Raw genomic sequence first — 72,089 nt, forward strand, 5'->3', positions numbered from 1 at the left:
ATGGGCACTCACCCTGATCTGTATTCTTCACAAGAGTAATTCACCAACATTTCACACCACATCTGTACCCCATTTCCGCCATCAATACAGCCCCACACATAAGTTACCACACTTAATTAAGTCCACATCACTCTGCTTCAAAGAACAGAAAGGTTTGTGTGGGGGCCTCAGTGGCCAAGAGGCACAAATGAGGTTTTAGTGACTCTTGTTCTGTGGGAGGGACTGAGAGGGATGCGGCACCCCTGCCACCCGGCTGGGCTCCCGGTGGGCCGGCGGGGATGGGCCTGACAGCTTTGGGCCGGGCGACAGCTGCGGATAAGCTTTGGCTGCAGCCTCGTGGCCGGGCGTGCTCAGGGAGGGCTGGCGACCCCTTTGTGGTGTAATCTCGCTTTTGAAAATGTGCTACAATTGATTTGATCTGATTTCTAAGGTGCTGTCACCAGAGCATCATTAAAAGTCCTTTAAGAAACTGGAGAATAGACTAGATCACCAAAGGCAGCTTTGTTCCGACTCTCCGCCTGGCTTTGACCGGCTAGCCCTTCCAGCTGACAGAAGGGGCACAGCCTGTAAGCTCCCAACAATTAACATGGGACCATTTTATTTTCCTTTAATCAAGAAGACAATGCTACTAGGAGAATCAAAGCCACACTCTTTGGAAAACGGGAGTTCTTTCCTTCACCCGCATCTTGGCATGAGAATGATTCCACATTCCAATGGTTGGCCACAAGCATCACTTTACTAAAGTTTTTTTTTCTGTTTGTGTATGTGTTTGTGTGTGTGTTTTCTCCCCTAAACCACTCCCAGAGGCTTAAAAGTTCCCTCCTCCTAGAGGTTGAGCAAGCAGCAGACAGAAAAGAAAGCTGAGCCTAATGAGAAAGACATTAATCCAGGACTGAAGTACCAGTGGATTAAAGCAGAGGTGCCCTCAGCCCCCTAGCTATCTCAGTCACAGGTAAATTAGCGACCCCTTTTCTCCCTTAAGACGATAAGGAGGGAGCCAGTGTGGGGGCCTTGAAGATATTTCTCACAACAAGTCTCAGAATACCCTGAAAGCTCCCGGGGGGCGGCCTCCCACAGGCAGCATGCCCTTCATTTGTTTATCTCAGTGCTGACAAATTGCAGCGTTTTCGCAGCCTAGCTGTGGGCTCATTTGCATGGGCCGCCCTCCATCTCTGAGCAGATAATGAGGCTCAACATAAAGCCCCATTGAGGGCTCCCCAAGTTGACCGCGATGAATACAGAGCAGAGAATTAGGGGGCTCGGAGGCTATTGTGTGCGGCCCCTGGCCTTTTATCTTCCCTCCTGCTCATTTTCAGGTCTTTCAAGGAAACTGCCTCCCTCCGCTTTCTCTTTCTTGCTAGTGTCTTTTACCTCTCTTTCACTGTGAATGGGCACCATCTTCCCAATCGTCAGCTCAGCCTTGTGCTATTTCAGTCACCGTAATTATCTTCTTGTCTTATCCTATGAAATGCTAGAGGTTTCTTTTCACTGTGCAAGCCACTGAGAAAAGCCCTGAAGCATTGTCCCAGGAGCAGTGGGCCCCTGCACCCACCCACCCACCCGCCGCTCAGATATCCTCTCTGGCATTATAGAACCAGGACACCTTCTGTCGAAACACTCCTCCGCTGTCACCAGACAGAGGTGCCATTGCGTCCACCATCGAGTTGTGGATGATGTTCCGGTAAGTTATAGCAATTCAGGAATTCAACATTCTTGGGCAATTCAGTATTTTGAGGGTGTGTGCTCATGGAGGTGGGAGGGAGGTTTAAGAGGGAGGGGACATGGGTATACCTATGGCTGATTCATGCTGATGTTTGGCAGAAACCAACACAATACTGTAAAGCAGTTACCCTTCAATCAAAAATAAATAAATTTATTAAAAAAGGAAAAATGATTTCAGTAGATGGGGTTCACATTTTTTAATTGAACTTGGAAGGGATGTAGCTTGGTTAGAATAATGGATGTGACACAGAGGGTTTCTCCAGAGGAGAGTGCTTTCCCATCGGAGAAAACATTCCTCAGTGAGGTGGGTGGGAAAGAAGCTTCTGGAGATGAAACAGTGGTCGAATTAATATGTTTGAATTAATATGGAAAGGACCTTACGGGTGGATCTGAGTGATCATTTTCAAAATAAAGGGAAGAGGCCCAGAAGGTGAAATGACTTATCCTAAATCACACAAGTCTGGAAACTAACTCCAGTAACCTTACACAGAGGTCTGGAAAGGAACAGTCTAGCACCATGTGCTCTCAGTAAAACACATATCTGGTACATTCTACTCTGTGTCTGTTTCCTAGGCAAGGGCTCCCAATCTATTTCATTTGACCTAACTCTTTTTTTTTTTTTTTGCTGGGACCCCTGACAAGGATCATCAGTAATTCCCAGACCTCTGCATTCCTCCACCCTGATTTTGGATACAGGATTCATTCTCCTAATTCTGTTATAGCAAGATGGATGATTCATTCTCCTTTCGGCTGGTTGAGTGGCTATGTAGATACAGTCACACATTCTGGCTACTTAGACTTCCCTATTCTCTATGTTCTGTCCAGTGGAATGGGAAAGACCTTGATCTACTAGAAGTCAACAAAGTGGTCAGAAAAACTATGAAACTAATGAGCAAAGAGCCTGCTCTACAATGGTTGAGAGCCCCTCCAAATTTATTTTGTGACACTGAAATTCTGAACGCTTTCATAAATGCTTGTATGTCTGTAATAAATTTACTTCTAAGTCCTGGTCTTTTTTAAATGATGCATTTAATTTCTCCAACTATTAATTCACACATGCTTACCATAGAACATATGGAAATTATAAAAGTATTTTGCTTCCCAGGTGACACAGTGGTAAAGAATTAATCTGCCAATGCAATAGGCACAGTTCAATCCCTGGATTTGGGAAGATCTCCTCGATAAGGTAATAGCAACCCACTCCAGCATTCTTGCCTGGAAAATTCCATGGACAGAGGAGCCAAGTGGGCTACAGCCCATGGGGTCACAAAGAGTTGGTCATGACTGAGTGACTAAATAACAATAACAACATTTTACTTCTCACCATCTCTAGTTCATCAGTTGATCATTATTAACATACTCTGTGGCATGTCTCTTTGCTCTTTCAAATACATTAATGCTATGCTTTTACTGTAAGTTTCAGACCAACATATTTCTTTCCACTGACATATGTAGCTTTTTAAAAACAAATACTGGAGACTTGCATGACGGTTCAGTAGCTAAGATTCCTACATTCCAATCCAGGGGGCATGAGTTCAATCCCTGCTCTGGGAACTAGATCCCACATGTTGCAATGAGTTTGCATGTTGCAACTAAAGATCCATGTGTCATAGTGAAGATGGAAGATCTTCATTATGCAACTAAGACCCACAATTAAGACCTGGTGCAGCCAAATAAATATTTTTTTAGAAAAGTGAAAAACTAATTTTTAAAAATAAATAAAAAAAATACTAAATAGTACATATAATGATCCTAAATACTATTTACATAACTAATAATAAAGAGCTAAGCCCCATAAAAGAAGAACAATCATGATTTCACATGTAGTGACAGATTTGTGTGCAAAAGAAGTTGAAAATTAATTTAACAGGAAAGGACTCAGTTACATAATCAGTTGGGCTTTTCCCAGGTCGCGCTAATGATAAAGAACCCACCTGCCAATGCAGGAGATATAGGAGACTCTGGTTCGATCCCTGGGTCAGGAAGATCCCCTGGAGGAGGGCATGGTAACCCACTCCCTGAGGCACTTCTGAGGCATCATTTCTTAATCTGTAGAAGATAAGTAACAATGCCTCTCTTTTAACATTTTGTGATGACTTAGGATAATGTATTTTAGCTATTTAGCACAGTGCCTGACAAACAAGGAAGGGTTTCTGCCAGAGCAGAAGCATAATAAAGATGCTTGTGAAATCTTCTGGAATGTGTCTTTGTGATGGATTCTCATACCTCTAGTAGTGTGTGAGTGTAGTCTAAATCTTTCGCATAAGCTTAGGAGGAGACCAGCTGATCGATTTTCATTGTGAGACTATATTTGCCTCTCCTCTGTATGAAATCCAGGGACCCGCCCTCAGTACTGCTTCCTGGGTCGTGGGGAGAATGGTGGTAAAAGCCATCTGTCCTTGCTGGGATGGAGAAGTGATTGATTAAGTTTTATGCACATGTTCCTCGCAAGTCAATGATTGGGGTCTGCCTGATTCTGAATGTGCTGTCCATAGAGGCATCTGAGAGGACATATGTAGTGGCATTTAAGTGCTAATTTTTGCTTTGGAAGAAAAGAATATTTGCCTTGGAGACATTATTAAAAGCACAGATTGAGGCTGTAACATATGGTAAATAAATAATCATCCCCACAGTTCAATATAATAAAACAAGTCAAACTGTGGAACTCAAGACAGTAGATACATTTACTGTTTCCACTAAAATAAATAAAAGATGATTCCGGCATAGCAGAATACATTCTAATGGTTAAAGAACTAGGGTGTTAATTCAAGTTGATTTCTTTATCAATTATGCAAAAAATAACCAATCTAGTTAGAAATTTGATTTTTTAAACTGTTCACTAAAATATCATATTTCCCCATGTCTTCTTTTGAAGTGAAGCAAAGATGAACTGCAGCCATGAAATTAAAAGATGCTTACTCCTTGGAAGAAAAGTTATGACCAACCTAGGCAGCATATTAAAAAGCAGAGACATTACTTTGCCAACAAAGATTCGTCTAGTCAAGGCTATGGTTTTTCCAGTAGTCATGTATGGATGTGAGAGTTGGACTATAAAGAAAGCTGAGCACCGAAGAATTGATGCTTTTGAACTGTGGTGGTGGAGAAAACTCTTGAGAGTTCCTTGGACTGAAAGGAGATCCAACCAGTCCATCCTAAAGGAGATCAGTCCTGGGTGTTCATTAGAAGGACTGATGTTGAAGCTGAAACTCCGATACTTTGGCCACCTGATGCGAAGAGCTGACTCATTGGAAAAGACTCTGATACTGGGAAACATTGAAGGCAGGAGGAGAATGGGAAGACAGATGATGAGATGGTTGGATGGCATCACTGACTCGATGGACATGAGTTTGAGCAAGCTCTGGGAGTTGGTGATGGACAGAGAAGCCTGGCATGCTTCAGTCCACCAGGTTGCAAAGAGTCAGACACGACTAAGCGACTGAACTGAGATGAACTGAACTGAAGCCCTATTCCATTTTAATCACATTTGTATGAGACATCCACGTATTCAGATGGCAAATGAAACAACTATCCATGAGCAAAAAGAGGTGCTTTTCCTCCTGTATCAAAACCATACTGGGGACTTCCCTGTGATCCAGTGGTTAAGAATTCACCTACTAATGCACGGGACGTGGGTTAGATTCCTGGTTTGGAAAGATCCCACAGGTTTGTTAGTGCATGAACAGTCATGTCCGACTCTTTGGGGCCCCAAGGACTATAGCTTGCCAGACTCCTCTGTGCATAGAATTATCCAGGCCAGAATGCTTCAGTGAGCTGCCATTCCTTCTCCAGGGTATCTTCCCAACCCAGGGATTGAACCTGTGTCTCCTACATTAGCAGGTGGATTCTTTACCACTGCGCCACCTGGGAAGCCCACATACCTTGGGGCAACTAAGCCCATGTGCCCCAACTACTGAGCCCATGCTCTGCAACAAAAGAAGCCATTGCAAAACACACTAAAAAAAAAAAAAGAAAGAAAGAAAAAACCTACTGGTTTCCCTCTACTATCTGTTTTCACCTTCTTCTTTGGTAATAGAATTTTTAATTTAGCTAGAAATCACTTCCTGGATAAAGACTACATTTCCCAGCCTCCCTGATGGCTAGATGACCATGCAACTAAATTCTGCCTTTGAGATGTAATTGGAAGCAGCATACGTCCATGCCCAGAGTGTCTTTTGACTTGTCTTCTTGCCTGCTAGCTGGAACATGACAGGAAAAATGGGAGTTCCCATAGTTCCCTTGTGAATAGCATCCATATACAACAAAACAGAAGAATCTTGAGTCCACGGTACCATGGAGGATCATGCTATAATTTCAGTACTGATTCATGTTCAAAATGTGTAAATGTCAAGGAAACCGTATACTTCTATTTTTTAAGCCACAGTTCGTAGATGTGTTTTTCTTACAGATTGCACCTAAGATTGATTTATATAACCATTCTCAGCATTCCATTTTGAAATTCAAAGGATTAGAGGTTTTTCAGAGTTTTCCTGAAAGCATATCAAGCAGTGATATGAGGGTATATCTGATGCCCCTCAGTGGGAGGTTCAGGCAACCACCCCCAATATTACTTTCAGTGAGATGGGGGAGGAACAAGTTGGGCATGAAGCCCATTACCATAAATTACCCAGTTCATACAAAATCCACTCTGACCATGAGTTCTGCACACACACACAAAAAAGGGAAAATGGTGGTCACTCAGTCATGTCTGACTCTTTGTGACCCCATGGACTGTAGCCCACCAGGTTCCTCTATCCATGGAATTATCCAGGCAAGTATACTGGAATGGATAGCCATTCCCTTCTCCAGGGTATCTTCCTAACTCAGGGATCAAACCTGGATCTCCTGTATCGCAGGCAGATTCTTTACCATCTGAGCCACCAGGAAAATCAGATATTTGCTATTGGTTCTACCCCAAACAAAGATGGCAGAAATTTCAGTTTCTTCAGTAACAAGCACCGTGTGAGACCCCTGGTTTCTACTGAGTTCGGTGCCAAGCAATCTTTCAAATATACAGAAGACAAGGTATCTGAACTAAACAGTTTCACTGGGAAATCCAGAATATAAGATGAAAGCAAGAGTAATGGAAGCAAATTGAATATTAGGGATATGACTTGTAGCAAGGTTTCCTTGGATGGGAAGTTCTGGGTGGGTTAGAATTGTTAGGCGAGGTCTTAAAAAAAGAGACATAATAATGGAATGTAAGGGTTCACATGACAAATGGGGAAAAAGGCAGCATAAGGGTAAAGGCTAGAGAAATCCTCCCATTAATTCAAGAGCCTTGTGTGTGCAGAGTTGTGCTGAATCCTTGGGAGGACAAAATTAACCTTGAACAAGTAAGTTTACTGCACTATAGTTTAATTTCCTCATCTGCAAATGGAGATGGCTGTAGAGTTCTATTCAGGACTAAATTTATGAATGTATATAAAATATTTAGGATAGTACCTGGTATGTAGCACATACTCAATAAATATAAGCTATCCCTATTACTATTTTTTGAGGAACTCAAAGTCCAGTGAAGGTAACAACATGTTAATATTATAAATGGTAAATGTGGTATAATGATTACTATAATGTGGATAAAGCACTCAGGAAAACACAGGAGAAGAAAGCTAAGAGTTGGGAGAAGGCATTAATGAATCTTCTCCAAATAAATCATATTAGAATTTAGGTTTAAAAGGTGACCGAATGGGTTTCTCCAGATAAAGAACATAATTCCAGGTAGGGACAGCTTGTGCAAGTGCAAGGTGGTGAGATTAATGTGTGGCAGGTGGAAAAATGCTGATCACTCTTAGAGGGACAGCCAGGATCAATGAGATTTACTGGTACACATTACATAAACCCAGCAATTGTTTACAGCTAACATTCATTCTGACAAGGCCACATCTGTTCCCATTGGCTGGTATTTATGCTGAACTGGTTGTTGTTTTGAATATTATTTCTAAAATATTGTGTGGGAGGTGATGTGGGAAACGTCAGTACAGGCTTTGCAAACTTGGGTAAAGAATCAGTAATAAGAAACCCTGATGATTAAGTTAACTACCTCCTGAAAAGCAGACACCCACTTCATAGAGACAGACAGCTGCTACAGTTTTTGCTCTTCCTTATTATTGGTGATCTTCTTGTGTAACATTTTTAGTATCGTTTAATTGATAGTGAACAAGCAATTTTTACTGAAAAAAAATATAAAGCTGACAGGCCCTAGAAGTGTCTAAACTGCGCCCTATGTCATTTGAAAGATGTGGCTGTGTCTTGTACACGTGTGATGCCAGTGGAGATACTGATGGAATTTCCATATACTCTCTCTGTTTCCCAGCCCACGCTGATTTGTTCTGACTGAAGACATGTGAGCAGAAGTGATGAGCTCATGTTTGGTCAAATATGAAGGGCTGATATGTGTTCTCCGTGTATTTTCTCCTGTGGCTATGTTGCCATGGAGAGATGTGTGATGGATGCCTCTGTTGGATGTGTTGAATGAACGATAGAAAAAAAATTGCAGAAGGTAGAAAGGTCTGTTATGATAATACACTGGGTTTGCAGAGTTAATTTGTAACCATAGCATAGTCATCACCCTGACTAGTACCACAACTGCTACCAGAAGTGGAATATCATCCATTGCTATGGACTAAATGCATGTGCTTGCCTCCAAAATTTATATGTTAAAACTACCCCCCCTCCAAAACAAAAGAAAGAAAGAAAGGAAACTTTACTCTCCAATGTCATAGCTTTAGGAGGCTGGGAACACAATTAGGCTGAGATGGGGTCATGAGACTGGAGCCCTCATGAACGGGGTCAGTGCCCTTGTAAGTGGCACCCCACTCCAGTACTCTTGCCTGGAAAATCCCATGGACGGAGGAGCCTAGTAGGCTGCAGTCCATGGGGTCGCTAGAGTCGGACATGACTGAGCAACTTCACTTTCACTTTTCACTTTCATGCATTGGAGAAGGAAATGGCAACCCACTCCAGTGTTCTTGCCTGGAGAATCCCAGGGATGGGAAGCCTGGTGGGCTGCCATCTATGGGGTCGCACAGAGTTGGACATGACTGAAGCAACGCAGCAGCAGCAGCAGCAAGTGTAATGAGAGTACCCGTTCCCTTCTCTGCCATGTGAGGACACAATGAGTCAGAAGTCTGTGTCTGGAGGGGCCTCACTGGGCAGAACCCAACCACACTGCCACATTGATCTTAAACTTCAATCCTCCAACACTGCGAGAGAAAGCTTCTGTCATTTTCAAGCCAACCAGTCCAGTATTTTGTTATAGCAGCCTGACTGACTAAGACACGCATCAGAACCCTAAAACATGTAGCTTTTGTTTCAGTTCAGTTCAGTTCAGTCGCTCAGTCATGTCCGACTCTTTGCGACCCCATGGACTACAGCACGCCAGGCTTCCCTGTCCATCAGGAACTCCCAGAGCTTGCCGAAACTCAGATCCGTCAAGTGGGTGTTACTGTTGTTTAGTGACTGGTAATATGCAGTGGTGAAAAATACTAGAGGCTAAAAGCATGGTGCCCCTGGTTTTGCAGGAACAAAATATATGGAACCAGGCAATGTGAATTCTAAGCCAGAAATTCTTGGGAAAGACACTGAAAAACAGAAATTTAGTTTTGCTCTTGCTTTTTGGTAGCTAGATTTGACAAGGGGTAAAGGATTTGAGAAAGGAGATTTCAGAGCAAATTGACTGGGAGAAGTAAAGTTGCTTAAAAAAATAGTATAGATATATGGGGCTTTGCATTGAGGGGAAAGTTGGCTTTGAGACTCCCAAACCATAGGGGTTGGGACTTCAAGGGGCTTTTAACATCAATTTTTCCAATAAGAGCTTTCAGAGCAAAGGGTTTCTTTCTTTCTTTCTTTCTTTTTTTTAAGTATGAGCTGACTAAATCCTATAGCTTTAATAAATTAAAAGCTAGATGCATATGCCAAGAAGGTGAGAAAATAAGCATTTTAGAGTGCATTGAAAAGAACTATATGATTACCAATACATAGAACTTACTATAAGCAAGTGAATTAAAGGTTTACTGAGTTGTCGAGAAATTTTTACTGCCAAAGGAGCTATAAATCCTGTCTAAAAACATCTGTGACTATTGAAGTTTAAAATGACTCTTCAACCGAGGAACAGGCTAAAAAGAAGTACACTCTTAAAGGACAGCATATTCCCCAGAGCCCATTAAATATGGTCAAGGGATATAAAGGACAAATAATAATATGCTGGAAAGGGATCCAAGGACCTTGGAGAACAATGGGTAAGAAGTCCTCCCCCCAGGACAGAATCCATGTCTAATCAAGTACTGGTCTGCATACCCCACATCCTTAGAAGTCTTCCCAGACAGAGTAGACAAATGAATGCTCCCTGTCTTCCATTGTTCCTGTTTATTAATGTTCATCTTATTTCCCTTCCACCATTCTATAATGAGGAGTGAGCAGAAAATATGTTGAGTTCATACATTTCTGGACTGAGAAGAGCCATATTTTGACATGATTGCAAAAAATGTTGCAGAACATCATATGGGTGTTCTGTGTATGAGCAGGATTCAATGGTAAGATGAAATTTTAGATCATTTCTTTTGGGGAACCATTGAGTGTTCTCTGTATACAAGAGTGTGCCAGGTGGAAATCCTATAGGAAACAGAAGGTACTCTTGAATTAGAATACACTGAGGGAGGTTTACTGGTGAAGAGTTCAGTTATAAAGATGTAGGTGGAGTATTGAGGGAACAATGAGGGATGGTATGGAAACCTGGGCCGTTGCTGTCCATGGACCCAGAAAAATAAGAGTAAATGGCTTCCAGCCTCTGGAAGGAGCAAGAGTGAGTCATTTAGGTCAGAAAGCCAAGGTGACTTCACAGGGAGAGAATTGGGGGCATAAATACCCTGACTTCATTCTCCTCCTCCTCCTCCTCCTAGGTCTCCTGGGGCTTCCTCTTTAGTAATCCTAGTTGGAAGGCACTGGCATTGAAGCTTTTTGATGTGGTCCATGTATATTAGCATCTATGAACAGAGAGCTAAGTGATGTTGAAGGAGAAGAACAGATGTGGAAGAGCTGACAGATGACATAAGGAATGGGAAAGAAGGAAAAAGAGGGTTATTGAGTGACCAGAATGGAGAATTTAGGCAAGTAATCCTATTCACACCCCCTTCCACACTTCCACGCTGTAGAGTTTTCAGTGAGGAATAAACGCATGCTGTGAACAGTTAAGACGTCCTGATGCATGTTGCCGATGGGAAGAGTTCCAAGCTTCAGCACTCGATCAGTGAGCGAGACACTCAGTAAGGAGTTGATCTGGGCCAGGACCAAAGTTCATGGCTCCTTCCAAGTTATCCTGCTGCTGACCCAGGACTAAAATCATAGCCTGGCTCAAAGTAAGTAGCAGGGAGCAGAGTTCATGAAATATGACAGTGTTTGAGCCGCAGGTAATCCTTCCACATTCTCCACTGACCACCCTGCTCACTTCGTGGTAGATTCATTGCATTAATGGTGCCAATTCTTTACTCCTCTCTATACTCATGCCCTATACGATGTGACTTTGCAGTTCCTTTCACTAACAAGATGGAGTCTGTTTTACAACTGCTTGGTAACATCTCTCCTTCAGATTTGAGTTAACCAAGAGGTCCTATATGTCTGCTTCTGCTCTTGTGCTTCTACTATCTCCATGAGAACATGCCCTGGTTAACCTACTGGAAGATAAGAATATCTGAAGCAGAGCCAAGTCACTCCAGCCAAAGTCATCATACATTAGGCAATACTAGCTGAACCCTACACATGGGAACAATCCCAGGCAAGATCATTACAGATTAACCTACCTGCAGTTGATCAAGATGTGTTATCATGAATAGTTCTTTTTGCATGCTACCGAGATTTTGTGGTTGCTTATCAGTGTTACTGTGACAATAGATAATATACAGTCCCTCATTCTTCTTCAGGTATATTAAATTATCCCTTCATAAGGCTATTATTCTACTTTATTGACAGTTTTGACTGCATAATGGCTTTAGGTCTAATTTTCATGAGAAGTCATTTTCACAATGTCTTTTTCTTACAATTCTTTCTAAGAATTGTTTTGGAGAAGGCAATGGCACCCCACTCCAGTACTGTTGCCTAGAAAATCCCATGGACGGAGGAGCCTGGTGGCCTGCAGTCCATGGGGTTGCTAAAGAGTCAGACACGACTGAGCAACTTCACTTTCACTTTTCACTTTCATCCATTGGAGAAGGAAATGGCAACCCACTCCAGTGTTCTCGCCTGGAGAATCCCAGGGGCAGGGGAGCCTGGTGGGCTGCTGTCTATGGGGTTGCACAGAGTCAGACATGACTGAAGCGACTTAGCAGCAGTAGCAGCAGCAAGAATTGTTTTAGGCCCTTATTCATACTCATTTCCTTTAATCATATTTTAGCTTTAAATAAATCCAGACTCTAAGTCAATCAAGTATTAAAGTTCTGGCTCTGCTTTTTAACAACTATAATCTTAAGAAGATTAATTAAACTTGCTAAGCTTCAAACTCCTCTTCTGTAAAATGGGAAGAAACTGTTGTGAGAATTAAATGAGAAAATGCCTGAAATTTTTAGCATGATGCCTTTGTTTTCCTTCACAGATAAGTCAGTCACAAGAGAACAGATTATATCTACTTGTTATTAATCACACTTGGAGATGAAATACAGCATATAAGTTACCAAACTGGATGGAAGGGATGAGATGAACCATATTTGCAACCCAAATTTTTATTTCTGCCTATTGTTTGCTGTATCCTTTTCAGGGAAGAATAAGAACCAGTAACTTTGTGAATAAAAGTGAAGAAGCCAAGACTCCTTTATGGATAACCATTCCCTTCTCCAGAATATTTACATATTCCCAGGAGGACAATATTGCAGGTTACTGAACTAAGTCAACAAAATTTGGAGCAGGGGATTTTAGAGGTGTGCCAGTCTGAACCTGTTGGTGAATCAGTTGTTAAATTTTCAGGATTTTTCTTTAGCTGGGTGTTCTATATATTTGCTATTAAAAATTAAATTAATCAATTTATAGTGAAATAAGTTACATGAAAAACAAAGGTAATAAATACTCAAAACTCATCACTTCCTAGTTATTTTACCACATTTTACTGTTATGTATGCTCTTGAGGTAGTTTATATCAGTTGTATCTAGGCAGTGGAATATCATACAATGGTGTGGAGTACAATACATCTTTTCCCAGCTCTGAGTTTGTGACGCCACATTGATCCATTGAAACTGCCCATGGTGGGAGTATACACACCCAGCAGTCAGAAATTCCTGCAGACCAGGGCTTTTGTCCTGGCAAGCCAGTTGACCAATTTATGTTGTTGTTCAGTCACTGTCATGTCTGAGTCTTTGGCAACCCCTTGGACTATAACCTACCCAGGTCCTGTGTCCATGGGGTTTTCCAGGCAAGAGTACTGGAGTCAACTGCCATTTCCTTTTCCAGGCGATTTTCCCGACCCAGAGATCAAACCCATGTCTCCTGCACTGGCAGGCAGATTCTTTACCCCTGAGCCACAGGGAAGCCATGAGCAACATACACTAGTCCACATCTGCAAGGCCAGCCACACCTAAGTAGGTATTATTGGTTCACATTTTCCCTTGCCTACCTCTGTCATGTTATGATATTAAGAAGTCGCTTATACTTGTCATTACTCCTGCAAGGAAAACTTTTCTTCTCCAGTAATACACTAATGGGTCAAACAAACTTTAGAAGAAGCCATCAGAATTAACTCCAGAATGTGGTCATTGCTGTTCTTAGCTGCCTCATGGTCTGGCAAGGGGTAGAGTGAGAAAAGTATAGCAAAGATGAGGCAACCTTGGAAACCTGGGGCAAATATTTTCTGAGGATTCTTTTGTTAATCTGATTTCTTGGCTGATTGCAGTATGTGGAAAGAGTAAGAGATAAGTGTTCCAAGCCCTGCTGAGTTGCTGCTCAATCTGTGGCCTTATTCCCATCACTTTCACTCTTATGGGGCTTCAGTTTTAGTCATTCAGAAAATGAGGGAATGTATTAGATAATGAGTAAGAGCTTATTTGGCCTTCCCTGGTGGCTTAGAGGTAAAGAATCCGCCTGCCAACGCAGGAGACGTGGCTTTAATCTCTGAGTTGGGAAGATCCGCAGAAGGAAAGGGTAACCCACTCCAGTCTTCTGGCCTAGGAAATCTCATGAACAGAGAAACTTTGTGGGCTACAGTCCATGGGGTCACAAGAAGTTGGACACAACTGAGTGACTAAACAACAACAATAAGAGGTTATTTAGCTCTCAGATTTCATGATATTCAGGTCATGCAGGGGAATTAAAAGGAAGCATCTTTGAAAGACTCTCCGCTTCTTCTCCTCTTTTATAAATCTTTGGTGACAAAGACAATTTTAGAGAGATGTGACCAGCTGGACTCACATCTTGCAAAGGAGAGAATTTAAATCAATGAGAGATTTCACATAGATAGATTGTGACCCCTGCCTCAGAGCTTCTTATTTTGTTACAGGTCATGTGAAGAGCAAACTTCAGCCCTTCTCCTCCTGGGATGATTTTAAGAGTGGACAAACTGTGTGGCAGGAGATAATGAGGAAAAGACTGCTTTGTCAACTTTTAGAGGTTGTTTGTCTCTGGAAATACAGCCCAGCAAGGGATGGAGGGGGCAGAGATGCGCAGATGGGATCCTGGGTCTTGTTGGGTAAACAGCTCCTTCAGAGCCCAGCAGTGCCGGCTGCCCCAGCTAGTCGAGGGCCCCGTCCCCCACCCGCCTCTCCATCTAGAGGCCAGCAGCCGCCTCTGTTTCTGCTTCCACTTGGCTGAGCCGGGCCTGGGCTCCCACCACCGCTGAGCATCGCTGGGGACACTCATCACCCTGAGTCAGACAAGCTGGCGGGGATGACCTATTAGACCACAGGGCCTTCACCACGTTCTCACTGGACTCTGACTCAAAGCCACAAAAGCAGGACAGTCAGACTTTTGTGGCCAATGTCCTCTCACCTCCTCGATTCCCAAACCCTCAGAGTGTCCATCGACTCATCCCCTGAGTGCTGCTGGGGATGGGAAACCCCAGAATCCCAGGAGGTTTTCTGGAGAAAGGAGGGATTTAGCCCAAAATGAATTAAGAACCAGTTGGCACCACACCCTCAGATGAAAATTGTTTCCTACTTTGCCAACTGTTTTGAACATCTCTCGGCTTTGATCTCTTATAATTTTGTCTTCAACTGGATTGCAGGTCCCTGAGGCCTCCTTGGTTTGTACTTTTTCAGAGTCAGTTACAAAGGATCACCGGTAGGTATTTATGATTCAATCAGTGTTTCCCTATGGGGCTCTGCTGTTCCAACTCTTGAGCCCACAGAGATGGACGCTGCCTGCCTGGCAAGAGGACAGCTCAGACCGCCACCACAGACGAGATGTGCTCTTCTGTAAATGCACCTGACATCACAGAAAACCTCAGTGGCCAAGATAACCCTTCCTCTAGATTCACTTTCATTCTACATAGGTTCTCTTTCTTTTCTTTTTAACATATGATTTTTTTCAACCTCTTCCACAATTTTGCACTAAACCCATCTAGTTCTGAAAGGCTTGTTAGCTAACATATTGGCTTTGACATGTGGATCAATTTTGAACTGCTGCTCTCCTAATCTAAGACTTTTTTCCCCCCTAAATTGTTCTTGAATTTGTTTTAATAGTTCTTTTTAAAATGATCCATCAACCCAGATTTTAAAATTGTTATCAGTTAATCTTATCAGTATTAGTAGTCCCTAACCAGGGGATTTAAGAGCCAAAGCATTGCACGTCTAAGAAGTGGATTGAGAAAACACAAAAACTTGTACCTAAATGTTCATGGCAGCATTACTCATGATAGCAGAAAAGCAGAAAACCCCAAGTCTCTATCAGTTGATAAGTAGGTAACCAAAATAGGGTCTATTCATAAAGAGGAACATTATTTAGCCGTAAAAATGAATGGGGCACTGATCCATGCTACAGCATGGGTGAACCTTGGGTATATTAATCAGACAAAGAAGCCAGACACAAAGGACACCTATTCCATTTTCATGAAGTGCCCAGAATACACAAATCCATAGAGACCAGACGTAGATTAATGGTTTCCCTAGGGGCTGGGTTGGGGGCAGGGGTTGAAGGGAATGAAGACTTTACTACGAGTGGGTATGGAGTTTCTTTGAGGGTGATAGAAAGGTTCTAAAATTGATGATGATGATGGTGGCCCAACTCTGTGAATATCCTAAAGACCATTGAATTGTGCACCTTGATTGGATAAAATGAATGGTATATGAACCATATCTCAATAAAGCTATTCTGATAAAAATTCAAGAAGGGGCAATCAAGCCTCTTATTTTTATTTCATAAATTATCTTTTCCATTATGTATTTGTCATCAATAAAATATTTTGCTCCTGAGTGACTAAGAAAAAAAAATAGCAATTGTCTTACTAAGAAACAATTATATGATAACATCATTAACAGGGATAACATGCTATTTTTTAATTGGATACTTTTTTATATAGATCAATGAGGAAGCACTATTTAGGTTGGCAACAGTTACTATTGGTTACCTTTTAAAAACTGTCAGCAGATACAAAAACCAAAGTCCTAGTACTGCTTGCAGAGACCTACCCAACCTGTTTTCTGTTTCTTCTATGCATCATCTCCCCCCGCTCTTCCTTCTGGCTCGGTGGCTTCTGGCTTACTCTCTCTGTACTTGCTTGGCACACTGCTCTCCCCCCAACCTCTGGGCTAGCTGTCCTCTCTGCCTGGAATGCTTCTCCTGCATCCACGAGCATGGCTTCACTCTCCGCTAATTCAGGTTTCACTCAGGAATCAGCTTGCCCCTGGGGCCTCCCCTGACCGCTGGTGTACCCTTCAAACATACTAAATAGCTTACTGATTCATTATGCTTATATTTCCCTGTGCGCCTCCTCTTTTAGAATATAAGTTCTATGAGGTCAGGGATATTTGGCGGCTGTATTCCATGATACATCCCTGGCACGTACCACATTGCTGGTATATCACTGGTGTTCAATTGACATCTGTTAAATGAAGGAACAGACATCGAGGCTAGTAGTCCAGTGTTAGTATGCTGTCTGTGCTTTGTTAATTTATCAACCAGCCCATCTCTAGCTTTAGACATTCTTCTAAACTTGGGATTAAATACCAGACCAAACAAACCAAACATTCAAAATGCATCTTTGGAAAGTAAAGAGTCAGTTCTGTAAAATGAAATTAATCTATAAAGAGAAATATACAGTATAAAAATCTTGACTACATGTTAGTTTTTATTCTGGTAAAATATTTGATAGATCACTTTGAGGTCTTCTTAAAGTTAACAACATATATGAATGAAGTCAGTCAAACAAACATTGAGTATCTTTGGTGTTCTGGGCACAGGGTAGCAGTGATGTAACAGTGGATGGAGCTTACATTGCAGTGGAAGAACAACAAAAACACCTAGACAAGTATTCAATATAAACAATGCCAGTGGGTACTGACAACTCTAAGAGAAGCCAGAAGGGTTAGAGATAAAGCCTGAAGGGGTTCTGGAGTGGTCAGAAAAGATCTGTTTGAGATGCCAACATTTGGACAAAGATTTGAGTAAAGTGAGGTGGAGACTCATGCGCATAAGTAGGAAGAGTGCCCCAGACAGAGCATACAGCTAATATAAAATCCCACCACTGGAAACTATAGGTATATTAGAAGAAAAGCAATGATGAGGAAAAATCTAGGAAATGATGTTGGAGTAGTCTCCAGGAATCAAATCACCGGAGAGCTTTGCAGACCATGCTCAGGACTCAGTGGCTGTCTATCTAGGACCAAGAGAGCCTCTGCCAGGTTGAACTGACATGATTTCTTCTCCACTGAGTGATGTAATCCGATCTGAGAATATAAGTAAAAGCAAAAGGAGTCAGGCTCTATGAAAGGCAGACGGAAATCTGGGGCTAGACTCTGGAAGGCAGTGGGCCACAGGGAAAAAGAGCTGAGTTTCCATTGCCTTGAAAATCTCAGACCTCTTAGAGCTTTGCCCTCAGCCTGGAAGCTTCCCTGTATGATGGGCATGTTGGCATGTATCCAAAGGAGCAGACAAGAAAATTAGGAACTGTGCTATGGTGAGTTCCATCTCCTCAAAGGCAGGATCCAAAAATGCCATGGGATCGACTCCTGTTCAGGGTGGAAAGACAGGATACTTCCCTAGCTCCCCAAAGTTATATAAAAGAGGGGATCCTAACTGAGTTTGTTCCTCTCCTACAGTAGGTTTCCTCAAAGCAGTCTCTCTGGCATCAATCCAATGGCAAACAGTGTGGGAGGCAAGTAATACAGATGTGGGAGAGGAAAAGTGAGACCTGGAAAGAAAGGAAGGCAGCCTGCACAGAGCACTTTGTTGAATCAGCTATTGCTATGAGCAACTAGAACTTGGTTCTGCTGGGTAAATGGTGGTTAGTTCCAGCAATGGTACTGGGGTATGTATATACCAAGTACTGTCTGACATGGATTAAAAAGTAAATGGGATTCTCCAGGCAAGAATACTGGAGTGGGTTGCCATGCCCTTCTCCAGGGGAATCTTTCCAACCCAGGGACTGAACCAGTGTCTCTTGTGTCTCCTGGATTGGCAGGCAGGTTTTTTACCACTAGCACCACCTGGGACACCCAAAAGTTACTCCCAGTGGGAGTTAATTCCCCTTCACTTCTTGCCCATCATGTGAGTGGCTGAGCTGCTGGATGTAGGGGCCAGAGAAAGCCCTTAGACAAAGAGAAAGCTGGGCTGCTGCGCCCTGAATGAGTAGGGGAAAAGGGTATGCTTAGGGTTCCCACAGTATCTGCTGCAGCCACTCCTCAGGGCGATTGTTGCTTACGTAGGCTGCATACCTGCTCCCTGGGGTTTTGCAACCAGCCTCTCATTCCTCGGCCTGTCCAGTCTCAGACTCTGTGACGCGGACAGCATAGAGGGAGGAGGTGCTCCTCAGGGTCTAAGGCTGCAGACCATTCCTTTGGTGGAATTCACAGTCTCTGAAGAGCACTCAGTATTAATAGCCGTGAGAACTTGCAGCAAGCCCATCACAAATCAGTGATAACACCCTAAGATGTTCTTTGAAGAACTGGATCATGGAAAAGCAAGAGTTTTATAGTTCAAAGTCAGGTTATCTTTTGTTTGTTACTCTTTCTGTGTGGGAAGAAACTTATGAGTCCACGGACATCTTTCCTGGATACCAGCAGCCAAAATTTTTCTCTGTCTGTCCCTATAATATACTTTGTCTAGGGCCCATGAGTTCTAAGTGACCTAATAGAAGACACTTTCTCATTGGCAGGCAATGCACATATAAGATTAGCTTAAAACATTTTCCTTTTGAGCTGAAATTTTGGTTTGAGGCCAGCATTAATCAGGAAGATGATGTATGACTGAGTTTTAGTTAGATGCTGAAATGAAAAGAATGCATGTATAAGTGTGTGTATGTGCGCACAAGAGAAGACTTGGTGGAAATGGTGACCCGGTTCTAACTCTAGTGGGACAAGCAAGGCTGTTGTAAGGCAGGAATGACTTCATCAGGAACTCAGGAAATCCTCACTCAAACTTCCAAATATACAAATAGATTCCTTTTATTCTGCTGTGAATCAAAATGATGCCACGTCCTGTAATGAAGGATGTTGTTGACCAGGTTGAATGGGAGCCAACCTTGCCTTGCCTGTGTTTCTATGACAGTCATTCCAAAGTTCACCATTTTAAGGCTGCGAGTTACCTTATTAGGCAAACACTCAGGAATTCTGTTTCCACATTCATTTGGGGGTGACAGAAGTTTAACTTAATTTTTACCTCAGGGTAGGAGATGTGTTCATTGCTGGAGGACAGATGAATAAATATTTGTGTACAGGCTCCCATGCAGCCACATGAAAATAGAGAGTAATATCTAAACAAATTCCTGCCATAGTGAAGCTGCACTGTCATTGAGCCAAGGATTTTTTTTTTTTTTTGAAGTTGTCAACTGCAAATATATGTGGGAGTGGGTCAAAAGATAACCTAGGCTTATTTTTTTCTTTCTTGCAGAAAACCATAGGCAACCATTAGTCTTTCTAAATATTAACTTCTCAAACCAAGCGGGTAACTTGCTCCTGGGGATGGCAGGTGGAATGGTCTGTTGACCAGGCACATGGGGATGAAGCGTCGTTGTAACATCTTGAGGGCAGTGATGCAAACACTTGTGAAATCAGCCACTGGACTCCCTGGGGGACACGAAGGTTTGAGTCCCCTCCACCCAGCTGCACAGGGCCTGTGCGGGATATCCTTCTTTGGGTTTCAGAAGAGGGCACGCTGCCCAATTTTCCCAGCTGCAGGAAAGAAGAAATCACCCGAAATGCTGAGATAATGCCTGAACTTGCAGTGTCTTCTGTCCTGCTTTCTGGTCCACCCCCAACAAATTCTATCTTTGTTTCAGGCCATGACTCATGACCCACCCCCACCCCTCCGTCAGCTGTGACTCATAGCAGGAGCCAGATAAACTGAACATGGAACAGAGGGGTAGGAGAGCTGCAGTGTTCCCACCCCCTCCTTTTATTTTTTTTCCTAGTGAGAAAAGTTAGGTCAAATGATCAGGTGGCGGGAATCTTCTTTGAGGGTTTTTGTTTTGTCTTTGTGTGTTTAACTTAGGGGAATTCCTTCATTGGATGGGGGATCCGGCTGGGTATTCCCTTTTAAGGTAACTCAGTGATACTGTGGTTCAAGCTTCCACCTTTGGCAATCACTTACATTTGACTGATTGTGCAAATGGCCCTATTTTATTTTACCCCTGCACCCTTCATCCTTGCCCTTGGCGATAGGACTTTACAGCTACTTCCTTTAAAGGGTGGAGTCTCTTTCACCCACTTCTCGAGTTTGGGTTTGCACATGTGACTTACTTTGTCCAACAGGAAGCTGCAGAAGTGATGATGTGCCAGATTAGAATATAGGCCTCAAGAGCCCATAAATTCTCTATCTGACTCCTCTGCTTTTCTATGAGAACGGATCCAGGCTAGCCTGGTAGGGGGTGATGATCACATGCATCAGAGTCAGGTTTAGGCCAAGACCATCCTACACCAGCCAGATCCCAGCCCACATATCTGTTGTTGTTCATTTGCTCAATTCATGTCTGACTCTTTGTGATCCCATGGACTGCAGAATGCCGGGCTTCCCTGTCCTTCATTGTCTCCAAGAACTTCCTCAAACTGTTGCCCATCCAACCATCTCATCCTCTGTCATCCCCTTTTCCTCCTGTCTTCAATTTTTTCCAGCATCGGGGTCTTTTCTAATGACTCAGCTTTTCGCATCAGGTGGCCAAAGTATTGGAGCTTCAGTTTTAGCATCAGTCCTTCCAATAAATACTCAGGCTTGATTTCTTTAGGATTGACTGGTTTGACCTCCTTGCACTCCAAGGGATTCTCAAGAGCCTTCTCTAACACTACAGTTCAGAAGCATCAGTTCTTCAGTGTTCAGCCTTCTTTATGGTCCAACTCTCAGATCCATACATCACTATTGGAAAAACTATAGCTTTGACTATACAGACCTTTGTTGGCAAAGCAATGTTGCTGCTTTTAATATGCTGTCTGGGTTTAACATAGCTTTTCTTCCAAGGAGCAAGCGTCTTTTATTTTCATAGTCACCATCTGCAGTGATTTAGGAGCCCAAGAAAATAAAGTCTCCCACTGTTTCCATTTTTTCCCCATCTATTTGCCATTGATGGGACCAGGATGTTCATTTTTTGAATGTTGAGTTTTAAGCCAGATTTTTCACTCTCCTTTTCCACTTTGATCACTTTCTACCATACCTGAAGCTTCATGAGAAGAGCAAAAACAAAACACAAAATTGCTATTTGAAGCCACTAAGATTTGTGGTAGTTTGTTACTTTGGCAGTAGATAACTGAGCTACCTTTGTGTGTTTTAACTATATGGACTGACATTTTAGATTAAAAGAACCCGTGCCATATGTATATCAGAAGCCCAAACTTTTGATTCTTGACTCCTCTCAGTGATCAAAACTGTTGTTGCTAAAGGCCCTCCAAAGTTGGAGAAAGTTAAGCTCTTAAAGTATGTCACATGAATTTGTTGAGAAGAAAAGTTACTGCCATTCTACTGAGCCTAGGTTATCAAACCAAGATGAAATCAGTGCCAGATCCATTGTATTACTTTGCCAGAGCTATGAAATACAAAGTTTCACAGAATGGGTGGCTTAAACAGCAGGAATTCATTTTTTAACAATTCTGGAAGTTGAAAATTTAAGACCAAGGAGGTTTCTTCTGAAATCCCCGCCTTAGTCCTCATGCAGTCGTCCCTGTGTATGTGCCTGTGTCCTGACTTCCTCTTCTCGCAAAGACACCAGTCATATTGGATCAGGGCCCACCTGAATGACCTCACTTTAACTTAATTACCTCCTTAAAAAACTAAGCTCCAAATATAGTCACATTCTGAGATCCTGGGGATCAGGGCTTCAACATATAAAGTTGGGACTTGGATGCTCCTGTAAGAGAGGACTTTGGGGACAATTTGTTTCTAACTAATTTTCCTTCTAACTCTACTGCTTTGGTTTCACATCAAAACAATTCATCATCACCACCTCCCACTCTTCAATGACTTTCACTCTCAATATTATGTCATTAAGACTTAAAATATTAGAAGTCAGATATAAATCAATTCGTCTCCTCTACTGTGAAAGTTGAGGAGTTAAGAATGCCACCATTAAGTCCAATTACATGAGTTCAGTTCTTGACTTCACCACTTATGTCATATGGATATCTCTCTTTCTCTAGAACTTATTTTTTTCACCTACATAAGAAGGTGAAATGAGGTAAATACTAATGCATCATTTGACATACAGGAAGCCCTCAATTAATGCTTACCATTATTCATCCACCCATTCATCTGAGAAATAATTTGTTTGATGGTGCAGTTACTTTCTATTTGAAATTTATTTTTGATTGTTTTATCTCCTGAAAGTTCATATTTTTTTTCTTTTGAAAAAGTCATTTCTCTTAAGTCACAAAATAGCCAGCATAGTACAAAACCATACAAAACATATGAGAAATTTATACTTCTAGGAATAAAGTATGCAGGTTAAGTGACCATGCATCCAATTTTCCAAAGTCAGCCCCAGCTCATACCTATCATTCTAGTTTACTTATAAATATCATCCCTTTTCTGTCAAAGGTGGCCTGAGTTTGGATGATAAATTATGCGATCCCTTATATATTCATGGTTTGTTTGGATCTTCGGCTTGAGCACCACAAAGTACTCCTACAATAAATCCCCCATATTTAAACAATGGTAGGTAAAGAGTGTTTAAAAATATGTGTGATTCCCTACATACTGTGATTTTTCAAATTCAGTGGCATTTGTGTAATATGATTCACTTTACATTTGATGCTGAACCTTTAATACATCTTATCCTAAGTTTCAATGATAAATTTATATAAACTATGAATCCATCTGATTCATAGTTTAAAAATGATTTTCTAATTGAAACATACATCTGCTTTAAAAATAAGCAATTTTTATTGTTGCTTTTTTGACTTGGATATTATGTACATTTAGGGTCTTTCTCACAAAACATGCTATCTTTAATTCTTACAAAAAAGTTAATAATATCTCATAATGAAGGAATGCAAGTTTCATATCAGAAGAGAGGACCTTTATAGTTTTTAGCTTCAAAAACCACTGCAAACAAATAGTCACCCTCAGTGGAGGCTATGATGTTTTCTTTGTTGTTTTTTTTGCTTATGTTTGTATACCTTAAAATTCTACCCCATTAACATGTCTGAAGCAATTCATTCCAGGTCAGATGTGGAAAACAATTTCAACCCGCTTCTCTTCACAGTTGGGGCAACCCTTGATATTGCCAAGGGTAATCCCAGGGACTTGGCCATACTGGAGAGTGACTTCAGTCCATTTCCTAGGATTCCCTTACTGTGCTCAGAATATTTAACTAAATAACAAAGTTTGGAGTTTTAAATGAGGTGTCCTACACTCTAGGTAGTCAAATATTTTTAATTCAGTAAAAAATTCAATTCAGTTCAAAACAAGACTTTCCCCCAAGTATTATGCAATATGCCACAGAGATCATAAACACGATTGAAATGTGAACTTTGTTTTTATTCATGCAAAACAGCAATTTCCCCCAATCCCCCTCAAAAACTATGTGTATGTATGTGGGGGGGAAGGCTGTGTGCACGACCCCATGAATGTAGCCTGCCAGGCTCCTCTGTCCATGGAATTCTCCAGGCAGGAATACTGGAGTGGGTTGCCATTTCCTCCTCCAGAGGATCTCCCTGACTCAGGGATCAAACCCATGTCTCTTATGTCTCCTGCATTGGCAGGTGGATTCTTTACAAGTGCCACCTGGGAAGCCCAATGTATATATTGGACAAGGAAGATTGTGGATGAATATTAGTATTTTTTTTTTTTTTTGATTCCCATTGGGTTTCTTTAGTTTTATACTATGGGGCTAGCCCATACAATCATCAATCTTTCCATCCACCCATCAATTTTTTACCAACTATGTGCCAGTCTCCGTTATGGGCCCTGGGGTTAATTATGCTCCAATAAGTGATTTGATTGAAGTCCTTCTTATTTTTTATGTAATCATTTTAACTGTAACACAATCTGTTGGAATTTGATTGGAACCTGAACTACTCAGATGTGTTATAAGAAACCCGGTTTTACCGCAATTCATAGTGGGTACTTTGTTCTCCTTTTACATTACATTAAATGCCCAGATTTATGTTAAATCTGGACTCTGGTGCTGATGGTAGGATTTAGTGCCTGCATGCCTCAAATTAAAGGATCCTTGGTAGCTTCCTATTTCTGCTGTGCCCACCCACTCAGCCCTCTTTTAATTGCTAATTGATGGCATGACATACATATATATTCATTCAAGTTTTAAGGCTTTCTTAATTTTCATTTATACTTAATCTTTTTATGACTATCTCCCATCCCCCAACTAACCCTTCATCCTGCCTAGAATGGCTCATGTCCATCTCTTACACAAATTTTATATAATATTGATACAGAAAATGCTGAGCTAGGACTCCACAAACACTCCCACTGAGTCAAATGTCATGTATAGGAGGGGAACCTGGGGAATAGAGTTCCCAGGGGTATTGTGTCAGAGGAACAAAATGAGGAAACAGCGTACCATTGTTGCTGTAGCTGCCAAGCCGATACAGCCAGGGAAAGTGCTGCAGCTTATACCAGACCACCTGTGGGGGCTCCTGCTTCTTGCCCACATCCACTCCCGCTTGCTCTGTACTCCGGGGCTGACCCACAAGGGGGATACCTGTGGGTTTTGTCTTCATGTGGGCTCCCTCAGAAGCAGAGGCTGAGAGAGGGATTGTCCTGTAAATAACTGACCTGAGTGGTGATCCCAGGATGTAGGGAAGAGGTACAGGGGATGGAATGAGTCCACCGGCATGTATGCTACCGAGCAAGTTTCACTGTGGCCAACTGGCACTGGTTCTGGGGGAGCTCTGGAAGATGGTGCAGAGTGAGGAAGCTGGGGAGCTATTGACTGATTTCTGCCAGTCACTGGTTTAGGGCTACTTATGGGAATACTGAGAGTCCCTTGGACAGCAAGGAGATCAGACTGGTCAATCCTGAAGGAAATCAGTCCTGAACATTCACTGAAAGACTGATGCTGAAGCTGAAACTCCAATACTTTGGCCACTTGATGTGAAAAACTGACTCGTTTGAAAAGACCCTGATGCTGGGAAAGATTGAAGGCAGGAGGAGAAGTGGACGACAGAGGATGAGATGGTTGGATGACATCATTGACTCGATGGACATGAGTTTGAGTAAACCCCGGAAGTTGGTGATGGACAGGGAGGCCTGGAGTGCTGCAGTCCGTGGGGTCGCAAAAAGCTGGACACAACTGAGTGACTGAACCAAACTGAACTAATGGGAACATCCAGGTGGCACTAGTGGTAAAGAACTTGCCTGCCAAGCCAGGAAACGTAAAAGACTCGGGTTCAATTCCTGGGTCAGGAAGATCCCCTGGAGAAGAAAATGGCATGCCACTCCAGTATTCTTGCCTGGAGCATGCCATGGACAGAGGAGCCTGGTGGGCTATAGTCCATAGCTTTGCAAAGAGTTGGACACGACTGAAGCAACTTAACACCCACGTGTGGGAACATCCACTTTCCAGTGTGTTTGCTGCGCATGTGGGCCATGCATGCTCCCCTGCCAAAAAACACCCCCAGGCAAATTTCTTAAGTGTAAAAAGCCTTCCACACATATCTGAGTGCCAAGGGGCTGTGGTCAGAGCTGCTGCTTAGCTTGGGAGGCAGGTAGGAGATGCAGACAGTCCAGGTGGGGGCACAGTCCAAGGATGCTCCAGAGGGTGCTCTGAGTGCCCACCCTCCCCCCAGCCCCTTCCTCTTGCCTTGCTGTGGCTGCACCCCCTGACAAAGTCAGGGTGCTCCTCTCCCTAGACTCCTTCTGGTTTCCAGACCCTGCTCCCTGACTTTGCCCCTCAATCCTAGCAAAGTAACAACTCTGGGGTGTCTCAGGCCCCTTCTTGCTTTTTCCAAATCATGCTCGCAACTATATAAAAGTCTTTGTAGTTAGACAGCTCTCCGCTGCTGCTGAGTCGCTTCAGTTGTGTCTGACTCTTTGCCACCCTGTGGACTGAGGTCCACCAGAATCCTCTGTCCATGGGATTCTCCAGGCAAGAATACTGGAGTGGGTTGCCATGCCCTCTTCTAGGGGACCTTCCCAATCCAGGGGTTGAACCTGTGTCTCCTGTGTCTCCAGCACTGGCAGGCAGTATCTTTACCACTAGAGCCACCTGGGAAGCCCAAACAGCTCTCTACTAACACATTAAAATGTACCTTTTGTCACCTGATATAAGATAGTTTTTTATTTAAGTATTTTTAAAATGATTTCAATGTTGTGCTAGTTTCTGCCACACAACTATGCAAATCAGCCATATTATACATGCACCCCCTCTCCCCTGCCTCCAGATCTTCACAGAGGGCCAGACTGGCCTCCCTCTGCTCCACAGCGACTTCTCACCAGCTCTCCATCTTCCACCAGATAGTGTGGATGTACTTTTATATCTGGAGTTTTGTCTCGCTAGCACTTCACAGTGACTCTGTTGTTACTACTATGTTTCTTCTTTGGCAGGTTTAAGAGCCTGACAGGTGAGTGGTCCTGGCTTCTGAGGGCCAGGCTGTAAGCGAGCTACTGGCAGGCCAGTGCTGCTGACAAGGAGCCATGTTCTAAAGCAACATAATGCAACCTTATTGTTAATAACAAGCATCATTACTGTTGCCGGGGTTCTGGCTCAACGTTGAGCCCACTGTTCAGCCCTCGGCCAGGTCCCCATGGCGCTGGGCAGAGGGGAAGTGATATTGGGGAATGCAGAGCAGCGTGTGGGTAGGCGGCCTGACCAGCCAGGTGATGCCCCGCCGGATGGTCGCCTGCCCCATAGGCCACTATTGAAACCCTGAAAGAGATAAAATGCCTGTGGAATCCTTCTCTGAGAGGGACCAGATGCTGCTTAGGAACCTGTTTGCGCTGCAGTATCAGGCGATGGGTGAACAAAGCGAAGAAAGAGAAGCTGCCCTAACTCTCCTTAGAATAAAATAAATGCCCACTGATTTCTCCCTCCATTTGCTGCTATTCATAGGTTAAAATGACCCCAGCTGAAGACGAGTATTAAAAACAGACTCTGAGAAATAAAGGCCTGGTATCGACCTTCAAGCTTTCCACGGAGACATCTGCGAAGGGGAATTAACTAGGGGAGGCTTCCTGCTGTTGCAGGGCCTGCGTGGGTCGCTTTTTCCACTGCTAGTGTTTCTGTTGGCAGAGAGCACGCTGTTGGAGTGCACCCCCATGACCTTCAGTGGAGGCGGTGGGTCGTGCGGGACAGAGCCTTATCAAAAGGGGCCGGAGGATGGTTTTGTCTGCTGTGACCCCGGGGTGCCCTCTGGGATTTGTGAACAGACCTGGGCTGCGGGAGGGCCCTCCGCCTGCCTTTGTTTGGCCTTGGCTCCAGTCTGCAGCAGCTGATCTGGTTATTATGCTCCTGAAAAGAATTTCTAGGGGGCCACAGTGACCATAAGGAACCGAGAAACCACGAGGGCTGAAAGCCACGAAGAACAACACATTGGCTGCTGAGTGCTAATCCCGCCCATAATTAGAGGATCCCTTTCAGCCCCGTGGTGCCCATCGAAACCTGAACTAAGGCAGAGAGGAGCCCTCTGAGGTCTGTAGCCCACTGACTAAATGTGCTGTCTTCAGCGTAATTCCTCATTTCGTGGGACTCGATGTTTTAAAAAGAAAGTCAGAAGGCTATCTGAAGTGTAGCTTTGGGGCAAAACCAGACCTCATTTAAGATTTAATTAAACTCGCCTTAGTTTTCTCAGCTCTTCCCCCCTAACCCATTCTTAAAATCCTGTGCACTTTAATGGAAATTTAATCTGTGTGGGTCTGATTTGTTTACGTTAGACTCATCAAAATGCTGTTTAGTAAGAACGATTTCATATCCAACAAGATTTACATAACTTTCTCTTGGGCTATATTTCTAAGAAATAAAAACTGATGCCTGGGTCCTAAATGAACAGTTTTGCCTCATCTGAGACTTGTCATGGGTTCAGCTGTGCAAGTGTGCTTTTCTCTGCTCTCCACACTTCCCAGTGCATCCCAAGCACCTCCAGGTCTGCAGTATAATAGAGGTGATCTATGCCCTGTTGCCAGAATTTAACCCATGAGGGTGCCCAGGAATAGCCACCATCACCATGTTCTGTGATGTCACCTTGTGTTTTAATTTGTCACACACAGCCTGCTGGCTGAGCGCAAGAAAATGCATATCTGGTCCCAAAAGTGTAGTCAGCTTTGGTTATTGGCTGCACAATCACATAAACTTTAAGAAAGAGGTCATAGATAACTTTTGAAAGTGGTATGAATCCATACATGTTTTAAACTTATTTAAAAGTACATATGTTCCAATGAAATTATGAGGGAGATGAAGATAAGGTCATGGATATTTGTAACACTTTTGCTTTTTTTTTCCACCTCTATTATCTTTTTGATTCCCCTAGCAATTTTGTGAGGTAGATACAGGTAGATTCGATTAGTTCCCTCTTACAGATGAGGAAACCAACGCCCAGATTTTCCATAGCCACATGAAAAATTCACAAGCTAACTTGGGTTTCCACCTTCTTATTTGTGCTCATTTCATGAGAGCAGATCAAAGGCAGGCATGGAGGACCTCAACTTAGGGACCTGCTTACCAAATTCCAGTAAGACATCTATTCATATTTGGTTCAGCAACTAAGGAGACAGAATCTAAAGGCTAGTAGCCTTGGGTAAAATGCCTGCCTGCCAGGAGATCTTGGCGAATAAAAATATGAGGATGTAATTTCACTTATGACCCTACAGGATCTTCTTAACAAGATTGTCACAGATTTCTTTGGTGTCTGGGAATAAGATGGGAAAATGTAAATTACTGTCCCCTTAGAAGGCTATAGTGTCAACTTGAATTCCTCTCTCAAGCACAGATTGCAAATACAGCAAAATTGGTAAGGAGATATGGACAAGTGCTTCACTGAGCATAACTTTGACACCAAAGGATGCAAAAATAAGCCTGGAAGGATGAATAGAGGGACCGGAAAGTTTAATTAATGTTTCTTAGCTTTGAAGCAAGTATATAATGTCACTAGCTAGCAGTCTACATCTGAAGTCAGTTTTGAGTATCTATTCAATGTTTCGTTCTGATTGAAAATAAATTGGTGCTTTACCAGGATATAACCCTGAATGAGAAGCGTATAATAAAATAAACAAAGAACAAGATCCTAATGTACAATACAGATGACAAAATTTAATATCTTGCAGTAAAACATTATTTGCTTTGCTGTATACCAGAAATTAACATAACATTGTAAATCAACTACATTTCAGTTTTTTTATAAAAAGGTAGCATGTAAGTAGCCAATCTGCATCCTGTCCAAACTTCCAAGTCAAAAGAAACATTGAGTAAGACACATTTACCACATATGAGCCTCCAAAAGTTTCCGATGAATGGCAAAAGATTTGCACACATTTAAATTAGATTTTGCACAATCTGTCAAAAGACAGAGTATTAAGGGGGATTAGCCTAATTAAATGGGATCGTGAGAATGCCTCTGAGAGATCCAAAGTGCAGATACCTTCCAAGCAGGATCACAGGACAGGCTCTCAGAATCTATTTTGCCTCTTTCCTGGCTCTTGGTCACAGAGCACACTCGTGCATGCAGTGACATCTAGTGACAAAGAGAGTAACGCCAGCCCCGAGGCCACTCCTCTCCCGAGTGTCTCCACAGAAAGACCCTGTCCTCCTCACCGCAGATTTGTGCCCTGTGGTCTATTTTACAAAACAGATTCACCAGTTTCTGCACCACATATATTCAGAAAAAGATCCACCAGTTCCAGCAAACCGTTCCGGCACTGCCATCCCAACAGGCACTCAGTGAAAACTGGCGCTCACATTGCAGACGCCCAGTTAGTGTGGAAGGTTCTGACAGACTATTGGCATCTTCTAAGGAAAGGATTAATGTGGGTGCATGCTCAGTCCTGTCCGACTCTTTGCAACCTCATGGACTGCAGTCTGCCAGGCTCCTCTGTCCTTGGGATGATCCAGGCAAGAATACTGGAGGGGGTTGCCGTGCCCTCCTCCAGGGGATCTTCCCCACCCAGGGATCAAACCCTCAGCTCTGATGTCTCCTGCATAGGCAGGAGGATTCTGCACCACTGAACCACCTGGGAATTATGATGAATAGAACATGTCATCTGATATTCGTATTAGAATGTAGTATGTATAAACACAGACAAGATGAAGATTTAACCAGATTTCAAATTAATCTTAATCTCAGTGAATCTCATTCTAGATCAATGGTCCGCATCCTTTTTGGCACCAGGGACCAATTTCTGGGAAGACAATTTTTTCCATGGATGGGGAGTGGGTTGTTTTCGGGGGGAATGCGAGCAGGGGGGATGGCAGGTGAAGCTTCGCTGGCTTCCTTGCCAGTCCACCGATCACCTCATGCTGAATTAGAAGAAAGTAAGACCAGAGCTGTTCACTGCCTTCTCTCAGCCACACCATTGCTAGTAAATTCTGTTTTGACCAGGATCGAGGTCTATAAGCCACTTGCAGCCAACCTTTCAGGAAGCAGTGATCGTTTATCCTACCATCCCACACACCAAAGGCCTTGTTACTTTACAGCTTCCTGGGATCTGCAGTGGGGCGCTGGGATCTAAATTTTCAACAGACACCCAGATGATTTTCCTACTCTAGTCTACACGTGTCAGTGAAAAAGGGAAAATTTCACAGGAGGCCTGGAGTGGGTCCAAACTTTGTAAAGATAACTTAAAGTCACATAAATTGCCTGGGATTGAGTTCATAAAACTCAGCATCATGAATCAGACCATCCACTTTCCGCTACAACATTTACAAAAGTAACTGTGCACTTGCCAGAATTATTCTCAAGTGAATTGCAAAATGGCTGAAAAAATAACTGACTTTTTCCCTTTTCTTTCCTTTGTTATTTTTGTCAGTGCCATTTCTACCTTTGGGGCCCTCTTTCTTTGCCTTTATAGAAAAACAAGTAAATACAATTTTTAAGTAAATCAGGCTTGCAGTTATATTTTTTGAAATGCTAGCTATCCAGCATGGCCAGTGCCTGAAAAGGGGATTCTCAGTTCCTCTGAACTGCTGATTATGAATTAAATGCTTATAAAGAGAATAATCTTCGATACAGCAAAGGACCCTATTTAATGGCTCCCCATAGTAAATCCTATAGTCACATTTTACAAAGATAATAATAAACTAACTATTTTGTGATGAAGTGGAATATTATTATATATATATGGCTTATTTAAAGTTGGCATATCATGTGGACATTTATGATAAAATCAAACGTTTCTGTTGGGTTTAAACTTTCATTTATACACTTACAATGTAGATTCTAGTGTTTACTGCTATTGTTGAAATTAAGATTTTTTTCTTTGTTTGTTTTGGTTTTTAACTGTCTTTCTTTTGAGGTTCTGAAAGTGCACTAACGTTGCCAAGTGATTTTTCTTTTTTTTTTTTTGGTATGATTCTACTACCCAGGATAAGCCTTTTGACATTGATTTTCTCCTGGTTGTCTGTTTGAACTTGGATCTGCAGAGTTTTAGGTGCCTGGGATCTGCTTTAGGGATTTCAGGGAAATCTCTAAATTCAGGTGGATCAGGGGCAGTGAGGGACTGATTCTCAAAGAACCCCCTTAAGCATAGCCTCAGGTTTTATTTATGATTTTTATGAGAACAAGTTTTTTTCACGTCAGGCAAGCTTGCAAAATATTAATTTAGCGATTTCCCTGAAAAATGTTTTCCCCCTCCTCCCTCTGCTGTTTTTTTCCTTTGTTAACTCATTGATTTAATTTTATCCCAGAACCAAGTAATTGTTATGACTTCACAGGTCCCTGTGATCTGAAAATTCAGAAAGTGTGTATAGAGACTGGAGCACCTGAGTCCAGGAATATCCTGTATGCAACTGCTACACTTACATGTCCCCATTCTGTGGGTTTTCCCATGCTTCTGGCACTTTTATTTATTTATATTTTAAAAATAAGTGCTTAGATGCTAGCAGGCCATTCACCCCTCTCCTCATATTTATTGCTGTGACTGGGAAGTGTTTTTTTTTTTTAAATTTGTTAAATCATGCAATTTCTCTCCTGAAAAACTTTGATTGTTCCTTGGTCAGAAATGTGATGCTTGCTCAGATCAACCTAGTTAGCTCTTCTACTTGCCCCCACCCATGGCACAGCACTCCTGACCTTTCTTATTCTGCTTTTGTTTGGTTTCACATCACATTATCGTTTTGTAATATACTGTTATCTGTCTGTCCATTCATCCATCCACTTACTTATTATTGCTGGAGGCTGAGCTGGCGTGTCTTGAATAACCATGAATGCTGCGATAGCTTCCCTGAGACCACGTCTTGAACCTTAGCTCTGACTGTTGACAGAGTTTGCCTCTCTTCTCCATGTGGTACCTTCTAGATATCCCAGAAGGCTGCTTCACTCACATCTCTGACCTGTCAGCTGGCCTGGCTGAACCGCGCAGCTCTGGCTGGGATCTGTCTCCCTGGGTTTCTTCTTCATGCAGCTGGTTGGATTTCCTAACAGTGGAGAAGTCCCAGGGCATTGGGCCTTCTTACTTGGTTTCCATCTTGTGGCAGAGTAGATTGGTGAGTGACAGGGACTAAGCAGGAGAGGAGACAGGCAAAGGAGGAGGAACTGCTTATTTTTGCAGGGATTTTCCTTTGGGGAGGATGATGTGTTTGGGAAATAGAAGTGGTGGTTGTACAATATTGCAAATGTACTATACTATTCACTTTTAAGTAGTTAATTTTATATTATGTGTACTTCACAACAGTAAAAAGAAAACTAAGGTCAGTCACAAGTTTTCCCAGATTAAAAGAAAGAGGACCCCACAGGGTGCGAATACTGAAATGTAGGTCTGCGTGCCTGTAGCATCAACGCTTCTCATGTCAGCGTCATCATTCCCCTCAGCCCCTCTCACAACACTGCAAAACTTAAGATACCATATCAATATTGCTGATAATATTAATACAGTCCTTTGTAGATGCTAGAGTTTCCAAGAAATTGAGTCAGTCATTTTAAATCAATGTCGGTGGCCAAATCTGTTTCAAAAGGTCTTCCTGAACTGTTTATTTGAAACTCAGAATACAATTTTCTCTAGGAATATTTTTTGAAATAATGGTTAAGATTCAGTTATAGTTCAATATAAAGTGCATTGACTTTATATTCAGAGTGACACCCACAAATCTGTATAGTAATTTCTATGTGCCAGATGCTGTTTTAAGGTTTTCAGATATTCAGTTCAGTTCGGTCACTCAGTTGTGTCCAACTCTTTGTGACCCCATGAATTGCAACACACCAGGCCTCCCTGTCCATCACCAACTCCCGGAGTTCACTCAGACTCACGTCCATCGAGTCAGTGATGCCATCCAGCCATCTCATCCTCTGTCGTCCCCTTCTCCTCCTGCCCCCAATCCCTCCCAGCATCAGCGTCTTTTCCAATGAGTCAACTCTTCGCATGAGGTGGCCAAAGTACTGCAGTTTCAGCTTTAGCATCATTCCTTCCAAAGGACACCCAGGACTGATCTCCTTTAGAATGGACTGGTTGGATCTCCTTGCAGTCCAAGGGACTCTCAAGAGTCTTTTCCAACACCACAGTTCAAAAGCATCAATTCTTCGGTGCTCGGCTTTCTTCACAGTCCAACTCTCACATCCATACATGACCACTGGAAAAACCATAGCCTTGACTAGACGGACCTTTGTTGGCAAAGTAATGTCTCTGCTTTTCAATATGCTCTCTAGGTTGATCATAACTTTCCTTCCAAGGAGTAAGCGTCTTTTAATTTCACGGCTGCAATCACCATTTGCAGTGATTTTGGAGCCCCAAAAAATAAAGTCTGACACTGTTTCCACTATTTAATCTATATTAAATCAATAATTTCTGAGTGTGCCATGTGGTATGTGGGATCTCTGTTCCAGAACCAACGATCGAACCAATGCCTACTGCGTTGGTAGTGTGGAGTCTTAACCACTGGACCACCAGGAAAGTCCTTAAATTGATTAATTTAATGATAAAATATATTATCATTTAGTCCCTTAAATGCAATACAATGAGGATGTTACTGTGACTGTACCCATTTTATAGATGAGGAAACAGAGAAATTAAGTAACTTCTTATTGTGCATAACTAATAGTAGTGGTGTTAGGATTCAAACCTAGTCAGTGTGATTTCATAGTCCAGGCTCTTAGCCATTTTGATATCACAGCTTTTTACTTTCAATGTATAACTTAAATTCCTTAAGTCTCATTTCCTTCATCTGTATAAAAGCATAAAGATTCCTTCTTCTAGGGGTTGCTTCAAATTTTAAATGAGGATATCTATTTAAAAACTTCAAAACAATATATAATTCTTGGCTTAATGCATCACTCTATTCCATTTATTTGTACAAGCATATTAATTGAACTTTCTGTTGCTCAGCTGGTAAAGAATCTGCCTGCAATGCAAGAGACCTGAGTTCGATCCCTGGGTTGGGAAGATCCCCTGGAGAAGGGAAAGGCTCCCGACTCCAGTATTCTGGCCTGGAGAATTCCATGGACAGTATAGTCCATGGGATCGCAATGAGTCAGACACAACTGAGTGACTTTCACTGATTCACTTTCTATAGAATATATTGAATAAGATTGAATTAGTGCTCTCAAAAACATATTGTCTACTCAAGAGATAGATAACTAAGTATACTACAGAGTGACACATTTTCTAGTAGGAAGATAAGAGAAAGACTTGGGGACTTGGGTCCACAGACATCTGTGAATCTGGACATGAGAATTTCCTGCTTTGGCTGTGATCCCTTTATGACAACAATTATAGCTAAAGTTAATGTAACTAGCACCACAGAGGGTATATTTAGAAGCTCAAAAGTGCACTCCAAGAATCATACAAGTTGAGGTACCAGCCTCTATTAAATTGCCCACAAGCAAAACTGATCCTGAAGTTGGTAGAAAACTACACAAAGCCAATAACAAGCGACAAGCCCATGGGCAGACAGGGGTATTATCTTGAATTGACATCTTTGACATTCTCATTGATTTTTTACATAACAGGAACACTTTTCTTTAATATCTTTTGTATCTTGAATATGACAACAGAAGCTGTTTCATACAAAAATTTTGAGAGCATTATAACACTTCTTGTGTCTTTAATTCAATAAAAATGATAAACCTCAAATTACCTGTCCACTTTTAATACTTTTCTTCCCAATTTTTAAAGGAGGAATGGTAAAATTCTTCTGCCCTGATTGGTCACTCCTAACACTTCATAAGTTCCCACTCCTAAAATGGTAAACATGGACTCTTCAGAAAGGGGCTTAAGGTCTCACTTAAAGCATGGATGGATGCCATGATCACTGGGGTTGGGGGTGAAGGTGAAGCCTTTATTTAAATACTTGATGATATCCTTCCTTGTTAAGAGGCCAGAGGAAGATAAGATTGCAATCAAGACTTTGTTTTGCCACAAGCACATCCCTCCTGGAATGCATGTCTCCATTTGTATCTGATGTTTATATAGACCAAGGTGTGCATTTCATGATATTCCATTTGAAAACAATGGAGGAACCTGATATTCTGCATTCTGTTGACTATTTTATCTTTCAGAGGCTTTTAGAAGAGCCAAGGGGAATCTTTAGGTGTTTACCCTGAACTCATCTGAATGTTGGGGCTCAACTGTACTGGGCAGAACCAAGAAAGAAAAGGGAGTGAAATAAAAAAGAATCAGATGATATATCAAGTCCTCTAACACATGAAATATGTGAATAAATTAGGTAGAGAGTCAGAAGCTAGATCTCCATTACAGAAACATCAGGAAATAAGGAGAGGTCCTTTCTTGCTCACCAGGGCCCTTTTTCCAGTTGTATTCAATATTTATGGGGGAAAGAGTCTGAAATCTAAGAACTCCTTACAAAATGGAAGACTAAAGCAAGATTATGGTATAATTTATATATAATAATAATTTCTAATTCATTGATATTATTATTACCTAGTTCATTAGATTATTTCAGTCTAATGTTATAACATATAAGAAACCAAAGAGAAATCACTAAACCATTAATCATTAATGAATTAATTTTACACATATTTATTTTAATTATAGAAATATGTTTTAGAATTTCTCCAAGTACATATCTTTGTTTATATACACAAACACAGTTATGTGCTTCAATACATTTTTGTATATGTATACATAATATTTATGTATAATATATAATTTTTATTTATATTGCTAAAAATGTTCATAATGGTTAAAGTTAAGTAGGCATACAAATGTACATGCTTCTATCGGCAGATATATTTGGAAACAATTCTGAATAAGTTTTAATAATTAAAATAATAAAGTATCATTAAAATTATTTAACCATACAATGAATGTTTTATTAATTATTTTTCTTTGGTTTCTTATCACCTGATATGGCCATTCTATTGAAGGACAAAGAAATCTGTGGATTAACTTTGAAAGTAGAAAATTATTAATATATCACAATACCTACATGAGTCAGTCACTGACTGAATGATCATCTCAAACCTCAGACTACTCTGGGAGTTTACAGTCTTTACTTTCATACCATGCACATGGCATATGGTGTTTATTGGGGTTACTCTGAATAACTTTATCTATTTTTTAAAATATATTCTTGGTCTGTGGTAACGTGGGTTACTGATACATTTCCTATGCACCATACACACAACTATTACTTTTTTCTAAGCCATCCTATTGAAAGGGACACATTCAGAAACAGCTTATTTAATAGAATTGCTAGAATATTTGCTTCCATTGAACATTTTTCAACCTGATGCGTTAGAAGAAAAACCTTTTTCATGATCCAACAATTTCACTCCTGGATATATATCTGAAGACAATGAAAACACTAGTTCAAAAACATAAGTATTGCTTACAGAAGCTAAGATATAGAAACAACCTAAGAGTCCATCAACAGATGAGTGGATAAAGATGTAGAATATATACACAATGGAGTTTACTTAGCCGCACAAAGAATGAAATTTTGCTATTTTCAACAACATGGACGGACCTGGAGGGTGTAATGCTCAATGAAGTAAGTCAGACAGAGAAATACAAATGCTGCATGTTGGCATTCATACATGGAATCTAAAAAATAAAACAGATGAACGAATAAAACAAAACAGAAACAGACTGAAAGAGAGAGAACAAACCAGTGGGAAGAGGGATCAGGGGAAAGGCAAGACTGGGGGAAAGAATTAAGTGGTGTAAACTACTTCGTATAAAACAAATAAGATACAAGGGTGTATCTTATCCAGGGAATATAACCAATATTGAATAATAACTTTAAATGGAATATAATGCTTAAAATAGTGAATCTCTATGCTGCATACCTGAAACTAATATAACATTGTAAATTAACTATACTTCAATTAAAAAAATGATCTCATCAAAAAAGAAAAGGATTAATATATGAGGTGATGGACGTGTTAATAAACTACATGGTGGAAATAACTTAACAATGTATATGTATATTACAGGGCAAAGGCTAACAGAGTTTTGCCAAGAGAATGCACTGGTCATAGCAAACACCCTCTTCCAACAACACAAGAGATGACTCTACACATGGACATCACCAGGTGGTCAATACTGAAATGAGATTGATTATATTCTTTGCAGCCAAGGATGGAGAAGCTCTATACAGTCAGCAAAAACAAGACTAGGAGCTGACTGTGGCTCAGATCATGAACTCCATATTGACAAATTCAGACTTAAATTGAAGGATATAGGGAAAACCACTAGACCATTCAGGTACGACCTAAATCAAATCCCTTATGATTATACAGTGGAAGTGACAAATAGATTCAAGGGATTAGATCTGATAGATAGAGTGCCTGATGAACTACGGATAGAGGCTTATGACACTGTACAGGAGGCAGTGACCAAAACCATCCCCCCAAAAAAGAAATTAAAAAAGGCAAAATGTTTGTCTGAGGAGGCCTTACAAATTGCTGAGAAAAGAGAAGTGAAAGGCAAAGGAGAAAAGGAAAGAGATACACATCTAAATGCAGAGTTCCAAAGAATAGCAAGGAGAGATAAGAAAGCCTTCCTAAGTGATCAGTGATCAATGCAAAGAAATAGAAGAAAGCAATAGAAAGGGAAAGACTAGAGATCTCATCAAGAAAATTAGCGATACTAAGACAACATTTCATACAAAGATGAGCACATTAAAGGACGGAAACAGTATGACCTAACAGAAGATATTAAGAAGAGGTGGCAAGAATACACAGAAGAACTATACAAAAAGATCCAGATAACCACAATGACCCAGATAACCATGATGGTATGATCACTTACCTAGGGCCAGATATCCTGGAATGCAAAGTCAAGTGGGCCTTAGGAAGCATCACTATGAACAAAGCTAGTGGAGGTAATGGAATTCCACTTGAGCTTTTTCAAATCTTAAAAGATGACGTTGTGAAAGTGCTGCACTCAATATGCCAGCAAATTTGGAAAACTCAGTAGTGGCCCCAGGACTGGAAAAGTTAGTTTTCATTCCAATTCCAAAGAAAGGCAATGCCAAAGAATGTTCAAACTACAGCACAGTGTATTAATTTCACATGCTAGCAAAGTAATGCTCAAAATTCTCCAAGCCAGGCTTCAACAGTACATGAACCGAGAAATTCCAGATGTTCAAGCTGAATTTAGACAAGGCAGAAGAGCCAGAAATCAAATTGCCAACATCCATTGGATCACAGAAAAAGAAGAGAATTCCAGAAAGGCATCAACTTCAGTTTCATGGACTACTCTAAAGCTTTTGACTGTGTGGATCAGAACAGACTGTGGAAAATTCTAGGAATACCAGACCACCTTACCTGCCTCCTGAGAAATCTGTATGCAGGTCAAGAAGCAACAGCCAGAACTGAACATGGAACAATGGTCTGTTTCACAATTGAGAAAGGAGTATGTCAAGGCTGTATGTTGTTACCCTGCGTATTTAACCTATATTCAGAGTACATCATGAGAAATGCTGGGCTGGATGAATCACAGGCTGGAATCAAGATTGCCAGGAGAAATATCAATAACCTCAGATATGCAGATGACACCACCCTTTTGGAAGAAAGCAAAGAGGAACTAACTAAAGAACATCTTGATGAAGGTGAAAGAAGAAAGTGAAAAAGTTGGCTTAAACTTAATGTTCAAAAAACAGAGATCTTGACATCTGGTCCCATCACTTTATGGCAAATAGATGGGGAAACAATGAAAACAGTGACAGACTATTTTTGGGGGGCTCCAAAATCACTGCAGATGGTGACTGCAGTCATGAAATTAAGAGATGCTTACCCCTTGGAAGAAAAGCTGTGCAAAACGTAGATGGCATATTGCAAAGCAGAGACATTACTTTGTGACAAAGTTCCGAATAGGCAAAGCTATGGTTTTTCCAGTAGTCATGTATGGATATGAGAGCTGGACCATAAAGAAGGCTGAACACCGAAGAATTGATGCTTTTGAACTGTAGTGCTGGAGAAAACTCTTGAGAGTTCCTTGGACTGCAAGAAGATCCAACCAGTCAATTCTAAAGGAAATCAATCCTGAATATTCCTTGGAAGGACTAATTTTAATATTGAAGCTCCAACACTTTGGTCACCTATGCGAAGAGCCAACTCATTAGGCAAGACCCTGAGGCTGGGAAAGATTGAAGGCAGGAGGAGAAGTGGACAGCAGAAATCAAAATTGTTGGATGGCATCACTGACTCAATGGACATCTGTTTGAACAAAATCCTGGTGATGGTGAAGGACAGGGAAGCCTGGCATGCTTCAGTCCATGGGGTTGCAAAAGTTGGACATGACTGAGCAACTGAACAACAATATGTATATTAATCACTATGAAGAGCACTTCAAGTATCCTATACTTTTATTTATCAATTATACCTAAATAAAACAGAAAAAATTAAAAGAAAAATATTTTTCACTTTCTGCCCCCAAACAAATGTGACTTTAATTTTATTTGACTGTTTAGCCTGAGTAAATTTGGTCTGGTCCTTTATCAACCGTCAGATGAAATGAGGGTAATAAAACCACTCTTCTCATAATAATAATAAAAAAAAAAAGCATGTGGAAAAAGAAGAAGCTAAATGGAAACTCTGAAAGGTAATTTCAAAAAATGTTTCTAATAATTAATTACTGAGAAAAGCATTTTCATGTTTCTATGGTAGATGCTTACTACCTGATTAAATATAATCTGGAAAGCACAATCAAATGGTTAGGGATGCTTAGCCACATTTTAAAAACTCAAAATAAAATGATTGCTTTAAGAAAAATTCTGTATATTGTTCATCCCAATAGGAATCCAGGCCAAATGATTACTTCCAGGTTTTCTTGGAAATAAATGAAGGTAGAAGATGGATAATACTGGTCATTGTTCTTGTCCCATTATTCAAGTAAAAGCAAGTAAGGTGAATAGGAAGATGTAAGAATTTGTGAAAGGGTATGACGTGGAGAGTAGTGGGTGGAGCAGCGGGTACTGTCCTCTATAATCTCAACAGATAACTGACTGGTGCTTAGACCGGTTCAGAAATGTCACCTCTTAACAGCCCCTCAGTAGGGCTCTTGAACTACCTTAGTGATTTTAATCATGCCCTTGAGAAATAACTGGACAAAACCTTGGAGAATGTCTATGCTTAGCAGAATGCATATGTGTACACAGAGAAACACTCTTGCCACCTTGTCCCATATTACTACACCCATAGGGTTGTTTATGCTTCCCTGGGGGCTCAGTCAGTAAAGAATCCACCTGCAATGCAGGAGACCACCTACAATCCTAGAGACCAGGGTTCCATCCCTGGCTCGTGAAGATCCCCTGGAGAAGGAAATGGCAACCCACTTCAGCATTCTTCTCTAGGAAATCCCACGGACAGAGGAGCCTGGCAGGGAACAGTCCATCGGGTCACAAGAATTCGATGTGACTGAGTGACTAAACCACCACTGCCAGAGTTATTTGTATTTACATATCTTCCTGATGTAGAATTATACTGAACATTAGGAAGTAGTGAGTAAAGACTTCTTACTATGTTAATGTTGCCATATATGAAGATGGGGAGGAAATACTACACAGTGGAAGTGGAGATTGGAATACTTGTACCTACATTTCTTTCTTTTTTAACTTTTTATTTTATATTGGAGTATAGCTGATTAACAATGTTATGATAATATCAGATGCCCAGCCATACATAGACATGTATTCAGTTTCCCGCAAACTCCCCTCCCATCCAGGCTGCCATATAGCACTGAGCATAGTTCCCTGGGCTCTACAGGTGTACTTACATTTCTGTTTTAAAATAAAAGAATGAGAATGATCCAACAATCCTACTTCTGGGCATATACCCAGACAAACTATAATTCCAAAATATACATGCACATTTATGTTCATAGCAGCACTGTTAACAATGGTCAAGATATGGAAACAACCTCAATGTCCATCAATAGATTAATGAATGAAGAAGATGTAATATATATACAATGGAATATTACTCAGCTATTAAAAATAATGAAATAATGCCATTTGAAGCAAAATGGATGAATCTAGAGATTATCATACTAAGTCAATCAAAAAGAGAAAGACGAATACCATAAGATACCATATATAAGTATATGTGAAATCTAAAATACAACATAAACGAACAAATCTACAAAACAAGCACAGACATAGAGAACAGACTTGTGGTTTCCTAGGGGCAGAGGTGGTATGGGAGGGAAGGATTGGGAGCTTGAGATTAGCAACTGCAAACTAGTAGATATAGGATTTTAATAGCATTTTAAATAATTTCTACCAATTTCCTTAAAAGTTCAAAACTCACTTCCTTGAATATGCTTTTCTGTATTAAATTAATTCAAAACTCATAATAGCGTTACTTGCATCTCTAATGTTTAACACAATGCAATTATAATAGTACAGTAACAAGATTAGTTACACCAACAGACATATGCATGTGAAGATTTTTCCCCTTTATATCTGGTGTTCTAAGAGGTTTTTCCTATGGCCTTTTCATACACTGAAACATTCATCATAAACCTTGGGAGATTCTAGCACTATATTCAACTTTTATATTTTAATATCTTTCAGTTTAGTTCAGTTGCTCAGTCGTGTCTGACTTTTTGTGACCCCATGGGCTGCAGCACTCCAGGCCTCCCTATCCATCACCAATTCCTGGAGTTTACTCAAACTCATGTCCATTGAGTTGGTTATGTCATTCAACCATCTCATCCTCTGTTGTTCCCTTCTCCTCCTCCCTTCAATCTTTCCCAGCATCAGGGTCTTTTCCATTGAGTTGGTTCTTTGCATCAGGTGGCCAAAGTATTGGAGTTCAGCTTCAGCATCAGTCCTTCCAATGAATATTCAAGACTGATTTCTCTTATGATTGACAGGTTGGATCTCCTTGCAGTTCAAGAGACTCTCAAGAGTCTTCTCTAACATCACAGTTCAAAAGCATCAATTCTTTGGTGCTCAGCTTTCTTTATAGCCCAACTCTGATATCCATACATGACTATTAATATATATAATATAAATATAATTTCTTTATTATATAAATATAATTAATATAATATAAATACAATAAGTATATTTCTATAATATTATACATTATATTATATAGATTATTATCTATATATTATATAGATTATGTTATATGATGTTATACAGATTATATTATATATAATATATATAACATTATATAATTATATATGTAAATTATATAATTATTATATATTAATATATTAATATATTATATTAATATATAATTATATACATATAATATATTGCATTAATATATAATTATATACATATAATATAGTATATACATAACTTATATAATATATAAATTTAATATAATATAATAAATCATAGTGTATAATGCAACTGAATTTAAATACAGGGGTGACTTTGTTCCTAGAGTGCAATAGAAAACTTTATATGGCTATCTAATTTTGCTTTTTTCAAAAATACTACAAAAAGTACAGAAAAATGTATTTGACCTAAAAGACAGACCCACAAGAATAAGGAGACCGGAAAAATAGACAGGAGCTATGCAATTTTCAGAAGTAACAGACTTAAAAGATTCAAGAAAGCTGAATTTATCCCACAATCCCAGTTGTGGGATAAAATGGAAAACCAATTTTAAGGACACAGTCCTTAGGGTCATAAAAAGGTTCAGGAAACTGCAACATAGGTAACTCTTGGACTAGAGTGAAAGGGAAGCTGACAAAACAGAAGGATAGCAGGAACGCTTTTAAAAGAATTTCACTAGATTCTGCACCAATTCTTCCTCTGCAACAAAAATTTGGTAGGAATAGAAGACAGGTCTCCCGAAATGGGATATAGCAGGCACAGTTGACATGAGTAGCGTACTGGAACTGCAGAGGAATGATTCGATTCTACTCAGTGATCATTCTGAAGGTCATCAGCTCAAATAAACCTGTAGGATTCAACTAAAGCTGTTATGCCCACCATCTATTTGTACCCTTCCCTTCTAAATGCAAGGAGTCATCCATACCTCAAACAAGATTGCTTGGTACCAGGACTGATATTTCACTTTTATCATATTTCTAAGGGAACAGAGATAAGTTATGCCAAGGTCATATGCCAAGGTCAACTCCACCCGAAAAGCCTCAGCATTACTGTTGTGTCCTGGCTGTGTCCCCGTGGGGTCCGCAATGAGAGGGGGGGATACAGCGGTTCCGTGGCCACGGCTCCTGGGCCAGCCAGGAAAGAAGAAAAGTGTCTGCAGTTCCTATGGCTCCTGGAGTTTTCCTCCGGCCTGTTAACTCATGCCTTGCCTACCTTGGGTTCAGTGAACAGTGTGGACAGTGTGAACAGCAAGACAGTTGGCGTCAGGAACAGAATATGACATTGACTGTTCCTATCAAAGAAAATGATGTCTGTTCACTTTGCTCACATACATTTTCCATATGTTTTGTTCATTTATGGTTAAGTCTGTCAACATTTTCAGTGCTATTGCAAATGACATCTCCTTTGCCATTATCCTGTAACTGGTTCTTATTTGTGCATATGAAAGGTATTGGTTGGTTGTTTATTTATTTTTTTGTATGTTCATTTATATATCCTGATAGACTCCCATTATTTCTCTTGGATTTCATCAATGCCTTCATTCAAGACAGAGACATATCTCTCTATTCTATCCACATATAAGCCATTGGGTTTTCAAGGGAATGAGGCAGCGCACTTTTGAGAGAAGAATCAAGGTGCCTAGAAAGAAAAGACCATCTTACAGAAGCCGATTCCTTTACAGCACTTTTTAGTAAATGCACAATGTTTGCAGAAGATGGCTAAGGATCAGCTGCACTATTGAAGTCAGCCCAAAACAATGAGGGTGTGCAGGTAACACTCAGCATAATCTTAGAACCATGACAGCAGACACTTTCCGTGAGTGATTCTACTCAGCATAATTAGAATTCTGTAAAATTGCAAGACAATGTACAAAAGCACTGAATTAACCCCAAACCAGGAGTTTAGACCTCATTTCACTTAGATCAGTACAGTTCAGTTCAGTTCAGTCACTTAGTCGTGTCCAGCTTTTTGTGACCCCATGGACTACAGCACGTCAGGCCTCCCTGTTCATCACCAACTCCTGGAGTCTACCCAAATTCATGTTCATTGAGTTGGTGATGCCATCCAACCATCTCATTTTCTGTCGTCCTCTTCTCCTGCCCTCAATCTTTCCCAGCATCAGGGTCTTTTCAAATGAGTCAGCTCTTTGCATCAGGTGCCCAAAGTATTGGAGTTTCAGCTTCAACATCAGTCCTTTCAATGAATGTTCAGAACTGATTTCCTTTAGGAGGTACTGGTTGGATCTCCTTGCAGTCCGAGGGATGCTCAAGAGTCTTCTCCAACACCACAGTTCAAAAGCATCAATTCTTCAGCGCTTGTTTCTTTATAGTCCAACTTTCACATCCATACGTGACTACTGGAAAAACCATAGCCTTGACTAGATGGACCTTTGTTGACAAAGTAATGTCTCTGCTTTTTAATATGATGTCTAGGTTGGTCATAACTTTCTTTCCAAGGAGTAAGTGTCTTTTAATTTCATGGCTGCAGTCACCATCTGCAGTGATTTTGGAGTCCCCAAAAATAAAGTCAGCCACTGTTTCCACTGTCTCTCCATCTATTTGCCATGAAGTGATGGGACCCGAAGTGAAAAGCAAAGGAGAAAAGGAAAGATATAAGCATCTAAATGCAGAGTTCCAAAGAATAGCAAGAAGAGATAAGAAAGCCTTCCTCAGCAACGAATGCAAAGAAATAGAGGAAAACAACAGAATGGGAAAGACTAGAGATCTCTTCAAGAAAATTAGAGATACCAAGGGAATATTTCACGCAAAGATGGGCTCGATAAAGGACAGAAATGGTATGGACATAACAGAAGCAGAAGATATTAAGAAGAGGTGGCAGGAATACACAGAAGAACTGTACAAAAAAGATCTTCACAACCAAGATAATCACGATGATGTGATCACTAACCTAGAGCCAGACATCCTGGAATGTGAAGTCAAGTGGGCCTTAGAAAGCATCACTACAAACAAAGCTAGTGGAAGTGATGGAATTCCAGTTGAGCGATTTCAAATCCTGAAAGATGATGCTGTGAAAGTGCTGCACTCAATATGCCAGCAAATTTGGAAAACTCAGCAGTGGCCACAGGACTGGAAAACGTCAGTTTTCATTCCAATTCCAAAGAAAGGCAATGCCAAAGAATGCTCAAACTACCACACAATTGCACTCATCTCACACACTAGTAAAGTAATGCTCAAAATTCTCCAAGCCAGGCTTCAGCAATATGTGAACCGTGAACTTCCTGATGTTCAAGCTGGTTTTAGAAAAGGCAGAGGAACCAGAGATCAAATTGCCAACATCTGCTGGATCATGGAAAAAGCAAGAGAGTTCCAGAAAAACATCTATTTCTGCTTTATTGACTATGCCAAAGCCTTTGACTGTGTGGATCACAATAAACTGTGGAAAATTCTGAAAGAGATGGGAATACCAGACCACCTGACCTGCCTCTTGAGAAACCTATATGCAGGTCAGGAAGCAACAGTTAGAACTGAACATGGAACAACAGACTGGTTCCAAATAGGAAAAGGAGTACGTCAAGGCTGTATATTGTCACCCTGCTTATTTAACTTATATGCAGAGTACATCATGAGAAAGGCTGGGCTGAAGAAGCACAAGCTGAAATCAAGATTGCCAGGAGAAATATCAATCACCTCAGATATGCAGATGACACCACCCTTATGGCAGAAAGTGAAGAGGAACTGAAAAGCCTCTTGATGAAAGTGAAAGTGGAGAGTGAAAAAGTTGGCTTAAAGCTCAGCATTCAGAAAATGAAGATCATGGCATCTGGTCCCATAACTTCATGGGAAATAGATGGGGAAACAGTGGAAACAGTGTCAGACTTTGTTTTTTGGGGCTCCAAAATCACTGCAGATGGTGACTGCAGCCATGAAATTAAAAGACGCTTACTCCTTGGAAGGAAAGTTATGACCAACCTAGATAACATATTGAAAAGCAGAGACATTACTTTGCCAACAAAGGTCCATGTAGTCAAGGCTATGGTTTTTCCAGTGGTCATGTATGGATGTGAGAGATGGACTGTGAAGAAAGCTGAGCGCCGAAGAATTGATGCTTTTGAACTGTGGTGTTGGAGAAGACACTTGAGAGTCCCTTGGACTGCAAGGAGATCCAACCAGTCCATTCTAAAGGAGATCAGCCCTGGAATTTCTTTGGAAGGAATGATGCTAAAGCTGAAACTCCAGTACTTTGGCCACCTCATGCAAAGAGTTGACTCATTGGAATAGTCCCTGATGCTGGGAGAGATTGAAGGCAGGAGGAGAAGGGGATGACAGAGGATGAGATGGCTGGATGGCATCACAGACTTGATGGACGTGAGTCTGAGTGAACTCCGGGAGTTGGTAATGCACAGGGAGGCCTGGAGTGCTGCGATTTATGGGGTCACAAAGAGTCGGACACAACTGAGCAACTGAACTGAACTGAACTGATGGGACTTAGTTTTCTGAATGTCGAGCTTTAAGCCAGCTTTTTCACTCTCCTCTTTCACTTTTATCAAGAGGCTCTTTAGTTCTTCTTCACTTTCTGCCATAAGGGTGGTGTTATCTGCATATCTGAGATGAGTAAAGACAAATGTGTTTCTTTTTTTTTTTTTTTGTCTCCTAAAGTCTTTTTTTTATTTTGTCATTTTTTTTAATTTAATTTAATTTTTTAAACTTTACATAATTGTATTAGTTTTGCCAAATATCAAAATATGTGTTTCTTATATTCATCACAAAAGATGTTGTTATGGGATGAGCACTAGGAGGGAGTCAACTGAATGTTTGTTACCAATGTAATAATCCTCACTATTTTAGCACACAAGGGCAGAATGTGTTATTGATGGAGTTGTTTGTTATTTCAGAACTGAGAAACCAAGATTTTAAATGCATGAAATAGCAAAATTTATTGTTGATGTCTTTCTTTCAGAGCTGAGAAACCAAAGTTTTTAGATGCCCTAGTGAGTACAATTATTGCAATGAATCATCTGGCAGGAACTACCAGTTTCCATATTTAAAAAATAAGTTTATTAGGGATGAATCAGAGGTCAAAAGTCATTGAGATAGAGTTACACTGATAAGTGACCTTCCTTTTCTGTTAGTTTATTAGTTTTTATTATCATCAATAAATATTCCAAAAATTATGATTCTTTGAATTGCCTGCATCAGCATGAGCCAAGTTTTAGAAATGTAGAGTCTTGGCTCCACCTCCAATCTACTGATTCAGAATCCCTGGGAGGGGATCCCTAGAGTCTGTTTTAACAAATCTTCCAGATGATTCTAATGCACACTGAAGTTTGAGAAGCACATTTTGAGAAACACAGAAAAAACCAGGGATCTGCCTTCTGAGAGTGAAGAGTGACAGCCTACAAAAGCAAACAAGATGATTCTTGGCAAATTAGATGAATAGCAATGAACTCGTGACTACAGATGGCACCCCACTCCAGTACTCTTGCCTGGAAAATCCCATGGACGGAGGAGCCTGGTAGGCTGCAGTCCATGGGGTTGCTAAGAATGGGACACAACTGAGAGACTTCCCTTTCATTTTTCACTTTCATTCATTGGAGAAGGGAATGGCAACCCACTCCAGTGCTCTTGCCTGGAGAATCCCAGGGACGGGGAAGCCTGGTGGGCTGCCGTCTATGGGGTCACACAGAGTCAGACACTACTGAAGCGACTTAACAGCAGCAGCAGCAGTGACTACAGAGATCCAGAAAAATTCTCACTTCATGGATGGCAGGTTGAAGACCAGAGCCTGTCTATGGCAACCAGCTGTTTGATTTTCCTCTGCACTGTCGCGTTTTAGAACTGAAGAGCTTGTGTCCTAGAAATCCCTCATTTCCAAGCAAAGTAAGACAGTGGGTGACCCTAACCACCATCTGGCCGCAACGCAGTGAGTGAATTAATAGGCCCAGGGCTCTTGGAGACTCCTGATTCTTCTCTAATATTATCATGTTACCTTGGTAAAATGTTACTTTGGAACTCACACACAAATACTGTGTGTTCTGTTTTCCATTTGGCAAATCTGACATTTGCATTTGTTTTTCATACTTCGTTCTCACGGGTCTTGTTTCTGTGGGTGCTTTATGATGTGTGTCGTGTGTGTGTCTGTGAGAGAGAGAGAGAGAGAATGCACAGTGAGCTAGTAATTATTGGAAATTCTTTGAGAAAATACTTGAATTTACTTCTCCAGTAAACACTTCAAATTGCAATTCTTCATGTATGTGTCTGTATGTGTGGTGTCGTGTACCTTAGAAAATATTCTTTTCAATGTCATTTTAAGAGTTCTTTTTCAACTACTTTTCCTCCTCTATCTTGCCATGTAAATACCTTTGTTGGTGGTGGTGGTTGACTGTATATGTATAGTGTGTCTCTTCACTTTTACACATCCTCTCTGCCACTTCATACTCATAGATATAGCTTGGATGCCCCCAGAATTTGCTGCTCCTTACAGTAGCGGTGTCCTTGGTGTAGGCTTTTTTTTTTTTTTTGTAGGTACTATTTTTGGGGGAGCCATGTTTGTCAGAGCTCCTTGTCAATTCTTGGCTTTCTTCCTCAACTCGGTTTCCTTTTCATTACATGTTCAACCTTTCTGTCATTGACTATGGTCTAGCATTTGTGTCTTCTAAATTCTTTGTAACTATAGTTTTTATCATTATCACCACTATTATTGTTGTTGTTATTTTTACTATTATTTTGATTTCATGAGGGATAGAGGGACAACGATGCCTTCACCAAAGCATCTTCAGCTGAAATATAGCTTAATCTTCAACAGATGATGCCAGGAGTTTCTGGGCTCAGAACTTGGAATTATGCTACATGGCATGCATGCATGCTCACTTGCTCAGCTGCATCTGACTCTTTGGGACCTGTGGACTGTAGCCCCCCAGGGTCCTCTGTCCATGAATTATTCTGGCAAGAATACTGGAGTGGGTTGCCATTTCTTCCTCCAGGGGATCTTCCCAACTCAAAGCGAACACATGTCTCCTGCATTGACAGGTGGATTCTTTACCTCTAGTGCCACCCAGGAAGCCCCTGATGGAGCAATACTCAATTTAACTTTCCAATGACTCACTCTAATTCTACATTGATTATACCCTACAGTTTTAAAACTATGTAAATCTCATATTTCAATCTCACAGTATTTCTGCAATTTTGTGACTATAATGATTATACAAATAAATTTGTTAATTTTAACAGCCAAACTGCCAGAAAACAATCTTGGAATGAAATATAATTAAACTTTGGAAGTTTTTGTTTGCTTGAAAGTAAAACTGGTGTGTTAGAAAATTTTGTAATGTTTGGATTTACTGAGCAGCTCTAAGTTGGATACTGTGGGTGGGAAAAACCTATGCTGATGCAAACAGCACTGCCTCCCAGGCGTTTTGGATCCCTGGGCATTCCAGATTTCAATGCTTTTCTTTTTAATTTAAGTTGAAAAATTAGGAATCTATCATTCTAATATGAAACATGAAATTGTGAATTCTTTTGAGCAATTTTGAAACCATTTCTTAAAACTGTTAAATTATCTTTAAATGTGCTCATATTAGGTTTTATAAACCTACCACCTCCCCTAAAGTTTTATAATTATAGGTTTTCAGACAGGTAACTGAGCTGGCACATTCAACCCAGTTTTCAGCATGAAATTGCATCCATCATTCACCACATTTCACAGGCACAAGCAAGCTCGATATAAAGCCACCTTCCATTATTGTCCAGCCCATTTGATCTCTCCTTATGGTGGAAAAGATGCCTCTTTGTCCTGACCAGCAATTAGAAGACAGAAGGATTTAGAAAATAGGGTAAGTTAAACCAGGCTCATCATAAGAGTAATGAAATCTTCAGCGTGTTAGCGGCCCCTTCATAAATTCTGGTCTTGTCCCATAGAACCAAGTGTGGTTTTCATTAATTGGAGTTCTGAAATAATATACTGAGGGGTCCTTTACTATGTTTTCCCTAGAATACTTGTATAAATATTTTATATTCATAAACTAATGGGTTCTCCTGTGTGATGGTGGATTTATAAGTCGGAAGGCCAAAATGAGAAAAAGTTGGATTAGGTGAACCAATACCATGTAAGTGGTCAGATAAGAAACAAACTCTAAATTTCTAGATTCTACATATATTCCTCCAGTCCCCTCCCTGTGAAGTATTGGCTAAGTCACCTGATTGCATCACACTTCAATGTCCACACATGAATATTTTTCAAATTTTTAATCATTTAATTTATTGAAATATAGTTGATTTACAATGTTTCAGGTTTTCAGCAGTGATTCAGTTATACATATATGCATATGTAATATATATGTATCATATTATTATAAGATATTGAAATAGTTCCCTGTACTATCCGGTAGGTCCTTGTTGTTTATTTTATATGAAGGCAATGGCACTCCACTCCAGTACTCTTGCCTGGAAAATCCCATGGACGGAGGAGCCTGGTAGTCTGCAGTCCTTGGTGTCTCTAAGAGTCGGGGACAACTGAGCGACTTCATTTTCACTTTTAACTTTCATGCATTGGAGAAGAAAATGGCAACCCACTCCAGTATTCTTGCCTGGAGAATTCCAGGGACAGAGGAGCCTAGTGGGCTGCCATCTATGGGGTCGCACAGAGTCAGACACGACTGAAGTGACTTAGCAGCAGCAGCAGTATGTACATAAAATTGTCCCCTTTCGTAACCTTAACTTTGTTTTCTCTTTCTTGAGTCTACTTCTGTTTTGTAAATAAGTTCATTTGTATCATTTTTAATTCCACATATAAGTGATGTCATATGTTACTTGTCATTCTCTTCCTGACATTTCATTTAGCTTTGATAATCCCTAGGTCCATCCAAGTTGCTGCAAATTATTTCATAGCAGCATTAATTAGAATAGACAAGACAAGGAAGCAATCTAAATGTTCATCAACGGTGAATGGATAAAGATGTGAGATATATATTAATATATATGTATGTATTATATGTATATATCTTGGGCTGCCCAGCTGGTGCAGGTGGTAAAGAATCCACCTGCCAGTATAGGAGACCCCTGGGTTGGGAAGATCCCCTGGAAGAAAGCATGGCAACCAACTCCAGTATTCTTGCCTGGAGAATCCCATGGACAGAGGAGCCTGGTGGCCTACAGTCCAAAGGGTGCAAAGAGTCAGATACAACTGAAGCGACTTAGCCCACCCACATATATATTTATGAACACACACACATACACAAATGGAATATTACCCAGTAATATAAAGGAATGAGATAATCCATATGATCTGGGGCAGTGTTTCTTGCACTATAATGTGTACATGTATCACTGGGAGTCTTGCTAAAATGCAGATTCTGATTCAGTAAGTATGGTGCTGGGTCTGAGATTCTGAATTTATTAACAAGCTACCAGGAGATGCTAATAGCATGGTGCTAAGGTCACATTTAAAGGAGCTGGATTTTAGAATTATGCTGTCCAGAATGGCAGCCACATGTGACTAGAAACATGGTTAAAGAGATGGAGGAATTAAATTTTTAATTGTTTCATTTTAATTCATTTCAACTTTTTAAAATGTATACCTATGGCTGATTCATGTTGAGGTTTGACAGAAAACAACAAAATTCTATAAAGCAATTATCTTTCAATAAAAAATAAATTAATTTAAAAAAGTAATACTCAATTAAGTTATTGGAAAAAATGACATATAAAACAATTTGGATATGTGAATCTATCTTTTTCAGTGATGCATTGTATGAAATCTAAATACAGATCAAGTAGTTCTGATAAAACTTTATGTCCAAATTGAGATACAGTGTTACTGTAAAAAAAAAAAAAAAATGCACCAGATTTGGAAGGCAGTACAAAACCAGAATGAACTATGTCATTAATATTTTATCTTGATTATTCATTAAATTAATATTTTGAATATACTGACTTTATAATATATTGTTAACATTCATTTCTTCTGTTTCTTTTTATACTTTAAAAATGCAGCTACTGAAAACTTCAACGTTCATCTATACGTATATATCTCATATTACATCTTTTGGACAACACAGGTCTAGGGTGTGGCCCTGCAGCCCTTAATTCCAGCACAGCTGAATTATCAATAGTTAGGTTTCTAAATACTGCAGAATCAGACCTCAAATATGTATCTCTTTTCTTGCCCTTTTCCTTTTTTCCTTTTCTTCCCATACCTTTTTCATTTATGTCCATCTTCTCAATTTTCTTGTTCTCTTTCTCTCTCCTCACACACACACATGCACACACACACACACACACAGAGACACACACATATATATATATATAAAATATTCATTTACATTTACTTATTTATTGCTAAAAATCACTGCAGATGGTTATTGCAGCCATGAAATTAAAAGACGCTTATTCCTTGGAAGGAAAATTATGACCAACCTAGATAGCATATTCAAAAGCAGAGACATTACTTTGCCAACAAAGGTCCGTCTAGTCAAGGCTATGGTTTTTCCAGTGGTCATGTATGGATGTGAGAGTTGAACTGTAAAGAAAGCTGAGCACCGAAGAATTGATGCTTTTGAACTGTGGTGTTGGAGAAGACTCTTGAGAGTCCCTTGGACTGCAAAGAGATCCAACCAGTCCATTCTAAAGGAGATCAGTCCTGGGTGTTCTTTGGAAGGACTGACGCTAAAGCTGAAACTCCAATACTTTGGCCACCTCATGCAAAGAGTTGACTCATTGGAAAAGACTCTGATGCTGGGAGGGATTGTGGGCAGGAGGAGAAGGAGACAACAGAGGATGAGATGGCTGGATGGCATCACTGACTTGATGGACATGAGTTTGAGTGAACTCCAGGAGTTGGTGATGGACAGGGAGGCCTGGCGTGCTGCAATTCATGGGGTCGCAAAGAGTCAGACACGACTGAGCGTCTGAACTGAACTAAACTGATTTATTGCTCAATAACTGTGTATCATCCCAGGCTCCCTTTTCTCCATCGATTGCCTCGGTCAGTGCTCAGATGTTAGGCATTTCATCTCGGGTCTCTTGCCCCGCACTCAACTCCAGTACCTGCATTCAGGTCCTCCTCGTCTTGCACCTGGATTTTTTTATTAGTTTCCTCACTAGGCTGCTTTCTCACACCTAATCCTCTCACCTACTTGTCTCTTCATCTATCTACCCTCTTTACTTGAGTGAGTGAAAATAAACACCAAATTATTTTATTCCCTTTTATTAACATCATTTGATGGATTCACACATACTTTCTGGGTCAAATCCAAATTCCTGTTCAACATAAAAGGCCCGAAATGCTCTGCCTTTGCCTTCTGCCCAGGCTTTGTCTTCTGTTCTACCCCACCATGCATCCTGTGTGCAGCCACACTGACTGAACTTCTTTTTAAACTTATTTTTAATTGGAGGATAATTGCTTTACAAGGTTGTGTTAGTTTCTGCTGTACAACAATCTGAATTGCCTATTGCTGTTCAGTTTCTAAGTCATGTCCAACTCTTTGCAACCCCATGGATTGCAGCATGCCAGGCTTCCCCATCCTTCACCATATCCTGGAGTTTGTGTCCATTGAGTTGGTGATACCATCCAACCATCTCATCCTCTGTTGCCCCCTTCCCCTCAATCTTTCCCAGCTTCAGGGTCTTTTCCAAAGAGTTGGCTCTTCATATCGCGTGGCTAAAGTATTGAAAGTTCAGCTTCAGCATCAGTCCTTCTAATGAATATTCAGAGTTGATTTCCTTTAGGATTGACTGGTTTGATCTCCTTGCTGTCCAAGGGACTCTTAATACCCTTCTCCAGAAATGCAATTTGAAAGCATCAATTCTTCGATTTATCAACTATATGTGTACATATACCCCGTCCCTCTTGAGCCTCCCTCCCATCCACCCCATCCCACCCATCTAGGTCATCAGAGAGCACTAGCTTGAACTCCAGGTGTAATCCAGAAACTTCCCACGAGCTCTCTGTTTTACTCATGATAGTGTATATATGTCAATGTTAGTCTTTCAATTTGTCCCACCTTTTCCTTCCCACTCTGTGTCCACAAGCCTGTTTTCTATGTCTGCCCTGCAAATATGTTAATCTGTACCATTTTTTCTAGATTCCATATATATGTGTTAATATAGACATTTGATTTTCTCTTTCTGACTTACTTCACTCTGTATAACAGGCTCTAAGTTTGTCCACCTCAGTTCAACTGAGTCAAAAGCATTCCTTTTAATGGATGGTAATAGTCCATTGTGTGGATGTCCCACAGCTTCTTCATCCATTCATCTGCCAATGGACATCTAGGTTGCTTCCATGTCCTGGCTGTTGTAAACAGTTCTGCAATGAACATTGGGGGTGCATATGTCTTTTTGAATTGAGGTTTTCTCAGGGTATGCACCCAGTAGTGGGATTGCTGGGTCATACGGTGACTGAATTTCTCACTGGGCAGAACTTTCCCTCGTGTGACATATGCTGTCCTGCCTGGCACCTTCACGCAGGTCTCTGTATGGAATGTCATCATCTCTTCTTCCTTTGGTGAAATCCTACTCGTCCCTCAACATAGTCTGTGCCACTTCTCCTGCCACTTCTGATAGTCCTGGTGATTTAAATACTCCAATTTTGTGTAGTTCTCACAGGGCAACTAAGGCACAACTCTGCTTATTCCAACCATTATTTTAAATTCTATCATCCTGAAAACACCACTGAAATTATTTACATCTTTGATATGGCTAACCTTCAAATATTTGCAGATAATGCTCTGACTGTCCTTGCTCATTTCCTCTCCAGGATCCCAGCAATCTAAGGCTTACAGAATTAGGAATGCTTCCTGTTCTTGGTCAAGACCACACTTTGATTCTTTCTCATCTCAGTAAGATGAAAATTACATGGTTTAAAAGGCAGAGTTATCCATAGAAAGTGGAATGCTAGGCAATGTTCAGATACGACCCTCACTGACCTGCCTTCTGACTGCAAATGGCATTTCACAATTATCTGAGCAGATTTGGATTCAAATTGGTGAGGCTCACATAGCTATGGGGCTCCCTGACAAAATCCTTGTCCATGAGAGGTGTCCCTAAGCCATTAGGAGGACCTGGGCACCAAATGAAAGGTGGTTGAGCTCTTCTGATCCCTTTTATTACTATTTTCATGAAGAAATTATAGGCTCCTGGTGATTTCTGATTTAATGCTGTTATTTTCTGGGCTCATGGAGACATCCAGTCAAAAGTTTATTTCTTTATTTAGGACATTGAGTGATAGGTTTTCCTTTCTTTTATGATAAAAAATTTAAAAGTCAACAAAGTTGATCTTCAAAGAGGAAATTTTTGCAGCTGATTAGCAAATATTTTATATGTGTGGATTCTTGATATGAAGGGGCCCAAAGACTAGCATTGCTTTCTAGAAAACAATGATCACAGATAACTCCATCTGATTTCTTTGAGTAGGAAGTGTTAGGTTGCTCTATGTTGGGTTCTCTAAAAGCAGATCCTGAGACAGCGATTACAGTGCAAGTGAATTTTTGAGGGAAGACTCAGGAGAAAGAGAGTGAAGAATCAGAATAGGTGTGCCAGTTTGCATTCCCACCAAAAGAGTTCCCTTTTCTCCACACCCTCTCCAGTGTTTATTGTCTGTAGATTTTTTGATGAGGGCTGTTCTGACAACATGAGATGATACCTCATTGTGGTTTTGATGTGCATTTCTCTAATAATGAGTAATGTTGAGCATCTGTTAATGTGTTTATTAGCAGTATGTGTGTCTTCTTTGGAGAAATGTCTGTTTAGTTCTTTTGCCCACTTTTTGATTGGGTTGTTCATTTTTCTGGTATTGGACTGCATGAGCTACTTGTATATTTTGGAGATTAATTTTTTGTCACTTGTGTTGCTTGCTATTATTTTCTCCCATCCTGAAGGCTGCCTTTTAACCTTGCTTATAGTTTCCTTCATTGTGCAAAGCTTTTAAGTTTAATTAGGTCTCATTTGTATATTGTTTTTATTTCCATTACCTGGGAGGTGGGTCATAGAGGATCTTGCTGTGATTTATGTCAGAGAGTGTTCTGACTATGTTTTCCTATAAGGGTTTTATAGTTTCTGGTCTTACATTTAGATTTTTAACCCATTTTGAGTTTATCTTTGTGTATGGTGTTATAAAGCATTCTAGTTTCATTCTTTTACAGGTGGTTGACCAGTTTTCCCAGCACCACTTGTTAAAGAGACTGTCTTTTCTCCATTGTATGTTTTTGTCTCCTTTGTCAAAGATAAGGTGCCCATAGGTGTGTGGATTTATTTCTGGATTTCCTATTTTGTTCCACTGATCTCTATTTCTGTCTTTGTGACAGTACTATACTGTCTTGATAACTGTAGCTTTGCAGTATAGTCTGAAGTCAGGAAGATTGATTCCCCCCAGTTCCATTCTTCTTTAACAATATTGCTTTGGATATTAGAGGCTTTTTGTGTTTCCATACAAATTGTGAAATTATTTGTTCTAGTTCTGTGAAAAATACCATTGTAGTTTGACGGGTTGCATTGAATCTATAGTTTGCTTTGGGTAGTATACTCATTTTCACTATATTGATTCTTCTGATCCCACATACATGGTATATTTCTCCATCTATTTGGTTCATCTTTGATTTCTTTCATCAGGGTTTTATAGTTTTCTATATATAGGTCTTATGTTTCTTTAGGTAAATTTATTCCTAAGTATTTTATTCTTTTTGTTGCAATGTGAATGGGATTATTTCCTTAATTTCTCTTTCTGTTTTTTCATTGTTAGTGTATAGGAAAGCAACGGATTTCTGTGTATTAACTTTATGTTAGTGGGAATGCAAACTGGAACAGCCAATATGGAGAACAGTGTGGAGATTCCTTAGAAAACTGAGAATAGAACTGCAATCCCACTGCTGGGCATACACACCAAAGATACCAGAATTGGAAGAGACATATGTTCACTGTAGCACTGTTTACAATAGCTAAGACATGGAAGCAACCTAGATGTCCATTGGCGGATGAATGGATAAGGAAGTTGTGGTGCATATTCAAAATGGAATACTACTCAGCTATAAAAAGGAATGCATTTGAGTCAGATCTAATGAGGTGAATGAAACTGGAGCTTATTATACAGAGTGAAGTAAATCAGAAAGAAAGACAAAAATACTGTATATTAACACATATATATGGAATTTAGAAAGACAGTAATGATGATCTTACTTGTAAGGCAGCAAAAGAGACACAGATGTAAAGAACAGACTTTTGGACTCTGTGGGAGAAGGAGAAAGTGGGATGATTTGAGAGAATAGCATTGAAACATCTATATTACCATATGTGAAATAGATGACCAGTGCAAGTTTGATGCATGAAGCAGGGCACCCAAAGCCCGTGCTCTGGGATAACCCAGAGGGATGGGGTGAGGGGGGAGATGGGGTGGGGGCGGGGGAGACGGGTTGGGGCACAGGATGGCGGGACACATGTCTACCCATGGCTGATTCATGTTGATGAATGGCAAAGACCATCACAATATTGTAAAATAATAATCCCCCAATTAAAATAAATTAATTTAAAAAAAGAATCAGAATGGAAATTGTACTTAGTGAGAATATGGCCTCTGCTGTGGTGGACCTTCAGCTTGATCCTCCCGGGAGGTCTGCACCATGAATAACAACCAGAACTTTCTCACCTTGAGGCAAAGGAACGGGTGGTCATTTGCTGAGGCTGTCCTCAGGAGCAATAAAGCTTTCTTGGAGAAGTGGCTGGCTCCTCTCAACAAGTCCCTGTGCATGGAGCAGAGGCCAGTCATTAACAACAAGCACAGCAGCAGGGAGACGAATGGAGGCAATAAAGATCTCTGATAGAGACTGGTGTGTGGAACCTACAGTGTCTACTGTGTGAATTCCTTGAAAGACCTCATGTTTTCTCATGAAACCAGTTTCTCAAGTTACATGGTTTCTCATTCTAGGACAATCCAATAACTTTTACTGCACTGAATGTCTCTTGTAAAAGATGGCACTCAGAACTGAACCCAATAATCCAGATCTAGTGTGACTATATTGTGGTGAAGAGTTACGGTCAGGGGAGAAGGCCCCGGGATCAGACAGGGGCACCCCTGAAGGGCACAGATGAAGATGTGGGGAGCAGCTGCCAAGTCCTCGATAGGGAGTGAAGGACTGTGAACAGAGAGCCAGGATGTAATGGCAGTTGGTTTTGGTAAGTGACAAAATCTAAGAAGATACATTATTATGAGTCAGGTTAGACCAACAGAGTTCCCAGACAATGGGAGAAATTTAAAATCTGAGGGTGGTGATTCAAGGGAGGAGATGTACTGAATATCCAACCCAGGCAATTAGGCAAAAAAAAAAAAAAAAAAAAGAAAGAAAACACATTCAGATTGGAAAGGAAGTAAAATGATCTCATTGTCATACAACATGATTCTGTATGTGGAAAATCTTAAATAATCCACCACAACATTATTATCACTGCTAAATGAGTTCTGCAGGGTTGTGTTATATAAGATTAGAACAAAAAAGTTAATCATAACTGTGTAATCAATGAAGAATTCAAAAGTTAAATCATAAAAATAAGCAACTCCATTTAAAATGACATAAAATTACTTAGGAATTAATATAAAGAATTAAATGATCCAACACTGAAAATTACAAAACATTATTGCAAAACATTAAATAATTTCTAAATAAAATGACAGATATTCCATAGTTAAGGATTGGAAGATTTAATATTAAGATGACAGTGTTCACCAAGTTGACCTATACATCCTGTGCAAATTCTATCAGAATCCCAGCTAGCTTTTTTTTTTAAGAAAAAGACTTTGACAAGGTGGACTTAAAATTCATATGAAAATACAAAGTATCTGGAATAGCAAAAACGGTTTTGAAAGTAAAAGAACAAGGTTGGAAGACTCACACATATAAATTTCAAATCTTAATACATACAACTGCAGTGATAAAGATAAAATAGTGCTTACATAAGTATAGACATATAGATAAACAATTAAGAGTCTAAAAATGAACTCTAAAATGTATGATCAATTTATTTTTGAAAAAGGTGTTAAGGAAATTCAGTAAGGAAAGAAGAATTTTTCAAATAAATCCAGTTGGGACAACATGCAAAATAATGAATTTGGACCCCTATCTTACATAATATGTTAAAAAATTAAAATAGGTCACAGATTTAGGTTTTAGAGTTTAAAATTTATAAACTTATAGAAGTAAATCTTTGTGACATCGGATTAGGCAATGTTTTCTAAAATACAATACCAAAGTATAACAGAAAAAATAAACTAGACTCAAAATGAAAAATTTTTGTGCTTCAAATGCTTTCATTAGGGTAGTGAAACAACAATCCTTAGTCTTGGAGAAAACATTTGAAAATGACATATTTGATAAAAGACTTGTATACAAAATGTATAAAAACACTTACAACCTGATAATGAAAAGACAAAGAAGTAAATTTAAAAACAGGCAAAAGATTTGAATAGACATTTCTCTCAAAGAATATATAAAAATGGACAATGAAAATTAAATTAAAAGATGCTCAACATTATTAATTATTAGAGAAATAAAAACAAAAACTACCACAAGTTATCCATGTACACCCACTAGAATGGCTACAGTTTAAAAATGATCAACAATTATAAGTTCACATGTGGATACAGGGAAATCACACATTACTGATGAAAATATAAAATAGTGCAGCCAAACAATTGGCCAGTTGCTTAAAACATTAATTATAGAGTTACTATACGAACCAGAAATTCCACTTCTAGGAATGAAATTAAAACATATAAACAGAAAATTTGTATATGAATATTAATAGTACCATTATTCACAGTAGCCAAAGTATAGAAACATTGTAAATGTCCGTCAGTGAAGGAATAGGTACGCAAATGTTGCATATCCATACATGCAACTCAGGTATTACTCAAAGAAATGAAATACTGATAGATGCCACAAGACAGATGAACCTTGAAAACATCCAGAGTGAAAAATGCTCACAAAAGATCACAGGTTGTATAATTCCACTTCTATAAACAATATCCATTTTCTTGTCCAAAATAGGCAAATCTATAGAGGCAAAAATCACGTTAGAGTTGTCCAGCACTAGAGCAGGGGGAAGAAGATGAGAAATAACAGCTGATGGGTATAGGATTTCCTTTTGAGTGAGAAGAATGTTCTAAACTTAGATTTTGGAGATCAATGTGTAACTCTGTGATTATAATAAAAATCACTGACCTGTATCCTTTAAATGGGTAAATTTTAAGAAGTGTGAATTATATGTTCCTTTAATGACCTTGGGATATATTTGCATTCATTTAAAGTTTGGTTCATCTCTAGGCTAGTTTGCAAGGGCAGTTTGGGGGATGGTGACTTAAATCTGGGTTTCGAGCAGTTAAACTTGCACCTGCCACTCTTCTGATATTAGGTAATTTACTAAGTATACTGAACACTGTTGCTGTGTTCCCACGTCTAGACCATCTCTCATCTTCCCTTATGCAAAGTTTTACCTTGGAGCTAATTTTAGTAGCTCAGGGAAAAGGCAGTTTATATAGAAGTTCCAAGTGATTCTTTTCCATAAAGAACCTTTGCTGTTAAACTCAGGTCGACTTGCCACAGGGATTAGGAGATGTAGTGCTGCAAAACTGGTCTTAAAACTGCACCCTAAATGTGGTTATTTCACACCCACGGCGGCAAGCTTAGAACAAGGTTGTATTTCCCCTCCTCATTTCTCTTTGGCACCAATTTGGCACCAGTTGTGCAGGGGGAGAGTCAGACAGGAGCACGACACAAAAGCTCGGCCTCTGGCCCACAGCTGAGTGCTGAGGCTGTCTGCCCCGACTGGGCCCTGGGTGCAGGGAAAAGAGAGAAGCTGATCAGATTTCCCAGCTTTGAAGTGGGGATGCAGCCACAGTGAAGAAGCTCCTGATCAAAGGCTGCGAAAAACAAGTAGCTCTCCAGGGAGAGCCTGGGCACCTGCAGCCAGGTGGGGAGAGGATGCCTGCCTCTGAATGCGCACTTTTGTTTCTGCTCCTTTAGACAGCAAGCAGCACTTGAAGCAATTGGAACCAGCAATTTATAAATCAGATTGGCCTAACACAATGCTTCTCAAAATTGATATGCCTTAGAATCACCGGGAGAAGTTTCTGGAAACCTCAGATACCTTGGCTTCTCCCCTAAGGAAAGTCATTCTTAAGGTCTAAGGTGGGGATGTCAGCTCTGTACTTTTTTTTGCAAGTTCTCCTAAGTGGTTTAGATGCTTGTAAAGAAAAACTGACTTTATGTTCAGACTCACCACCAATCCAGAGAGGAAAATATTATAGGTATCTTATATATAATACATATCCCAGGTGGCACTACTAATAAAGAACCTGCCTGCCAATGCTGGAGATGTAAAAGGAGCGGCTTCAATCCCTGGGTCAGGAAGATCCCCTGGAGTAGGGCAAGGCAGCCCACTCTGGTATTCTCGCCTGGAGAGTCCCATGGAGAGGACCCTGGTGGGCTACGGACCATAGGGTCACAGAGAGTTGAACATGAATGAAGCGACTTAGCAAGCATATATATGTGTATATATATATATACACATATATAAGATACCTATTATAAGGTATCTTATAATAGGTAATTGGAACCAACACCTATTATAAGGTATCTTATAAGATACCTATTATATAATGGGTATCATAATTTCAAATCTTCATCAAAAACCATCAAAGAAGCAAGAAGTAATTTTCAGTAAATCTCATCTACCAATTTTCTGAATATAGGATAGAAAGCTAAAAAAAAAAAAAAAAATTTCCCTGTAGACCTAAGTGCCTTTGTTAGCATTCCAGGTACCTCACTAGGTGCTAAGGGTGGAGATGAGCAACGCAGACATGTTCCCAAGAGCTCAGCATCTTCCTGGGGAGACAGACATGTAAACAAAACAAATGAAGTCTTTTAAGAAGAATGTATAAGGGCCTATTCCAGCCCAGGAAGAGAGTGATTAACTCTGCCTGGAGGTTGGGAGGAGAGAGAGCAGAGGTTTTCCCAAAAATGCAAGGTTGGAAGCCAGACTTGGGTGATGAGGAGAAGCTGGTCTCCCTGATATAGGGAGGTGCAGGTGGTCTGGCAAAGAAGTGGGAAGATTCCAGTCCTTGGGGAAACAGTGTGGAGACCCAGGCCTGGAGGTTCTATATGGCAGGGACATAAACAAGTTGGTGATGGGGTGACTGGGGTAATATAGACAAGTAGCCTTGTTGTGAAAGAACCTATGAACTTCATGAAGGAACTGTGGACTTTGCCTGCAGGGTATGAGCACCTCATGCAGGAATTTTCCCTCTGTCTGCGAACCCAAAGAACCCACAATCCTGGCTAGAAAATTGTTATTCAAGTCCAGTAAGCTTGAATTGGGAAAATATAATGAATGTGCCTCCAGAATAATAACAACGAACTGTTTATTTCTCATTTGATTTTGCAAGCTCCAAACGAATACTGGTAACAATGAGTGTCTGCATATCTTATAAACCAAGAGAAAAATTCATAGCTATTGTCACATATGCTTTTCAAGACCTCAGAGTAACCACATGAAGTAGGGGTGGTTTCTCAGCTTTCTAGAAGAAATCTCTTAGAAAATCTCAATAATTTACATCACATAGCTTATAAAGTAGTAGACCTAAGATTCAAGCACATATTTTCAGGTTATGAATCTTAAAATTTTTCTCCTACAAGATGTGGATTTACTGAAAAAACATATAACTCTAAACAAACACACACAGAGACCAGAAAACATACCATGAAGCCACCTAGAAGACAAATTCCAAAGAGAAATGTTATGATTTCTGTAAATGCTATCATTGGCCTGACTATGCTCCGATTATAAACGAATATATCACAAACAACCACAATAATGAAAAATGAGATCTCAGAGACTTTGTATAGTAAGAGGTTACTTTTTTTTTTAAGTGGAAAAGAATAGGTTCATGGCTTTAACCAGGCAAAGGGAACACAGTGAGCTCCTGCTGCAAAAAGTGTGTACCCAGTAACTTCCCCAGCAGGAGGGCTACTTCCTGCTCATTCTTACGATCTGATTTGGGCAGCACTCCTGGGTTTCCCCCTGCCCCTGGTTTCCATCTTGGGGCCATACCTTAGTAAGGCTGTAGGTTACCTTGGCAGCCTGCAGCCAGCAGGTAGGATTTCCCAGGTCCCTGTCACTTTGACTCTTGACCCCAGCATGTGACTTGCTTTTGCCAATGAGATGTTAGCAAATGTGACACCAGCAGGGGTATGGAAAGCACTGTATGCTCGTCCTTGCTCATCCTTGCCCACTGCTATCTGATACCTATGCCCTGCCTTTTTAATGCTAGAACACTGTGGGCTATAGAGAGAATAACCAAAGCCATTACTAATTGATCTCAGCTCTCCTTCTGTTGTGTGATAACCTGTGTGAGAACTAAGTGCTTTGCAATCTATACAGCTTTGTAAAAATGTCAATTTCTTACCAAATTATAATTATCACCCTAATAATTATCGTGTCTGAGACCTCCATGCTATTTTTTACACTTTATTTATTTACTCATGGCTGTGCTGGATCTTCATTGGTGCCTGAGGGCTTTCTTTAGCTGTGGTGAGTGGGAGCTGCTCTCTAGTTGCAGTGTGTGGCTTCTCAAAGCGATGGCTTCTCTTGCTGTGGAGCCCAGGCTCCAGAGCTCGCTGGTTCAGTAGCTGTGACTCATGGACCCTAGAGTGCGGTCTCAGTAACTATGACCCCTGGGCTTGCTCCATGGTGTGTGGGATCTTCCCAGACCTGGGATTGAACCCATGTCCCCTGCATTGGCAGACAGACTTTTAATCACTGGACCACCAGGGAAATGTTCCTCTATACTGTTGAATTAAGACTCTAAGACAAAAATGAATGATGCAGTCTGATGGAGACTGACAAAGAAGAAACACGTGAATTTCTTTAAAAGCCACTGGTTATTAACCACACTAAATGAAATATGTCCTACTTTAGGTTCTTTTGGGTCAATCATGTGCTGTGCTGTTCTTAGTCACTCAGTCATGTCTGACTCTTTGTGACCCCATGGACCTGTCAGGCTCCTCTGTCCACTGGGATTCTCCAGGCAAGAATACTGGAGTGGGTTGCAATGCCCTCCTCCAGGGAATCTTCCCAAACTAGGGATCAAACCCAGGTCTCCTGCATTGCAGGAAGATTCTTTACCATCTGAGCCACCTGGGAAGCCCGAGAAGATCATGGCAGCCATTAAAAAGAGTTTAAGTGAGAGTTAGTTATCCAGGACTTCACTGCCAAGTTATAATGAAATCAAGTCTCAAATCAAAGTCCACCACACATATGGACATTAATTTAGCAGAAACACTTCATATAGCCTTTATAAAAAAGTGATGATGTTACAGCTCTCTTTCTACGAGTCCTGGCCATTCATGGCTTGATAGTTCATTTAAAGTGAACACAACATTCCAGAGACTCTGTTCTTTTGTTGTTTATTGGTTATCCTCCATAACCAATAGCTGGGCATAGAATCACTCAGGAACTGAACCCTCTATGACTGTAAGGCATTTTTACTTGTTGTATTCAAACTCCCTATTTATGCACGACTGGAAACATCTCTAAAATACATGTTGCCTTTAATTCTGCTCTTTTTAGGACTTCCTCATGCTTTTCAACAAGCTACTCATTTTCACCAATGTTTCTCACAATCAGTATACTAACTAGAAAATCTGTGATCAAAATGGGATGAGAGATGGGTTTATAGCAGCTGCCTCTCTGGTAGAGTGCACTCTGATTAATGCCACTGCTCACGCCTGGATTGTTCCATTTTGATGATTCACTATCATTAGAGTTAAAGCTGAAACTAACTAACAAGCACATGATGCTCCATTAGCTGTACACATCTCACAGAACACATTCTGACCCATCTCACAGAAATAGTAATCCCATGTCACTTGGAATTAGATCTTCATTTGTCCTGTCTACAGGCATCGTTGATGTCTGTCTTCTGGGCTCTTTATAATAATGGCAACTATTTTCATGGTGACGCATTTGATAGCATGGGCTAGAAATGTGCCTTCTAACACATCCTCAAAAATCACACTCCAAAAAAAAAGCCATTTAAAATTTAGGCATAAATCTGTTGTGGGTTTTGGCTGTTAGGCTAGATCCCTGTGGTCTGTAAAGATAAGGTACACAGAACTGGAGGAACAGAAATTTTCAAAGGCCTTCACAACCTGGCCTGGGGTTCTACCTTCAGAGTTAACTCCTTCTCTGGCAAAGAGAAAGGTATTTATGAGATTGATCGGGCTGGATCTTGCTATAGCTCACAGCCTGGGAGAAAACAGAAAGCTTTGTCTGGCTTTCAGGTCTACTCCCTTAGACAGTCAAACTCCTTTCCCTGGCCCATGGAGATGTGGTAACTTGCAGCATCACTAAACCAGGATTATGACTCCCACGCTGATATTAGCAATTGATTGAAATGTGGTTTCAGGCGAGGGCAGGAGGAAATAGCACAGAACAATACAGCCAAGTTCATTGTGCTAACTCGGAGCTACAGCTCCCTGAGAACCAGGTGCAAATTGAATAGAAAGGGATATTATCAGCTCCAGGTTCCACTGGGTGGTGTAGAAAGCAGGGCATGCGATGTGCCTGTCAACCTCGTCTGACTCATACCTGTCATTTCCCCCAGTTTTTCTTAAACTCAGCCATTTCTCTCTTCTGTCTCCAGCCTGATTGGCAGATGCTGAGATGTCAGTAGATGAAACAGGGAAAATAGTGCCCCAGATCCAGACAACTGTGGCTCCCATTTCAAAGAATGGAGATGAAAGAATCAATACATAGGCAATACTAAAGTCTGAAAGTCGAAGGGGAAGGAAGGGATAAGGAAGTTTTGTGGCTTATTCTGCACCAGCCCAAATATAGGCGCTTTGTGTTCATCAGTGCATTTGTCTTATGAAATCTTTGGATGTTAAGGATTATTATCCCAATTCAACAATGAAAAAACTCAAGATCAAGGTGTTTAAGTAACTTGCCTATCGTTACCCAGGTAATAAATGATGAAAGTGAGATTTAAGTCCAAGTTTATTGATTCAACAAAGCTACTCCAGCATCATCTTTCTTTTCATTACTTGTTTTCCTGACGTCAATGGCACTTATTTTATTTATATATTTGGCGAGGTTTATTGGACAAAAATTATATGGCAGATTACATACAATATCCAGGCGACCTACTGCTGCTTCTTCTATCCAGCATTCAACCCCTCTCTTCTTCCTTTGTTAACCTCTTGCTCACATGATCTGAGTAAGCCTGATCCCAACCTGTGCTCTGGAAGGAGCCAAGTGTTCCTGGCCATAGTAACTGGCTTAGGAATGGGTGTGATCCAATCCATCCACTGAGAATCAGACTGGGAACTTTCCCTGAAACTGTGAAGAAAGAGAAACATTTTCTGGTGGGATAGCTCAGGTGGGTAGAACTTAAGTCTGGACTGTCGCTAGACATCTTTCTGAAACATGGCAAGAGATTTCCTGAAAATGAAGCACCTTGTAGAAGAAAACTGAGCCAAGAAATGAGAAGAAAACACCATTTGTGTACCTGAACCCTGACTTACCTGAATCTGAGATTTGATCTAAATTTCAGTTACATTAGTCCAATGTTTTATTTATTTCATTTCTTCCCCTTTTTAAAAAATGTAAGTCACTTTCATGTCTTATTTGCAAGAGAAAGATCTCTGGCCACTGCTCAGGTTAACCAACACAGACCAGGTCTCTAAGTTAATGAAGATTTTATCCTAGTGGGGAGATGGGTAACAATCAAATACTCACTGAAATAAGTGGTATAAAGATTAATAGATACCCTAAGGAAAGAGACATTGTTCTATAAAAGCACATAATAAAACTGTGCCTGGCTAGGGGGAATCAGAAAATCCTTTGCTGAAAAACTTACCAGATATTGAAAAGGTACAAAGGACTTTATTAGATGGAAACGTGGGTAATATATGGTTCATACAGAAGGAAAAAAAGATGCAAGAGGGATAATTGTAAGAAAATAAGCAAAAGTTAAAGAATAAAAGTGGTGCAAGAGAGGGTATAAATGTAAGCATGAACAAAGCTGTACATGGCCTATGCTATAGGAGGAAGTTGGATTTTTATCCAAGAGATACAAGATGCAAGAGACAGAAGAAGCCATTAAAGGTTTTTAAGCATGCTGACATGATCAGACTTGATGTTTGAAATCTACCTATAATGGAGAGAACAGAACAAGGGTGGCCACAGAAGATGCAAGAAAATCAGTCAGAAGACTATTGCAGTGGTCTATCCTTCCTCAGGAATCAGTGCAAAGACATAGAGGAAAACAATAGAATGGGAAAGACTAGAGATCGCTTCAAGAAAAATAGAGATACCAAAGGAACACTTCATGCAAAGATGAACACAAAAAAGGACAGAAATGGTATAGACCTAACAGAAGCAGAAGATGTGGCAAGAATACACAGAAGAACTATACAAAAAAGATTTTAATGACCCAAATGAGCATGATGGTATGATCACTCATCTAGAGCCAGACATCCAGGAATGTGAAATCAAATGGGCCTTAGGAAGCATCACTATGAACAAAGTTAGTGGAGGTGATGGAATTCCATCCTAAAAGATGGAACAGAACACTGCAGATGGTAACTGTAGCCATGAAATTAAAAGACACTTGCTCCTTTGAAGAAAAGCTATGAACAACCTAGACAGCTTTTTAAAAAGCAGAGACATTACTTTACCAACAAATGTCCATCTAGTAAAAGTTCTGGTTTTTCCAGTAGTCATGTATGGATGTGAGAATTGGACTATAAAGAAAGTTGAGCATCAAAGAATTGAAGCTTTTGAACTATGGTGTTGGAGAAAACTCTTGAGAGTCCTTTGGACTGCAAGGAGATCCAACCAGTCCATCCTAAAGGAGATCAGTCCTGAATATTCATTGGAAGGAGTGATCCTGAAGCTGAAATTCCAATACTTTGATCTCCTGATGTGAAGAACTGACTCATTGGAAAAGACTGTAATGCTGGGAAAGATTGAAGGTGGGAGGAGAATGGGATGACAGAGGATGAGATGGTTGGATGGCATCACTGATGTGATGGACATGAGCTTGAGTAGGCTCTGGGAGTTGGTGATGGACAGGGAAGCCTGGCATGCTGCAGTCCATGGGGTCACAAAGAGTCAGACACGACTGAGTGACTGAACTGACTGACTGAACTGAACTGAGGGGAAGACATAATGGTAGCTTATACAGCAAAGTTGTATCAGTAGCTAGACTGATTTCTAAGGTGAGTTTGGTGGGAGAGGAAAGCAGAGAGGAGGGGAGGTAATCTGTGGTTTTTAGGTATTTGGCTTGTGCAATCTAATAGAAAATGATCTCTTTTAATGGCATAGAGATCAATAGTAGAATAGGACCTAGGCCAGGGAGCTGAAGGAACGGATTCAAGCTCAATCCTGTTGAGTTAAAAGTGTGTTTGAGACATGTAAGTGGAGAAGACGAGTAGGCAGGTAAAATTAAGACTCTGGAGCTTATACAATGAGGCTTTAGTTAGAGAAAAAAAAATCTGGGAGGCACTGATCTATAAATTGAGGCAAATTGAAGTTGTAGGTGTGAAAGGCATTGCCAAGGAAAAAGCATAGAGTAAGTAATGCTGAGAGGCTAGGCCTGAGCCTCATGGCAATCCTAATTTCATATCTGTTGTTAAAATAATTTTCAAGAAGACACAAAATTATAACTTGTATAAGTATCTAAAATGAGTACACATTAAAAGACTTATTTAACTCATTTTTATTATAAAAACAAGCAGATCCCACAACTTGGTTCAATCTTCATATTGGTTGACAGATTTAATATAATCACTGTAAATATTTCGGTAGGTTTTTTTTTTTTTTTTTTTTTTTTGCTAAAATAGACAAACCAATCCTAAAATTCATAAGAAAATGTAAGGAACTTTAAATAGTCAAAACAATCTTGAAAAATAAAAAAGTTGGAAGACACAAACTTTCCAACTTCAAATTTTACTACAAATTACAGTACTCCTTAACATCGGTACAGCTCAGTCTCTCAGTCCTGTCCGACTCTTTCTGAAACCATGGACTGCAGCACACAAGGCTTCCCTGTTCATCACCAACTCTAGGGGCTTACTCAAACTCATGTCCATAGAGTCAGTGATGCCATCCAACCACCTCTTCCTCTGTCATCCCCTTCTCCTCCCGCCTTCAATCTTTCCCAGCATCAGGGTCTTTTCCACTGAGTCAGTTTTTCACATCAGGTGGCCAAAGTATTGGAGTTTCAGCTTCAGCATCATTCCTTCCAATAAATATTCAGGACTGATTTCCTTTAAGATTGACAGATTGGATCTTCTTGGAGTCCAAGGAACTCTCAAGAGTCTTCTCCAACACCACAGTTCAAAAGCATCAATTCTTCAGCACTCAGTTTTCTTTTTGGTCCAGCTATTCTCTATCTGATACACGACTACTAGAAAAACAATAGCCTTGACCATACGGACCTTTGCTGGCAAAGTAAAATATCTGCTTTTTAATATGTTGTCTACTTTTGTCATGCTTTTTTTCCAAGGAGCAAGTGGTTTTTCATTTCATGCCTGCAGTCACCACCTGCAGTGATTTTGGAGCAAAAGAAAACAAAATCTGTCACTGTTTCCATTGTTTCTCCATCTATTTGCCACGAAGTGATGGAGCAGGATGCTATGATCTTTGTTTTCAGAATGTTGAGTTTTAAGCCAGCTTTTTTCATTCTGCTCTTTCACTTTCATTAAGAGGCTCTTTATTTCTACACCACTTTCTATCATAAGGGTGGTGTCATCTGCATATCTGAGGTGATTGATATTTCTCCCTGCAATCTTAATTCCAGCTGGTACTTCATCCAGTCTGGTGTTTCTCATGATGCACTCTGCATATAAGTTCAGTAAGCAAGTTGACAATATACAGCCTTGACACACTTTTTTCCCAATTTGAAACTAGTCTGTTGTTCCATGTCCAGTTCTAACTGTTGCTTCTTGACCTGCATACAGATTTCTCAGGAGGCAGATAAGGTGGTCTAATATTCCCATCTCTTTAAGAATTTTCCACAGTTTCTTGTGACCCACATAGTCAAAGGCTTTAGTGTAGTCAATGAAGCAAATGCAGATATTTTTCTGGAATTCACTTGCTTTTTTGATGATCCAACAGATTTGGCAATTTGATCTCCTGTTTCTCAGCCTTTTCTAAATCCAGCTTGAACATCTGGATGTTCCTGGTTCACATACTCCTGAAGCCTAGCTTGGAGAATTTTGAGCATTACTTTGGTAACATGTGAGATGAATGCAATTGTTTGGTAGTTTGAACATTCTTTTGCATTGTCTTTCTTTGGGATTGGAATGAAAACTGAGCTTTCTAGTCCTGTGGCCATTGTTGAGTTTTCCAAATTTGCTGACATATTGAGTGTAGCACTTTCACAACACCATCTTTTAAGATTTGAAATAGTTCAACTGGAATTCCATCACCTACAGTAGCTTTGTTCATAGTGATGTTTCCTAAGGCCCAATTGAGTGCATACTCCAGGATATCTGGCTGTAGGTGAGTGATCACACCATCGTGCTCATTTGGGTCAATAAGATCTTTTTCTTATAATTCTTCTTTGTGTTTTTTGCCACCTCTTCTTAATATCTTCTGCTTCTGTTAGGTCCCTACCATTTCTGTCCTTTATTGTTCCCATCTTTGCATGAAATGTTCCCTTGATATCTCTAATTTTTTTGAAGTTATCTCTATTTTTTCCTATTCTATTGTTTTCATCTATTTCTTTGCATTGATCACTAAGGAAAGCTTTCTTATCTCTCCTTGCTATCCTTTGAAACTCTGCGTCCAGATGGATATATCTTTCCTTCACCCCTTTGCCTTTGCTTCTCCTCTTAGCTATTTGTAAGGCCTCCTCAGACAGCCATTTTCTCTTTTTGCATTTCCTCTTGTGGATGGTCTTGATCACTGCCTCCTGTACAATGTCAGGAACCTCCATTCATAGTTCATCAGGTACTCTGTCTATTATATCTAGTCCCTTGAATCTGTTTATCACTTCCACTGTATAATCATAAAGGATTTGATTTAGGTCATACCTGAATGGTCTAGAGATTTTCCCTACTTTCTTCAATTTAAGTCTGAATTTGGCAATAAGGAGTTCATGATCCAAGCCACAGTCAGCTCCTGATCTTTTTTTTTTTTTTTTTTTTTTTGCTGACTGTATAGAGTTTCTGCATAT

The sequence above is a fragment of the Bubalus kerabau genome, chromosome 13 (assembly GCF_029407905.1).
Source record: "Bubalus kerabau isolate K-KA32 ecotype Philippines breed swamp buffalo chromosome 13, PCC_UOA_SB_1v2, whole genome shotgun sequence".
Classification (NCBI taxonomy): domain Eukaryota; kingdom Metazoa; phylum Chordata; class Mammalia; order Artiodactyla; family Bovidae; genus Bubalus; species Bubalus kerabau.